This window comes from Festucalex cinctus, chromosome 8, assembly GCF_051991245.1.
Source record: "Festucalex cinctus isolate MCC-2025b chromosome 8, RoL_Fcin_1.0, whole genome shotgun sequence".
NCBI classification, from domain to species: Eukaryota; Metazoa; Chordata; class Actinopteri; order Syngnathiformes; family Syngnathidae; genus Festucalex; species Festucalex cinctus.
This window is the reverse complement of record NC_135418.1, coordinates 18,024,669-18,096,535: the sequence shown is the minus strand read 5'-3', so window position 1 is coordinate 18,096,535 and position 71,867 is coordinate 18,024,669. Positions and strand designations below refer to the sequence as shown.

The following is a 71,867-nucleotide window of genomic DNA, read 5'->3' as shown; positions in this document are numbered from 1 at the left end:
AATTTATCGAAAGTTTTTTATTTTGTCGCACGCTGCTGCTATAGCGATGCATTGGTTGCCAAGTAAAGTGCTGCTTTGTTTTTTTTTTATCTATACATGTGTGAAAACTCGTGAAACTTTGCACACACATCAGACTTGTCATTAACATGAATTTTTAGAGATTTCTTGTGCAATTTGCAATAAATCGCACCCTCTATACATTTTTTATGGAGCATTTCCGATTGGATGATTCAAGCGCGAAATAACTAAAGATGACTTGACTTGACCTAGATTTGTGAAAACTCAGAGGCATACCTATTATATTATTATTATTTTTTGTACCTTACAAGATTATCTCTTGTGCCACATTAAACCCCTTTGCAGGCCTGAGCCAAACCACGGTCCATACATTTGATACCACTGCTTTATTTCAATGGTCAAGTACTTCATAACCACACCTACTTATGCTTGTCCTTGCATATATAGTAGACAACAAAGAGCTCTTTCAACAAAAGACATTTCCATCTACAAAGTCATACAAGGTAAGCACTCTATAAATTCTGCAATCACTACACTTCTATTCCTAAATTATCACTTCAAATACCAACAATGGTTAATACAGCTACAAATTTCTTGTATGTTTATGAAGTATGATACTGTATTTATTTCTACTCCTTTGCTTTTCTACAGAACATGAACAAATCACCAAGCAAATTCTCTTTTGATAAAGACCCTCTAATCATCTCCATACGCAAAGATTGCCAACTTTTTTCCGTAAGTATACAATACATAAACTAAACAGGACAACTTTCTCAATCATATACAGTATGCCATACATATATGTATTAAGTTCTCATTTATTAACAGGTTTGTTAAAGGCACCTTTAGTGTGTTTTTCTGTTTGTAATGTTTCTCCACGAGCACGTCTAGCCATTGATATCATGTAGAACACATATGCTAACCTTTTAGAGACAATTGAAGCTTACTTGCACAGTAGCCACTATCTTAACCACTTAATTCACATGTCTACTTGACAACTTATTACATGTAGTGAAATGGTACTTTGTGCGTCTTATGCTTTTTTCTGAACACTGCTTTTCAACTCTTTCCTTAAAACCAATACATGCGGTACTGTTATACTGTATAAATATATATGTCCGTGTGTATATATTTGTATATTCTTTCAAATAAACTCGTTTTGACACACACAGCCATTGAGTAACATGGAAGACACACAAACACTAACACAGCAAGCATCCCCATCCTACACATTGTGTATAATGAATGACATGTTTGACAATGGACATTTTTACATTTTTTTGTTAATGCACGTTCCTTTTTTTCTGTTAGGAATATCTTGAAGGTAACATTGGACTGTTAACTAAAACACTGACTGATTATTGAGCCGCAATTTCTCAATGTATATAATGTGAATACATACTACACTTGATTACTTTCAAATGTGACTGATATCATGTAGCTATGCTGTGATCTTGCCCTCTTTCATCCACTGATAGACACTTCAAAGTTCTTTTTTTTCTGTATCTTCTCAAAATAACTGACATATTCATGGAAAAGATTGTATTTAAATTTTATCATTATTAATTACTATTATTATGTTTATGTCTTTGCCCCTGATTATGATGTTTCTATACCATAGATTTTTTTAAAAAAAAATTTTGGACATACTGTGACTTGACCATTACAATACTAATTTTTACTAAGAAAAAATCAATCACACACCATAATATTTTATACTTATCCTGCATGTATCTGGACACACCATGCCAAATTTTACACTTACATAACCATTTATGTACCTGTCGTATCCTTACTTTTATTCATCATTTCATCACACAATCCTAAAACATTGCTTTTTGACCCAGAGGATTCAACTATACCATTTTTGCGTGTCTTATTACTTACTAGCTATATTATTTATTAACGGGCAAAAACTATGAATATAAGATCACCGTCAAATATTACGTCTGTAATATCCATATACAGTGCATTACATAATATGCATTTGTATTAAGACACTACCATGCTAAAAATATGCACACGACTGTTCTGTAAACTACACCTAAGACAACCAAACTTCACAGATCTAACATGATTCTTCATTCTTTTTTGTTCTACAGATGTATCAAATGCTGCCACACAGACAGAAGAAGCCACTGAGGACATGCACGAAGACGATGATCACAATATAACAGGACAGGTTAACCCCCCTGAAGTTTTAGCCCGCAGGTCAAAGCGTCCTAGGACTAATTCATCCATGGAGGTTACATTATCCTAAGACAGACTATGTGCTAACCCAAACTCTTTGACCCCAAGGGATTCATCTGTCCCAGAAAACTTTTACACTAAAGAGTTTATCTGTCCTAGGGCGCTGTTAACCCCAGGTTAAAGTGTTATTTAATCTGTCCTGTTACAACAGCTATACATAAACAGCTGCATTCCTCTCCTGTTCCATCTCTCGCACTTCTTTCATCTCTTTTTCTCCTCTACTTATACCTATGCTTGCTCATGTGCTTTTTTCCCCTTTAGATGATGTCATTGGTTAGCCTGCTTCAAAGCTACATTTTTTCTTGAATAACTGTCACACATTTACTGTTTGCTGGACCCTACAAAACTGTCACAATACTTCACTATGTCATGAATACATATGTGTTGCACAGCGACACCACATTAAGAGTCATCAAAAAGCTTTTTATTTGATCACACACCATCTCTGTGCCATGCAATGTTTTCAAATGAACAGATGCTGGTTTTGAATATCAAACGAGCGACTTTTCATGAAACTTTGCACACACATCAGAAAGTCCACACTTTTGAATTTATTTTGGGAATTGTGCATCATTTTTGGCCTTTTACTGCACCTTTTTACACACAAGGCACGGCAAATGCATTTCTATTTTCCATGGTCCTTGTCTATTTAACAGTACCCCAACGTGCAAGTCCCCCGACTTGCATATACCCCAACGTGGCCCGGGTTGCGAGGGCCCTTTATAGCTGCTCGCAGCTCTAGTTATTCTTCTTCTTCTTCTTCTTCTTTTTCTTTGTTATTATTCTTTTCCGCAAACAACCACATTTTTGAGGCACTAAACATGAACGAAAACTCACCAAACTTTGCACGCAGATCGGGCCTGGCGAAAAATTTGATATTTTAAAGTCGCCATACATGATAACAGAAAAATGGCTCTGTAGCGCCACCTACATAGGTTTAACGGATCCCTGTCCCGCTACGATTGTCCTATGGCTACGAAAATTGTGTGGCACCTGTAGCACATCCAGATGAACAAAAACCTCTTTGATATGTGTACCCTAAAATAGACAGGAAGTGAGGTATGAGTATTTGAATGTCCAATTTTGGCCCATTTTTGCACATTTACAGGGGTCATACTTTTGCCCGCTTCTCCTACACGGTTAACCCGATTGACTTCAAACTTGGGCTGTACCATCTCAACACCTGGGACAACATCATGGTAAAAAATCTAAAGTTTTTGACATACTATATGACGGTGGCGGGGCATCAAATTTACAGTTTCAAAATTCTTACTTAACTAAGCATTGCCGGTGGTACGTTTAATTGAGAGCCACGAAAATTGGTACACATATGTAACAGACTATGATCTACAAAAAAGCCTGTTGGTGCCATATGCTAAACCTAACAGGAAGTCCGCCAGAGGCGAGGCATCAAATTTTGTGTTTCAAAATTCTTATTTAATGAAGCATTCCCGGCTGTACATTTCACCTAGAGTTACCAACATTTGAAGACATATGTAACAGCCCTCAAGGTACAAAAAACTCTTTTTGAACCATATGCTAAACCGAACAGGAAGTCCGCCATTTTGATTTACTTTGGAACGTGTTGCCATTTTTTGGGCCATTTCATAGGGGTCTTATTTTAACGAACTCCTCCTACAGAGTTTATCCGATCATCTCCAAACTTGGTGTGATTCATCTTAAAATGTTGAAGATGAAAAGTTATTGAAAGCTTTTTATTTCGTCGCACGCTGTTGCCGTGGCATGCACAGATTGCGAAGGAAAAAATTCCCTCTTAATGAAGCATTCCCAGTTGTACGAAGCAGCTAGAGCTACGAAAATTTGGAGACAAATTTAACAGCCCACGATGTACAAAAAAGTCTCTTGGTGCCATGTGCTAAACCCAACAGGAAGTCCCGTAGGGGCCGGTCATCACATTTTGAGGTAAAAAACTCCTCTTTAACGAAGCATTCCCGGTTGTACGTTTCACCTAGCGCTATGATAATTTAGAGGCATACATAAGAGCCCACGATGTACAAAAAAGTCTCTTAGAACCATCTGCTAAACCAAACAGGAAGTCCGCCATTTTGATTTACGTTGGGATTTGTAGCCATTTTTTGTGGCCTTTTTTAGGGGTCATATTTTAACGAACTCCTCCTACAAAATTTATCCGACTGTCTTCAAACTTGGTGTGCTTCATCTTAAGATGTTTAAGATACAAAGTTATCGGAAGTTATTTATTTTGTCGCACGCCGTTTCATGGCGATGGATTGTTTGCCAAGTAAAATGCTGCTTTTTTTTTTTTGGTCTAAACATGTGCAAAAACTCATGAAACTTTACACACACATCAGGCTTGTCATAAGCATGAATATTTTAGAGATTTCTTATTAAATTTGCAATAAATGCTTCAATAGCGCCCTCTAGACATTTTTATGAAGTCTTTCCGATTATATGATTCAGCTAGATGTGTGAATATTGGCAGGCATGCCTAATATATTCAAAAAGTATTCTATATAGCCATGTGCCAATCCATTTTGATTTTATTTTGTTAATTGTGCATCATTTTTGGCCTTTCCATGAAACTTTACAAACACAAAGCATGGCAAAAATGTTTAAAATTTAGATGGTTTCCTATTTGACAGTACCCCAACATGCCAGTACCCCGACGTGCAAATACCCCAACGTGGCCCGGGTTGCGAGGGCCCTTTATAGCTGCTCGCAGCTCTAGTTATTCTTCTTCTTCTTCTTTGTTATTATTCTTTTCCGCAAACAACCACATTTTTGAGGCACTAAACATGAACGAAAACTCACCAAACTTTACACGCAGATCGGGTCTGGCGAAAAATTTGATATTTTAAAGTCGCCATACATGATAACAGAAAAATGGCTCTGTAGCGCCACCTACATAGGTTTAACGGATCCCTGTCCCGCTACGATTGTCCTATGGCTACGAAAATTGTGTGGCACCTGTAGCACATCCAGATGAACAAAAACCTCTTTGATATGTGTACCCTAAAATAGACAGGAAGTGAGGTATGAGTATTTGAATGTCCAATTTTGGCCCATTTTTGCACATTTACAGGGGTCATACTTTTGCCCGCTTCTCCTACACGGTTAACCCGATTGACTTCAAACTTGGGCTGTACCATCTCAACACCTGGGACAACATCATGGTAAAAAATCTAAAGTTTTTGACATACTATATGACGGTGGCGGGGCATCAAATTTACAGTTTCAAAATTCTTACTTAACGAAGCATTGCCGGTGGTACGTTTAATCTAGAGCTACGAAAATTGGTACACATATGTAACAGACTATGATCTACAAAAAAGCCTGTTGGTGCCATATGCTAAACCTAACAGGAAGTCCGCCAGAGGCGAGGCATCAAATTTTGTGTTTCAAAATTCTAACTTAATGAAGCATTCCCGGCTGTACATTTCACCTAGAGTTACCAATATTTGAAGACATATGTAACAGCCCTCAAGGTACAAAAAACTCTTTTTGAACCATATGCTAAACCGAACAGGAAGTCCGCCATTTTGATTTACTTTGGAACGTGTTGCCATTTTTTGGGCCATTTCATAGGGGTCTTATTTTAACGAACTCCTCCTAGAGAGTTTATCCGATCATCTCCAAACTTGGTGTGATTCATCTTAAAATGTTGAAGATGAAAAGTTATTGAAAGCTTTTTATTTTGTCGCACGCTGTTGCCGTGGCATGCACAGTTTGCAAAGGAAAAAATTACTTCTTAATGAAGCATTCCCAGTTGTACGAAGCAGCTAGAGCTACGAAAATTTGGAGACAAATATAACAGCCCACGATGTACAAAAAAGTCTCTTGGTGCCATGTGCTAAACCCAACAGGAAGTCCCGTAGGGGCCGGTCATCACATTTTGAGCTAAAAAACTCCTCTTTAACGAAGCATTCCCGGTTGTACGTTTCACCTAGCGCTATGATAATTTAGAGGCATACATAAGAGCCCACGATGTACAAAAAAGTCTCTTGGAACCATGTGCTAAACCAAACAGGAAGTCCGCCATTTTGATTTATGATGGGATTTGTAGACTTTTTTTGTGGCCTTTTTTAGGGGTCATATTTTAACTCCTCCTACAAAATTCATCCGACCGTGTTCAAACTTGGTGTGTTTCATCTTAAGATGTTTAAGATGCAAATTTATCGAAAGTTTTTTATTTTGTCGCACGCTGCTGCTATAGCGATGCATTGGTTGCCAAGTAAAGTGCTGCTTTGTTTTTTTTTTATCTATACATGTGTGAAAACTCGTGAAACTTTGCACACAAATCAGACTTGTCATTAACATGAATTTTTAGAGATTTCTTGTGCAATTTGCAATAAATCGCACCCTCTATACATTTTTTATGGAGCATTTCCGATTGGATGATTCAAGCGCAAAATAACTAAAGATGACTTGACTTGACCTAGATTTGTGAAAACTCAGAGACATACCTATTATATTATTATTATTTTTTGTACCTTACAAGATTATCTCTTGTGCCACATTAAACCCCTTTGCAGGCCTGAGCCAAACCACGGTCCATACATTTGATACCACTGCTTTATTTCAATGGTCAAGTACTTCATAACCACACCTACTTATGCTTGTCCTTGCATATATAGTAGACAACAAAGAGCTCTTTCAACAAAAGACATTTCCATCTACAAAGTCATACAAGGTAAGCACTCTATAAATTCTGCAATCACTACACTTCTATTCCTAAATTATCACTTCAAATACCAACAATGGTTAATACAGCTACAAATTTCTTGTATGTTTATGAAGTATGATACTGTATTTATTTCTACTCCTTTGCTTTTCTACAGAACATGCACAAATCAACAAGCAAATTCTTTTTTGATAAAGACCCTCTAATCATCTCCATACGCAAAGATTGCCAACTTTTTTCCGTAAGTATACAATACATAAACTAAACAGGACAACTTTCTCAATCATATACAGTATGCCATACATATATGTATTAAGTTCTCATTTATTAACAGGTTTGTTAAAGGCACCTTTAGTGTGTTTTTCTGTTTGTAATGTTTCTCCACGAGCACGTCTAGCCATTGATATCATGTAGAACACATATGCTAACCTTTTAGAGACAATTGAAGCTTACTTGCACAGTAGCCACTATCTTAACCACTTAATTCACATGTCTACTTGACAACTTATTACATGTAGTGAAATGGTACTTTGTGCGTCTTATGCTTTTTTCTGAACACTGCTTTTCAACTCTTTCCTTAAAACCAATACATGCGGCACTGTTATACTGTATAAATATATATGTCCGTGTGTATATATAACCATTTATGTACCTGTCGTATCCTTACTTTTATTCATCATTACATCACACAATCCTAAAACATTGCTTTTTGACCCAGAGGATTCAACTATACCATTTTTGCGTGTCTTATTACTTACTAGCTATATTATTTATTAACGGGCAAAAACTATGAATATAAGATCACCGTCAAATATTACGTCTGTAATATCCATATACAGTGCATTACATAATATGCATTTGTATTAAGACACTACCATGCTAAAAATATGCACACGACTGTTCTGTAAACTACACCTAAGACAACCAAACTTCACAGATCTAACATGATTCTTCATTCTTTTTTGTTCTACAGATGTATCAAATGCTGCCACACAGACAGAAGAAGCCACTGAGGACATGCACGAAGACGATGATCACAATATAACAGGACAGGTTAACCCCCCTGAAGTTTTAGCCCGCAGGTCAAAGCGTCCTAGGACTAATTCATCCATGGAGGTTACATTATCCTAAGACAGACTATGTGCTAACCCAAACTCTTTGACCCCAAGGGATTCATCTGTCCCAGAAAACTTTTACACTAAAGAGTTTATCTGTCCTAGGGCGCTGTTAACCCCAGGTTAAAGTGTTATTTAATCTGTCCTGTTACAACAGCTATACATAAACAGCTGCATTCCTCTCCTGTTCCATCTCTCGCACTTCTTTCATCTCTTTTTCTCCTCTACTTATACCTATGCTTGCTCATGTGCTTTTTTCCCCTTTAGATGATGTCATTGGTTAGCCTGCTTCAAAGCTACATTTTTTCTTGAATAACTGTCACACATTTACTGTTTGCTGGACCCTACAAAACTGTCACAATACTTCACTATGTCATGAATACATATGTGTTGCACAGCGACACCACATTAAGAGTCATCAAAAAGCTTTTTATTTGATCACACACCATCTCTGTGCCATGCAATGTTTTCAAATAAACAGATGCTGGTTTTGAATATCAAACGAGCGACTTTTCATGAAACTTTGCACACACATCAGAAAGTCCACACTTTTGAATTTATTTTGGGAATTGTGCATCATTTTTGGCCTTTTACTGCACCTTTTTACACACAAGGCACGGCAAATGCATTTCTATTTTCCATGGTCCTTGTCTATTTAACAGTACCCCAACGTGCAAGTCCCCCGACTTGCATATACCCCAACGTGGCCCGGGTTGCGAGGGCCCTTTATAGCTGCTCGCAGCTCTAGTTCTTATTATTATTCTTCTCCGCAAACGATCACATTTTTGAGACACTAAACGTGACCGAAAACTCACCAAACTTTACACGCACATCAGGCCTGGCGAAAAATTTGATATTTTAAAGTCGCCATACATGATAACAGAAAAATGGCTCCTTAGCGCCCCCTACATAGGTTAAACGGATCCCTGTCCCGCTACGATTGTCCGACGGCTATGAAAATTGTGTGGCACCTGTAGCACATCCCAATGAACAAAAACCTCTTTGGAGTGTGTACCCTAAAATAGACAGAAAGTGAGGTATGAGTATTTAAATGTCCAATTTTTGCCAATTTTTGCACATTTACAGGGGTCATACTTTTGCCCGCTTCTCCTACACGGTTAACCCGATTGACTAAAAACTTGGGATGTACCATCTCAACACCTGGGACAACATCATTGTGAAAAATGAAAAGTTTTTGATATACTATATGACGGCGGCGGCGCATCAAATTTAGAGTTTAAAAATTCTTACGTCACGAAGCATTGCCGGTTGTACGTTTAATCTAGAGCTACGACAATTGGTACACATATGTAACAGGCTATGACCTACAAAAAACTCTTTTTGAACCATATGCTAAACCTAACAGGAAGTCCACCATTTTGATTTATTTTGGAACGTGTTGCCATTTTTTTGGCCATTTCATTGGGGTCTTATTTTAACGAACTCCTCCTACAGTGTTTATCCGATCATCTTCAAACTTGGTGTGATTCATCCTAAGATGTTGAAGATGATTATTATTATTACTTTATTTTTTTGCGTGTGTGCATGCGTGCTTGCATGCTCGTGAGTTTGTGCTCTTTAATTAACCTGAAACCTGTAGAAAATCCCAAACCCTTCACCTTAACCGGTTACTTCAGAGTGCCGCCAGAGTTGTGAAGTTGTCAGGAGACCAGAGAAAGGTTCAAAGGAAAGAAAGATGAAACAGTGAAATCCAACAGCAACCAGACACCACCTACAGAGTTACAAAACCAGAATCTTTCATCAACCCCAGAAACATCTAGATTACAACAGATTAGGGAGAGCTCAGGTGACCAGAGGAAACACTAAAGGAAGGAAGGAAGGAAGGAAGGAAGGGATTATATAAAAAGGAAATTTGTTTACTATTTTACGGGTTTCTTATCCTTTTTTTTCCACTTGAGAGCTCAGTATTATTCATTTGGCAGCCTTCCCCAGTCAACATGTCATCATTATTGCTCTCGCTCTCTTTTTTTGCATGTGCGTATGTGCGTGCATGCATGCGTGTGAGTCTGTGCGCTTTAATTCACCTGAAACCTGTTATAAATCCCAAACCCTTCACCTTAATCGGATACTTCAGAGTCCCGGCAGAGTCGTGAAGTTGTCAGGTGACCAGAGGAATGTTCAAAGGAAAGAAGGATTGAAAAGTGAAATCCAGCAGCAACCAGACACCACCTACAGAGTTACAAAGCCAGAATCTTTCACCAACCCTAGAAACATCTAAATTCCAAGAGATTAGGGAGACCTAGAGTGACCAGAGGAAAGACTAAAGAAAGGAAGGAAGGGATTATATAAAAGGGAAATGTGTTTACTATTTGAGTAGTTTCTTGTCTACAAAATGTGCTATATAAATCCAATTATTATTATTATTATTGTTATTATTATTATTATTATCATTATTATTATTATTATTATCATTATTATTATTATTATTATTATTATTATTATTATTATTATTATTATTATTCACCCAAAAGCATTGTGGGCCATGCCAAATTATTATTATTTTTTGTATTTACTATGGCCATTAAAATGGGCAGCAGGCCGCAAATGACCACCCGGTCCGTAGTTTGGACACCTCTGAATTATTTAATAATATAACAGTTCTATTTATGAGGTTGTTAGAATTATTGTAAATGTTCTAGTAAATGGTATTATCATGAAACATAGTATTTGTAATGGGTCAGAATGAAGCATTGTGTTTATTTGGTAATTACTATTACAGCACATTATATCATACATCATAATCAAGATAATTTCAGCTAGCCAGTGGCGTTTTTTGTTTTGTTTTTTGTTTTTTCACGAGTAAAAGAATAAGGCATTTATTTCAGATGATGTTTTTATTTGCAGGATACGTTTTTATGAGGTTGTTAGTTATGTATTTATTCTATTATCGAGGCTTGTGTCAATTATCTCCATTTTAGATATAAACCATTGACTTTGGAATCCATCTATATATTTCAGAGACTAAAAATGATCATGTAAAAAAAATTAAAAAAAAGCTATATATCACATTACATTTCTACGTGGAACTTACAACATGTTATCTATTATTTAATGCACTCAAAGAAATTAATCACCAAACAACTAACCAGCCGGACGGATCATGCAAATACTGTAAATCACGCACAAATAAATCCTGCATAATATCAACAAACTGAAACGAGGAGATTCGAAATATAAATGCATCACATGACAATTTTGGCTTGGTTGAGTAAGAGGTCAGAATCGGAACGAGATGAGGACTGACACTCTTCCCCTCTCGATATTTTTCCCCTGACGAATAGTGCAAGAGCAAAACCAGAGTATGAGCTTCCCAACCACTCCTATTCCACACCTGCAGCCTGATTTGGGAATTGCAATGTTGGGCCTACTGCCTCCCCTGGAGAGACGCTCGCTAACAGAGACCTCGTGTCCTCGCTGTGTTCATGATGATGCCCAACTACATACATTTCCATTACATGCTGTTTTTTTTTTTCTTTCTGTGGCCTACTTATTTTAAACAACATATGTTCAAAAAGTGCTACATTTGGTCATTCACAGGCCACTTCATTAGGTACACCTGTACAATTTTAAATCAAAATTCTGTCTTGACTAAGGTAACACTGTTCAAGGTATGTTTGACACTGTCAAAGTGGTACATTGACTTAAGAGTGATTTGAGTTTTTCCGCCCCCCCCCAAAAAAAAGAAAAAAAAAAAGTGAGATATGAACACGGTATGTTGGCAGTGAACTCAACTCACTTTACAACAAGCAACATTTAACTATACTCACCGGCATATTTTCTTTATCCTCTACAAAGACAAAGACCCAAGCGTTCACCTGATGTTTTCCTCCATGTTTGAGACTCAAATATTCATTGGTGTCTCACCATGAAGACTTTACACAGAAGACATTATCCTGTCTTTCCAGGCCACGTGTGAATTTCACAGTCTGACTAAAGTGGTTATGATATTTTATTCCTAAATGAACCCATCAAACTTCACTTCAGTAGACACAGACAGGCGCACGCATAAACTCCAACTCCCTCCGAATCCCATGTGCTATAATGTGTGTAGCTGTGGAGGAAAGAAGCTTCCGTCCATCTGTTGCACTCAAAGTCCGGTGAGAGAAGTCACCTCCGCACGTGAGGAGTGCATACATGTCTGTATGTGAGTGTTCATTTGTGAGACTTGAACTGATTGCATGAGAAGCCGTACAAATTGTCCAGCAACCTACATTTAACATTTAAATACACTGTTTTTCTATGTATCTACATCGTTTTGCTTCTCTTTAAAGGGAATGAGGGAGGCCACTTTGATTGGGCGGGAATCAAGTCGCCTCTGTTCACTCCCACAACAGCACAAATAACGACTTCTAACCGCACCCATCTACAAAAATAGCAAATGAAAGAAAATTCCACCCATGTGCGCAGTTAGACTGTAGTTTGCGCTAGTCTTGCGCTGGTCCGTACTGTATTTAAACAACCACATAGCTTCAGCTGAGATGTCTGTTTAGCTTAATGCTAACAAACAATGCAGAATTCGGCTAAAGAATAGTGTCAGGTTTACCTGTTTGACATCTATTAAACACGACACAAAAAGGAGAGAAGACAATCAGTTCAGGGCTCGCGAGGAGAGAGGAGAGGAACGGACTAATACAATTCACTCCTGCACTCTCTGAAGATTCCTCTCCTCACCCTCTCTTTTTATTTGCTTTTCCATGACCTTTCCACGCCCCTAGTTACATGGGTGTTCCAACCCTAAAAATGCAAATGCAAGGCATAGTTGGAATACAGTGTACTTGTTTGTCTGTGTTGTGCATGTGAGTGGAAGATTACTGAGTACGTGTGGTCAAGTTTGAATCATTTCTTAACAGAAAACAGGCGACCTCAGCAGACTGGCTCGAACCATTCTGCTAAGTTAGATGTTGTGGTTCTTCAGCTTTTTGAGTCATTTTCAAATAGCCAGGCTATGTGAATGTGAGTGGAAACAGAGCAAAGCATTCTTCATTGTAAGCAGAAGCAATTCTTTGCAAGCAAATCAGTCTTCATTGCAAGCAGAAGCAGTTCTTCATTGCAGCAAATGTATTATTTACAATTATTCCTACAATCTTTACGTTCTATTTAATTGTCGGCGATGTAAAGTTTTATGCCGTACAATATTAAAGAATTCTGTATCTGTTTATTTAAAACACTTTTTTTTTTTTAACTTGAGATATGTGTTTTGAGTTGCAAACGTTAATTAAACTTCAATGTTAAGGCTCCATTGTAATACCATTCACCTCCATACATATTTTTGGCAAACTTTTTTTTATAAAGGTAAAATATTTTATAAGTGTAAAATATTTCTTCAAATTGCTGGTAAGGTTAATAAAGGTAAGGTATTATGATTAAGAAGGGGCCTTGATTTCTTCCCCTCCTTTTTCGACAGATTAGACCTTCTTCCGCATCCAGCAGAAAAGGCCCCACCGCTGTGTACTCAATCTTTCTGGCATCCAGTAAATAGTTCAAATGAGAATATGCAATCTCCTGGTTGTTATTAGTAGTATAACCAGCATTAAAGATAAATGAATCGTAACTACATCGGTCAGAAGTTCCTATCAGAATTTTACACTCCCGCCTCATGTCTCTCTTTTTTTTTTTTTTTTTTTTTAAATCTAATAATAATCTTGGCCATTGTAATTATTTTTCATGTTTCTCAGCAGGTTGTGACTGAATACAAATTATTTGTGTTTGATTATTCTTATTATTATTATTATTCTTATTATTATTATTATTATTTATTATTTATGGATGTAACGATAACAGCAATATTGGCATAGCGCGATATTAAAACTACCACAATATATTGTTGTCGTCATGTCACGATATTAAAAGCAGCACATCTTTTAAAAAAGTCACGTTGATTTCCATTTGTGCAGTTCTAGCACCAAGTGGTGGCTATTTTTTAGTGCAATTTAATTTCCATAAGGCATGTTTTGGCCCTTCTGTGTTTAATATCCACGCGATTGGTCAAATGAATGAGGACGTAATATGCTTGTGAAGTGAGTCAATATGTGGAGGAACTCAATATGTGCGTGCATTAGCAAGTAAGTGTCTCAATATTATATCTTATTTGAGATTACGGTTGTTTATATGCATTCCTGTAATATTGAAGTTCTTTTTAGTATGTATGTATAAGTTATAGTAGTCCAGGCGTGTGATTCAACCGTTTAGCACACCCAGCTCACCCGAGACGGTGACTCCCCATATGTGTGCGTTCACTTCAAAAAGTATCATATGCTAATAGTGGCGACAATATGGAGCGCACACAAAAAAGTGCAGAGAATGAACGTTGCCGCGAGTTTCATGGTCCCCCGTCAACTTTTTGAATTGACCCACATCCTTGCCACACTTGAACCTCCCTCCAGCCCGGCGCCGACCCGGGGGAGACTGGGGTGATGTTGACCATGTGTCCCACTGCTAACCATCTCATTGATGGACCCCGCGACTGGATAAAATAGTCCCCTGGAACCCCCACCCCCTCGCCTCACTAACCCCCCTTAACCCTTCTCTAAAGCCGCTGTTGGCCCCCCGTTGTGCGTGCTCATTGGCTGACCGCCTTCAGGCGTCCCTTTTTCCACGGGCCTATTGTCTGGGCCCGTAAGCAGCTTTGTTTCTGCATGTGCAGCTGGGCTAGCCCGCGCTGCCATTAGCCGCAACACGCTACACACAGAGCGGGATAATATAATTACAAAACAAAAGTCAGGTGGCTCACGAGATCTGCCAGGAGAAGCCAATTTGGGGGAGATGCAAGGACACGCTGGCGGGTGGCCAGCTATAATTCGATTATCAACTTGTGTGAATGACAAAAGAAACAATTGAATCTTTTTTTTTTCTTTTATTTGCCCCACTGTGTTTTAATCGAATTCCATTTCGGCTGCAAAAACGGCGTGAAAAGAAAAAAGATTTACTCTTCCAATTTAGCGGCCGCCCGCTCAGCAAATTTGATATTCTGCTACAAAATTGCATGGAGAAATGGTCCCCCTTCCGACGCGGCGACTGCATGTGAGGCCCGCAGCAGATTGAATGAGCCGGGCTCGGCGTTTTGCTGCAAACTGACGGCTCTCATTGTGCATGAATGCGCGCAGACGAGTGGACAATGGGATCAGTGGCAGATCCATCTCCTGTAATGCTTTCTTTAAACACGGCTGCAAGTGTGTCCCCCTGTTCTGTCGGCAGACCAGAATTTATCCTGTTAGTCACCCTAGATGAGTGAAAAAGACTCAAATCAACCCCCATCCCAGCTGGACACACATACACACACTGCCGCTTTATAGACAGCTGATATGAGCAGGTTTAGCTGGTGACTACTGTTTGGAGCAGGTCAAGCATAACAGCATCGGTTAATGTCTTTTTGTCTCTTCGGCCCGTACCGCAAAGACTGTTTTTTGGGGCTTTAGTATAAGACAATAAACAATTGTGTCAAATGGACACATGCTCGTTCTCCTCAAGGGTTGGTGTCAGTATTGTACCCACTCAGTGTGCGTAAATGGCCATTTTGTGCCCCATTAGGCGCAGTTGGATGCTGCCCCTGCAAGAGCGCCCGCATTCTCATGCTCCGTGTAACTCGTCACAAATGTTTCAACACAATTTGATGTTTACATTTTATTCAGGAGCGAATCGGCGATTCTGGAGTCAGAGGTTTAGTGGTGCTGAGGTCCCAACCAGGCAAGATGAATTTAACAGTTTTGTACATTTTAATGGAATTTCATTCCTACACTTAAGTACTTTTTGGTCATGCGCATCAAAATCAGTTAGCTTGTCAGTAGCAGTAGTAGTAGTAGTAGCTTTAATATTAACGCAGAAAAATATGTTACACAAACCTAAAAAAAATTCCCACATACACAATTGTGTGTGGGTGGGTTGGGGGGGGGGGCGGCGGGGGGGGGGGGGGGGGCAGTCATATGTTCTTCATGTCCATGTAATAAGCATGAGTCTCAATAATTTTTTTGGTCACTAAATTTTGTATTGGTAAATGCTAGTGGTGAAACGGATCACAAATGTCACGGTCCGGAACTCCGGATTGAATCATGAATTATAAACAAATAAATAAAATATAAGTACATCCATAAATAATAAAGAATAAATAGTACTTTGCCTATTTTATAAAAACGTTTTTTTCCCGTTAAATTTAAAAAAAAAAAGAAAAACAAATCAACTCAAAATTACTTAAAGTTGTAAAATCTAAATCTCTACTCTAATCTAATGTAAAGTAAAATGAACAGCTATATTTGACATTTTGAGCATAATGTTTGTTTTTTAAATTTACTTAATGGGCAAAAGTGTTTTATAAATTAAATGAGGTTAAATATTATATAAATTAAATAAGTTCTATTTATCCTTTTTTTTTATTATTTTTTTTTTATTTTATTTTATTTTTTTTTTAAATAATGATAAAGACCTCAAATTGCAATTTCAGACACATTCCCTTCCTTTAAACATGGAGAGTGATTTACAAAGTAGCCTCGGTCCAGAATATTGAAAAAGAAGTAAAGAAAGCAAGCGGTTAAAAGCTGTCAAACTCATTTACTGTTGTCAGCCAGGCACTCGTTGCTAGCTGCTAGCCACTAACATCGGAGATTTGTGCTGTTGTATACAACAACTGCGTAATTAACTAGCGGTTTCTTAATGTCCTAAATTAGCGATAGAATATGAGTTGTGTTGGAAGATGTGTTGATGTTGGTCGCAACTATGTAATGTCAATAAAAACTACAATAAGGAAATCTGGTGCATATAAATGGTAAGTCAAGCTAGCCAGTGATGCCACGAAGTGGGCCAATGTCATTGTAAAAAGTCTACTTGGGCTATCTGATAAACTTTATATTGAAGTTAGCCTTAGCATAGGCGGCATGTTACATCGAGTATGTTTCCAACTTCTTTGACAGAAACAAGAGGCAAATAAATAAATAAATAATGTATCATTAATTTAAGTAAGTAGTAAATTGAAGTCTGAGCCACTTCCGGGAAAACCTCATTTCAGAATTGCTTTATTGAAGCAGTTTTGAGTCCATTCTTTCACCTCTCCCAAGACAGTGTTTCCTCAGTATTCCTCCTCAATCAATGTGAGACGTGTACAATATGTTGTTTGTGAAGGAGTGTCACAAGACGGACTATTGTAGACACCCGCATGGCTTGTTTAGGTCCTGGGCGTTACAGGATAAGCTGTGCCAATAAATTTCTTCCCATCGCCGTAGTGTGAGTTATCCCACGTGTATGTTTGGATGATCAGCTCCTTTCCGCCCAGACTCAAACGACAACTGAGAAAAAGAGAAAAAAAAAATGTCAATGAAATCCAGCAAGTGGGATCTGTCAAGACCGGATGACGACGCTCACTGTTTTCCAGGCCGGGTGATGTAACACAGGCTGTAAATGGCAAAGTCAAATTCGGGGCTGCAGCCGATGACGGCAGAGCCCACCTGCTTGAAGTAGCCGTCCCACTTGAACTGCAGTCCCAGCACATCCGGGAAGGTTGTCCACTGCGAGGAGGAAGATGACACAGATGGTGAAGGAAGTGCTATACGTGGGATAGAGCATGACAAACAATGGAAGAGGTTTGTATTTACAGGCCCGTTGAAGCTGTGGCTGTAGTAATTCAGGAGCCCTCTTTTCTCAAGAAGATAAAACTGGATCCAGTTGTGGAAGCCGGACACCTTCCCACCCTTGATCTCACCTGGAACAAAGCGACATTTTCATCGTTTTTATTCGTACATGAGCTTAGAGTATTTGCCGACACTTGAATTTTTGTTGCGTTTCGACATTTATAAGCGCTTGAAGTGCGTAATAGTGTTTACATGGCCCATGCCCACATCCCGAGTGCTCCCAATAGTTATTCAAATAAATAAACAAATAAATAAATAAAATTAAAATAAAATATGAACGTGTTTACAAAATATATTATTATTATTATTATTTATGCGCAATACTTAGTAACTTTTTCATATTGCACTCGACAAATACTCCATATGTATTAAAAAATAACAACTCAAACTAAAAGAAAAACTAATAAAAATAAAACAAAAATAAAGCATTTTAAAAATTCTAATAAAAACGAGCAAACTTGCTTTAAAAAATATTTCAAACTAACTGAATTTACAAAACAAATGTCAAGTGCTCCCTGCATCCTTCCTCCTTCATATTGCACTCGACAAATACTCCATATATATTAAAAATATGGGTGTCAGGCGATTATAATTTTTAATCTTAATTGCATGACCTCAATAGTTAACTCCGTTAAATGCAATTTTTATATCTATTATAAATGCACAATAAAATATTTCTTCATAAACGTGAAAAAAATGTTAAACTAATAGAAATATGGGTGCATGCATATTTTACTCATTGGTAAAGTAATTTCATAATAATACATAAAATTGAGTTAAAATTAAAAAGATGTATTGTACTGTAAAAAAACAAACAAACAAACGAGTGTGATATTGATATTTGTGTTGGTCATTTTTCTGCCACTAGATGGCATAATTGCATTTGCAAGACAGTGACAGCTCAGTGCATTATTGAATTTATTACTGCTAAATTATGATGTGGATATGTCTGCTGCGATGCGACTGGAATTCACCCAGTACAGATTTTCCAAGTAAGGGGCGGTCCTTAATCGTGCGTCAAAAAAATTTGTTGTGTTAAAGGAACTTTAAATTAACACAAAATTAATGAACTAATTTTGACACCTCTAATTAAAAAGAACTAAAACTAAAAGAAGAACCAATAAAAACTAAACTAAAATAAAGCATTATAAAAAATCTAATTAAAAACTATTTCAAACTAACTGAATTTAAAAAACGAAGGTCAAGTGCTTCCTGCATCCTTCAATTTCTGTGTGTGAAATCCTTACTGTAAATGCTTGACCACTTATTCCTCACAAGGGTCGTGGTGGGTGCTGGAGCCTATCTCAGCTGGCTTTGGGCAGTAGGCGGGGGACACCCTGGACTGGTCTTATTGTAAATGTTTTTATAATATTACTTTAGTTCAAACCTGCAAAAATGTGCTCAAAGCCACTGGAATCCATCTTCCTGTTGTATCGAGAGTACAGGCCGAACCACATCATCTTCAAGTCGGAGACAAACTCTTCCTCTGATGCGTAGATGCCTGGGCAAAAGAACATCTATTGAATAACAAAATATGAGTGTGTGTGTATGTGTGTGGTGCCCTACCCTTGGTGTACAAGAAAGCAAAGAGTTCTCGGCCCAGCTCGGTATTGCGCATGGTCTCCCTGAGGAAGACGTCCTGTTCAGCCGTCTCCTGGGGGCTAACGTCCTCCGTTTGTCCCGTCATCCTGTTGTAGTTGTCCAACAGAGCCGCGAGAGCCGCATAAGTGGGCCTGGAGAACAAACTCGCCTCATCCACAAAGCGGAAAAAGCTAAAAGCATAAAAACAAACATAACCTGACGTCAAAGTGATGTAAAAGACATTGGCAAAAAACGATGAAGTGTTGCCTCACGGGCGAGGGGAAAGGTCAGCCTGGGAGCCGGTCTGAGATCCTGGGATCAAGGCCTGGGAGTCGATCTCCAACTGTGAGGCGGAAGCCCGGTTTGAGTCCAGAGCGTAAAGTGCTTCAGAGACAGACTTGATTTCGGCATCGGTGATCACGGGTTCGCCACCTGCACATGTTCAGTATTAATTATGGGACCTACGTGAACCTGCAACTGCATACAGACAAACGCTGAGACAAAAAGTCTTATCAAGGGTTATACTGACACCTGCTGGTTGTATATGGTAATTGATTTTCTATTCAGTTTGCATAGACACCTAACACAGATGACGATCGTTACACTGGACAACAACAATAACAATAAATTAATATGCTGTATTTCCTGCTAAAATTTATTGAATTAATGATATATATTGAATTAGGAGAATGTAAACAACAACGACGGCTGATTCCAATAAATTGTTTGTTTTTCGGATTCAGTCTGAACAAATCACGTTGTGTTACGTTAAGTTACTTATCTCGACTAATTCAATGAATGTAATGATAAATAAAAAGATAAATATGTTTATAAATCGGATATTGAAAAAGTTCGACTTCCCATCTTCCTCGAATGACTTTAAGGGTCATGGTCCATCATGTGAATGTGCGCAGGTGTTCGCCACGTGACCTGAGTGAGCTTGTTTTCGACTCTGGCTTACCTTTGCATATGTCTGCGTAGTCGCTGCAGCAGTTATTGTACTGCGTGCACTTTGAGTTGCAGTGGCACTCATTTTGAGAGTTGTATTTTTCATCGCATCGGCCGTTACAAGATTTGGATCCAGCTAAATAAAGAAAAAATACAACACATGCAATGGTGGTAAGCTTATGTATTGTATTACAGTTCAATTTATATTATATACTAATGGGCTCTTTGCACAAATCCAGCACTTCTTGAACTCAATACCACTCCTTCATTTCCTGTCTTTCATGAGTGGACAAGCTGATTAATACAGGTGTGCCGGACCTAAGTAATCAGGACGACATTGGTCAGACACACCTGGATTAATCAGTTTGTCCACTCATGAAAGACAGGAAACAAAGGAGTGGCGTTCGGTTCAGGAAGTAGTCGAGCTGTGGGCTCCAGGTGGAGGAGTGGAACCGTCACTTGCCTTCGGTGCCGGTTGGCGCGGGTTCGCTCCTCCGCCTGGGAGACCCCATGTGGCTTACATGAAATAAGCTTGTGTGTGAGTGAGTGGTTTAAAAAAAAAAAGAAAAAAGTAGTCGAGCTGTACGTGCAAAGAGCCTATTACTCCTAGGCAGGGCTGGACTAGCCATCTGGCATATAGGCTACAGGGCAGCTACCAGGTGGGCCTGCGTCTTATGGGGCTAATGCAGTGGTTTTTAATTATTATTTGTGTCATATAATATTTGACTAAATAAATAAAAAAAAATGATTTGTTGGTTCAATGTTTTTAGTTCACTTAATGATTCTTATAGCTCGTTTCTGTAATGTAAAAATAAGTTAAGTATTTGTCTTATACTGCGTGTATTTCCCCATAACTCAATACCATATGTTGTAGATGGAAGTAATAGCGGCTTGTAAATTATATATAATGATGTATTGTTCAAAATATCCTTAGTTTAACACAGGATAGCTATAGCTTTCAACGTTTTAATTTGAAATAGATCATCATTTTTCAATAACTTGATGACTTAAAGGACAATAAGTAGAAAAAATATCGCTGTTAAACAGGTCAACCATCTCTGAATATTAGACAATTGAAACTTCATAGAAAAAAAGGTATTTAGATTCAACAATTTATTTTATTACTATTAATTAATTTGATAGTTGAATATGGATTTTTATTCCAGAGTGAAACACACACATCTGGGAGAGGATTTGTTTGTGATTAAAAAAAAAACAAAAAAACTTAGCATAAATAATCCATCCATCCATTCTCTGAACTGCTTACTCCTCACAAGGGTCGCAGGGGGTGCTGGAGCCTATCTCAGCTGGCTATGGGCAGTAGGCGGGGTAAACCCTTAACTGGTTGCCAGCCAACCGGAGAGCAAAAATAATGGCAAAATTAATGAAATATTCAAAATTGTTATCTTTCTGTATGACAATCATGCTTCACTTGCTGAAACAATTAACTGTGACATTTCAAAACTGTTGGGGGTGTAATGGAATGTGAATGGAACAGTCACTGATACAAACCTCAGAACACAAGTTCCAACAGATTTCGATACGTACCGAAACCTGGATTAAAATTTGCCATCACTCGTTACTCCTAAACAGGGTGCCGTGAGAAATTATCTATTATGCAGTAATGTATGTTTGTACAGATAGTGACAAACAGAACATATAGATGGCAGAAAGTGCATGACAAAATGCTCAATAAAGATAAGAAAAATGCATGGACTAGCCATTACATTTTGATGAGAATCTGGGTGATATATTTCTTTTCTTTTAATTTTTTTTTACATGATTCAAAAGCACTTACCTTTACAAAATACTGCATAGTCCGAACAGCAGTCTTTGAAGCGTTCACAGGACGGATTACACTGACAGGAGAAATCGCTGTCAGTTCCAAATCCACAGCGACCCTGGCACGAGTCGAGGGAGTCTAGAAGGCAACAGGACACATTATTCTTATGACCCATTAATAATTCCTCAATACGAGATGTGCCACACTGTCAGAAAAGAAGGAAAAAACATCTTACTGCTGTGTGCCTGACAGAGGAGAGTGACCCAAAGCGCAAAGACAGCAATGAGCTTCATCCTGGCTTGCTGGGGGAAAAAAAGGTGAACAGAACCTTTTTGTGTTTTCCCTTTTATAGAGCGCGGCCGTGTCGCACATCGGCCAGCCCACATGGCAGGATTCACCTCACAAGGTGTCCAAAATGCCCTTTACACATGATTCGCTCAAGTATTTGTGTTGGTTTAATAATTGTTCCATTTGGTTGACCCCAGATATGTTTTCTTAATGTGCAAATACACGTTGCTATCTTTTCTCTGTGAAACTCACACCTGCTTTGTACACCAACTCGACTTTAGTGTCAGAAAAATATCAAGTTGTGAGCCGTGATAACATTTGTAGCATGCTGTAAATGTACTCTAATGAATTAGATTTGTAGATTTTTATTTAAAGTTAACATTGCGTGTGTTATTGTGACAAAATGTAAAAAGTTGCATTTTAGGTTTGTCAGTGTGTCAGATGTTGGGTTTCACAGGTTTTTGTTTTTTTTCCCCTCAAGGCAGCTCCGACTTCGATTGAGTTAAGTCACACACCCTCTACAGACATTTTTACTTTAAATTTCACTACATTTGGAACTCACAATCCTGCCAATCTTTCCATGATGATATCAAGATAAGCAGGCTGGCCAACCCATCAACTGCTTGGCAGCCACAATCCAGCATCTGTACAGTCCTGGTGTAAAGATAACATTGTAATCATATTAATGTAAATTTAGCAAGCTCTTTTTCACGTGACATAAAAGACAACATAAGAATCTCACTGTTTACACAAGTTTTAACTGCAGTGTTGTTACTTTGAGCAAGAAGTGCAAGCAATACAAAATAACTAATTGATCTCCACCACAGCCAGAGATGCAGTAAAGCAAGACTATCAGGAATATCAAGGTGGGGCAAAACAAAGGAAATTAGACCAAAAAAAAACAACCTGACTTGAAAATCCTGCTGCCCACCATCAAGCATGTAAATATGAAGGGTTCCACATCCCCTGCAAAGCAACTTAGAAGTAAAGCCTGTTGGTCATTGTGCCACATTGCACATTTTAGCCAAACATTACCTGGATTTGCAAAAGTACAAGAATTGAAAGGTTGATGTTTTTGTCAAAAGTTGGTTTCTGTATTCCTGTAGGCCAGTGGTTCCCAACTTTTTTGTCGCACCATAAGCAGGCGTACGCCTACCCCATCACTATTCTCTAAATGTAGACGGTAACACAACTGATTATTAAATGAACGAATGTCATTTTATTTGGTTTACTTAATTTGAACATTCAATACTTAGGCCTTCTACTGAACTAAATATATATATATTATGTTGTCTTGACAATAAATTAAAAAATGGCTCTGAAATGATGGGAAATCAGAACAAAATTAAACCTGCATTTGTTATATATAACTCATAACAGTTACTACAAAAAAAACTGGAGCTCTTTTGAATTTCTAAAATCAGGAACAAAGCACTTAAAGGATCTATGTAGACTGCTCTGAAATGGGTTTTTATGAAATATTTGGGTAAATAAAAACAGCATTGTTTCCCTATTGAGCACAATCTATTTTTTGTAAACAATTTTAGAATAGATAACTACCAGGTTACATTTTAAAACAATCCATACATACATTCCAACATTCTTCTTCTGTTCAAAACCTTAGCAAAAGAAGCGAGCTGGTTTACCGAAACGTTTTGTTTTATTTTGTATCTGCAGTTACCCTCCTTCGCGCTAGAGGGCGTTATACATCATGTAATGGCTTTATTATGGGCTCAAGTATGACTCTACTCGGCTTCCGTAGACAGCGTGGATGTCAATGACATTCATAAATTTCACTTACTGATCTTTCGCAAGTGTTCGCGTGTGGATCTTAGAAACATGTCATTACGCGTTTTATTAACGAGTCTCACGAAAGATGTGGCAAAGGTGAGCGGACAGATCGATTGCTTATAGTGTTTTTTTTTGTGACGAGGTAATTTGTTTGTCCTGTGCTGTAATAATTCTTCTTCCGATAATTCCAGAGTCTTTAAATTGTTTACTATTGTATTATATTCGAGCAAAACAACGAGATGATTGTGTTATGTGTACTTGGCGCTAATTTACGATAAGAAAAATGATATTGGGCTTATCGCATGTGCGCGATCTTTTGTCACATTCAGGTCAGCAGGCACACTTTGCACACAACATGTCCTCCTCTTCTGGCAGCCGACAAGAGCCTCCTGGTCAAACTGAGAAAAAGCACCGGATACACCTTCATTAACTGCAAGCATGCACTGGAGAAGTTTGATAATGACATAGCAAAGGTTTGCATTTGGAGATTTGTTTCCCAATATGCTCTTAAGTGGGTGTGCAATGTGATAAACGTGATGTGTCCAATTGTCAGGCGGAGGCTTGGCTGCACGAGCAGGCACAGAAGGAAGGCTGGAGCAAAGCAAACAAGCTGGGGAGTCGCAAAGCCAAAGAGGGCCTCATTGGACTCTTTGTAGGAGATCAAGTTGCAGTCATGGTGGAGGTACGGGGTCGAGGGGATTGAGACTCAATTTCACAATTTGTTAAGATTCACTCCCTTCCTATCAATCCTATCAATAGGTCAACTGCGAGACAGACTTTGTCGCTCGCAATGAGAAATTTCAGCAATTGGTGAAAGACGTCGCCTTCTCCACCTTGGCTCACCACCAAAATAGAAGCCAAAGTCGGACAGGATACATGAAGGTATTCGATTTGTGTTCCCATGGCAAGTGACTCTTTGCTGTTGAAGTGCCATCAGTTTTCTTTACCCATTAATCAGTAATTATCACAAACATTTCTCTGCTAATCATTTTGTGTGTTCCAGAGTCTCCTGGCATCTGATGAACTGGGCAAGCTGAGCATGTCAGATGGGGCCAGCCTAGCTGATCAGGTCGCTTTAATCATAGGTCAGTACTAGTAGCGACGCTTGCATTTGACTGATCACATGTAACGACATATTACACTGTATATACTGTACTACTTAATTCCAAAAATATTGGACTGGTTTATCAGTACAGTGTATCTAGTTGTTTACGTAAATATAATGTTGATGTAGCACGATACTACCCAACTTTGCCTGCTACCCTAATGAAGATAAGCATGTCCAATTCATTCCCATGAACTTTCTATTTTTCAAACTACTGTAACTATACTTGGTTGTACAAAATGTGTTCTTTCCTATCAGGTCGCCTGGGTGAGAACATGTCGGTGAGGCGGGCGGTCACAGTAAGCGTCCCCGCCGAGTGGAGCATCGGCTCGTACGTTCACGGCGGCGTGGCGGGCCAGACTGAGGTGGCCATGGGACGCTACGGCGCCCTGGTCGTGTTCCAGGGCGGGAAAGAAGAAGAGCGGGGAAGTTTAGGACGCAAGCTGGGACAGCACGTCGTGGGAGAGGCGCCGGCGTCGCTCGGAAACGAGGACGACCTGCCGTGCGGCGAAAGCGAGACGCGCCTCCTGCCTCAGATCTTCCTGGGAGACCCCAGCAGGACTGTGGCGCAGTTTCTGAAGGGTCAGCAGGCTCGAGTGCTGGACTTTGTCAGGTTTCAGTGTGGAGAGAGCACTGACGAGGAAACAAAGTGATGATTTTCACGTTTTGTGTCGCAATGAAATGCTTGTTTATGTTTTCAGTTTTGAGACATCATGAATTTCACTGTTAATAGTTTATTGTTGTCTGTCTTCTAATTGATGTATTTTTCTCAAAGGGGAGCTGAAGACTATCTTGGCAAAGTACAAGAAACTATTAAATACATTTTTGCAGTGTAATGTAATTTTGAGACATTTTTAACTTTTATCATTAATTTGTTAATCAATTTACAGTGTATTAAAGGTGGATTCAATGATGTTCTCGAAAAGTGGAAGCCAATGTGTCCCGTTTAAAAAAAAAAAAAAAAAAAAACTGCATATAAGGAAGACCATCCGACCAGCTCTCCTGCTCGTCTGGGGGAAACGCCTCTCAAATGTTACTAGTCCGAGCTCATCTTCATCAGTCTGTGCAACCGGCCTCGCTTCATACGGATGTCCTCTTGTGGCTCTCAGCTATTTTCAAAGTACTCGGTCAGCTCGGTGGAGCTACAACGATGAGTGGCCGAATCTGACGCTTACGACACGAAGCTAGCTACATGCTACAAACACCTGAAGTGCGCACGCGCAGCTAGGAACGAGCACGCACGACGTTGTTACGCAGATTGATTGACAGGATCGAGAAACAATCGTTAAGATGATCCACCTGGAAGACGCAGCGACAAAAATATCATTGAACCCACCTTTAATTATTGTATACATTATGTATATTACCTTTCTGAATATTTTCAATGCTAAGCAGTCATGCCACTAAATGCAATCTACAGAAATCCTTTTGCATTCCAATTTCAGCACAACCAATCAAAACTTTGGCAACATGCGTTCACATTTAAAAATAAAATCAAAATGCCAGCAACATCGTGTTGATTTGTCTTCTTAAAGAAATAGCGCTATTACAGTAATTTCTCAGGTAAAACATTTATGTACTTTGACAATTTAAAAAGGAAAAAAAGACTGCTTCCTAATTAAACAAAATGCATACTGATGATGAACAATGTAAAAATATTTGGTTATATTTTAAATTTAAATTGTCCAAAAACAATGTCTTGAGTAGGCTAGTACAGCATAAGATTTTCTCCATCTCCACCTAGAAAAAAATGTAACAGTAAAAGTAGTGCTTCTTAAAAATATCAAAACAAAGTTAAAAAAAATAAAACATAAAGCTGTTGCATTGAAGCAATGATGACCAATACAAAAAAAAAAAAAAAAAGGTTTAGTGCATTCAAAAACAATTAAATACACAGTGCTTTTCCACATTCTTTTATTTCCCCCCCCCCTCAACATTATGGAATTCAAACCTCTTCAAATTTTGGGCTCCAAACTGCCAGATTGAGCACGCACTGATGTGATGAATTACTGAGGACATTTGGACATTTTGTAATAATCAACGCTGCTTCCTTCAGCAGAATGAAAACAGACAGAAACTGAACACATAAACGGCTGTATTTCTTTTCACAAAGTCCACGCAATGTAGTCATAACACATACGCCGGTAACTTTTGTCACAGCTCGGGTGAGATGTGAAATACTGACAAACGAGTCCACCCGTTCATAGGGTTAAATACTTCATGACACACATACACAGAATGGCACTGGAAATCAAACTGCATGGTCGTAAGAAAGATTACAGATTTTCAAGGCATGCCTCCACACACGTCCTCACAATCACACAAAGGGTAAATAGAGGCTACAAAGTTAACAATATTCCGTTACAATGATATCAAAGAAAGACAATGGAAAAACAGTAAAAAATAAAATCTAAAAATCGATAGGATAAAAAGTGAGGATATTGTTGCTGATATCAAAGGACACAACTCTCCTTTGTCTTTTTTTTTTTTTTTCTTTCCTTCGTTTTGTAACTTCAAATGAACCGGCAAATCAGCTTCATTTCCCAAACAACAATAAAACTCACGGAATAAGTGTGAGATAACTTGTTTATAAGAAAAAAACATTTTGGTTTCGCAATAGACAACAATGATGACAAAATTTGCGGTTGCTGCTTCAATCATTCCTTTCAGACAGCACTACAGTACATTCCTCACAACTTCTTAAGCTTCGCATATCAATTTTACTCTCCCAAGTGCTGGAACGTTAACCTTAAACATTTCTTGACAATATGTTACAGGTGACCTCACTAGTCTAAACATGACATTCTGATTAATATTACATTTGTGGAATAGGAGTTATGAAGCAAAATCCAGCCATTTTCATCTATGTCAGGGGGCGGCCATTTTGCCACTTGCTGTCGACAGAAGATGACATCACAGTTGCTCAGGGATCAGGCAACGACCAATCACAGCTCACCTGTTCTTTCAAGCTGAGGTGCGATTGGTTGTTACCCGACACCTTGAGCAACTGTGATGTCATCTTCAGCAAGTGGCAAAATGGCCGCCGCCTGAGATGGAAAAAAACGGCTGGATTTTGCTGCTTAACTCATATTCCACTAAGGCAATATTAACCAGAATACTGCATTTAGACTAGTGGGGCTGCATAGAACATATTATTGAAAAAAAAAAAAAATGGATTGACTTCGCCTTTAAAGTACTTGAAAATTAAGTGGTTTTGTTGTTGTTGTTTTTTTCTGGTGGTCACACTGTCAATATTTGCAATCAGTTCTCATACGAATACATGTAAATTGTAACAGAAGATCCAGTTTACAGTACATTGTTTTAAATAGCATCCAGACTTTGTTCATGTAACATTGATGAAAATGTGTCCTTCAGAGTGTTCACACAACTGTATGAAAAGGTATTTAAGACAGCAAAAGGGTTATATAAGTGCTTAAGTTCAATTTCATGGATGCTTCAAGTCTTAAAATGAGACCCAAAGAAAGATTAAAAGTGCATTTTTTTTTTCTTCTCTTACATACTGTAAATGTCAATTAGTACCGACGGGAATTCAAGAGACATCCAAAAGACTTGAGACTGATAACTTGACTTGAATTAGTCTTGCGGAAAATCAAAGCAACAAGATGACTCGTGTTTTCCTCCAGCATAAACATGTCAAGACCTTCACAGTTCACCAAAAATGTCAAATCATGTAGTGTGAAAACCTACAGTAAATTCTTCATCTCAATTTTCTTGATCCAATTTTAACAGGTCGTCTTGCCCCACATCAATTGTCCAGTTGGATAAGAAAAATGACAATTTTTTTGTCTTTTTTTTCTTAATGGAAATTCTTCATCTTTTACTGCGGAGGTGGAACCGGAGCAGATGGGTGAAGTGTTTCGCCGGGTAGAGGAGTGTTGGATTCTGGGAGTGGTTTGATGGGAACAGGAGAAAACATTGGATCGACTGTCGTCACACGAAAGCACGCAGCTCCATCCAAAAAAGATTGAATGGCAGTTAGTCGGTTAGCTGCTGCGATGTGATTTTGCTTCTCACTGACCGTGGAGTGCAGGGGCGCCGCCGGAGCCCGAGTGGCCGGTCACGGGCTGGCCCGGTGGGCACGGGGGCGACGCGTGGGCACCCGGAGGCGGTTGGGACTCCGATGCTGTCCCGGCGGAGGAAGACGGCGCGGGGCTGGGGGCCGGCTGCGGCGCCGGCGTGCCGGCGGATTGCTGAGCCGAAGCCGAGCCTTGGGAGCCCGAAGCGGTCTGGGGGGGATGAGGACCCCCGGCTTGGTTGTGCTGCTGATGCTGGATCTGCTGGAAGTGCTGCTGGCGAGCTCTCATCTCGGCGTATTTGAGTTGCTCCATGTGGAAGGACTGACGGTCGGCAAGAAGCTGTTGTCGCTGGTACTCCAGCTGGAAGCGTGGAGACACATAAAGAGCACGTTTAAACAATTAAAACTGCTATCTTTGAAAATGAAACTTCGGTCCGCCACTCACAGCTTCCCTCTCTCTATCCATGATGGTTTCAAGTTCTTCAAAGTGTCGCAGTTTGATTTCGAGTTTCTTCATTTGGGTCTCCACCAGAAGTGCCACCAGAGATTTGATCTTCCTCTCCTCCACTGCGGCCAAGTGCTGGTAATGACAAAAAGATGATTAGAGGTAGATCAGGTAGAAAGTAGAACAAAATTATTGTTATTTTTCATTGATACTGAAATCACAATTAATAAACATAATTATTCACTGAGTTCAAAATATATTGTTTTTCATCTACCACAACTTTAAATTTGACTTGAAAGGACCAGAAAATACATTAATATAATAGTATAGTATTAGTAAAAAAAAAAAAAAAAAAAAAATGAACGAGCCTAACACAGATGCTGCAGTTACATTTTGGGCCAGAGGTGGCAGTCATGAGTAAAAATGTGACAAACTGCACAATGATCCTTTAAAATTAAAAGAATAACAATTGAATATATTACAACAACAACAACAACAATAATAATAATAATGAAATATCACTCCCAAAACTGAACTTGATGCTAATTTTCAATGGGATTTTACGGTGACAGCTAGCACTGGCAATGTTTCTAAATCGAAGTATATCTTGTATTTAAATACAAGAGTCCTCGAGTTAAGGCACACCCGACCTAAGGCATTTCGACTTTACAACGGTTACGCCCGGTCCGCCATTTGGCCTCGTCCGCCATTTTGGCTCCTCATCCGCTATTTATCCCTTAGCTAGTGTAAGTGCTTTTGCACTTGTGGGAGTATTTTTGTTTTTTTCGCCCTCTTTTTTTCCCCACATCAGCCTCCCCCCCTTCTTTTCCATCCACCTCTAAGCATTAATGGTAAGTACAGCTTCTTATTTTTTTTCATTTTTTTTCTTTTTTCTTTTTAATGTATTTTGGATTTTTCGTATGCAAATTATTTTGATGTAAATATTGACTTCAATGGGGAAATTTGACTTAAGTCGCTAGCGTAGGAATGGAACTAAGACGTAACTCGAGGACTCCCTGCATACGATGTATGTAATTCTTTTTGTTGTGTTTAGTTTTACAGTAAACTCAAATTGTGGTGTCATTAAGCAGTTTTTAAGAATCTTGTCACACACTTGCCACATAAACAACATGGTGCACTCAGGGTGCTTTTACAACGTCGGAACTTGAAAACATACACCGCGCCATTTATCACATGAATCAGTTTTTGTGTTTTTATGATCATGAGAAACCAAAAAAAAAAAAAAAAAAAGCAAATCTCGATTAACTTCCCAGCTCGAAGTTGAGTCACATGATTTTGTGCCGTACCTTGGCTTTGACGGCTGCCGCTGCCAGTGCGGATGCAGCGGCGGTGGCCAGGTTGCCCTCGCCCCCGTCCCGCTCCACCTTGGCCTTCTTTTCTCCCTCACTTTCAGATTCTCTTTGTCCTTCCTCGCCTTCTTTTCCATCTTTCTCCTTCTCGCTTTCACCTGAAAGGAAGAAAAAAAAAATATCAGAAAAATGTATCCATCCACTAATTTATAGAAGTTACCACCTTCAATGATAAGACTTTCTGTGCATGTGAGAGGAAAACCATTTTATAAGGTGCTGTATAGGCCAAAAATAACATTTATCTCCCCACACACACAAAACACTCTCAAACTCACACTCAGAAAAAAATAAACCTGCTCTAACAGTCACATAAAACTCACAGAGAGAGAGAGAGAGAGAGTCTCACACTCCAGGGTTATAATAATTTTGGATTTTTCATTATAGTTAATGTTTTATTATACAGTAGTTAGTTTCTATTTCAATTCAGTTTTAATTTGTTTAAAGATCAGGTTTGTTAGTTTTGGCTTGTCTTATTTGTTGAGCGCATGATAAAAAAAAAAAAAAAAAGCCAAAAGGCCTTCCTTCTTCTGCAAATAATCAACACACTTGGAATGATCCCTGAAAGCTCATGTATGATATTAATTGACAAATATGAAAACGAAATACATTTTGGCTAAAATTACAGTTAGTTTTATGAAGATGTAGTTTCATTTAGTGTTTTTTTTTTTTTTTTTTTTTTTTTTTTTTTTTTTTTTTTTAAGGGATACTTGACTTATTGAGCCATTTTCAGCAGTAAAAAGTGAATATTTTGTCAATAATTAATGTGGTAACTTCATTATTTTTCCTCTTGTTGTCGACTGATGATGACTTCACTTGAGTTAAGAAAGTAGGTAACGACCAATCATGGCTCAGTTTACTGACCAAACCCAGAAAACAGGCGAGATATGATTGGTCGTGACCTACTTCCTCAGCACAGGTGATGTCATCATCAGTCGACAGCAAGTAGAAAGATTACTTTTTAAAGGTATTCATTGTACATGAAAAATAATGACATTATCAAATTCAATCTGGACAAAATCTGAACTTTTCACTGCTGAAAAATGTTCAATGAGTCAAGTATTCCTGTAAGAAACATTTTTGTTTTATTCTATTCCGTTAACGAAAACTAACATTAATAACCTGATCATATAAGCCATAAAAAATTATGTGTAAGTGTTTTGGGTGCGCACAAGAGGCTTTCAGTGGTCAAGTTTTCGTTTTGTTTTTTGTTTTTTTGATGTGTAATTTTAGTGTGTAAGTTTTTAGTGATTGTGACATTCTTTTGTGTGAGATTTTTGTGTTATGTGCAATATTTGTTGGCAGTAAGTGAGAGTTGGTGTGTATGATGTTTTTGTTGTTCTCCTGAGTTTATAGAACGTTTTTGCACGTTGAGTGACAGTTTCTGTGTAGGTGTGAGGTTTCATGGATGAGAGGTGCCTTCGTGAATGTGAATTTTTTGGTGAGGTTTTTTGGCCTATTTGGCTCTCTTTTTCCTACCCATCTCCGACTCTGCTTTGTCCGCCTCCCTCTCGCCTTCAGCGTCTCTTCCTCTCTCCTCTTCCTTCTTCCCATTCTCTGTCACCTTCTCTTCTTCCTCATTCGCTCCATTTTTGCTGTCCTGTTGTCGAGAGGAGGACGGCAGAGCATGAGTCTACCAACCTTTGCGTTGCAAAACAAAAAAGTACAGCAAAAACACATCCTACCTTGGCATCCTTCTTCTCCTCATTTGAGTGGCTGTCACTCTTACTTTCATCATTGTTCTCATCTGAGCAGGAAACCATTAAGACGTCGTTGAATGTTTTCAATTTGATTTGATGGACTATGGTGTTGTAAAGGCACGCGTCGTTCCTACCCGGTCTCTCGCCTTCTTCCAGGCCGGTGCCGGCGATGCCGCTCCCCTCCAGGCCGTACAGAGGGTCCTGTCGCCCGCTGACCCTCGCCGCCTCCTCCACCCGCCGCACGTGAGCCTCAACCAGGGCCGCAGGAACTTCCTCTTTCATACGGGAGAATTCCTCTGAGGAGAGAGGAGGAGGGGTTAAGTTACTACAGGTTTAGGCTTGCGTTGAATCAAATATTGTACCAATTATCCTATCAATTAATCGGATACACATTTATTTTTCATTATTAAACAACAAACTGTGCATGTGAGGGGGAAGTATTATTGTTGTCCACTTGGGGTCACTATCGTCACTTGTCACACAGTAGTAGTGTTAATTTCATCGGCCATTTTCAACTTTAGTCTCAGTTTTAGTCCAGTTTCAATCACGCTTGTTAGTTTTTAACATAGTTTGTCAACTTTATGCTGTTTTTATTTAGTCCATTTTTAGTCGACTATAAATCTGACATTTTAGTCTTTATTTGAGTCCAACAAAACATCATTTTGTTCGTCTGGTTCGTCAAAATGGAAAACCTGCAGGACTCCGGCCCTCGAGGACCGGAATTGGGGAACCCTGCGATAGCTGCAGATTTGAAAGGGGGTGTGTCCATGACCGTGTCACAGTGACAGATTAGCAAAGACAAGATTTTACAAGATTTTCGTCCTGTTTTTGTTCATGAACTAAAATGTCCTGATTTTAGTTGCAATGCATACTGATTTAGCCCCATTATTGTTTATTAATGTGGGTTTTAGTTTAGCTTAGTCTAGTCTAATTTTAGTCCGGTGAAAAATGTGTGTTGACGAAATTATTTTTGTTTAGTTTTTGTTGACGAAATTAACACTTCACTGTAGTATCTGTGACGTGGCCTGCTGAGTGAGTTGGGAGTTGGAAAATTAGTGTTAAAATGGCTGCTGTGAGCCGAGGTTAGCGGCTGACTATTAACTAGCTAACAGTTAGCCAATCGGCGTGTTAAATTTTGCGCCAACTTATTTTGTAATTGAATTATATGAGCTTGATTAACCATTTCAGCGCTACTATTATGAACACTAGCGCACACTCTTTCAAGTCACAAAAGAGTGAAAATGAGAAATCTGACCCAGAGCAGATTTGGCCGCTGCCGAGGCCACGCGGGGATCCACTACAGAGGCGAGGAACGCCACGGTGCTCATTACGGGGTTTCCTGCTTGGCTGAAAGGCACCGGCTGGTAGGCCAGCGGTCCCAGGGACGAGTAGCTTTCCTCCAGATAGGGGTCCTCGATGGGCAGGCGAAGGAAATGCAGGATGCACTCGTCTTGCGTGCGACTGCCGACGTGCTCTGATACTTTGTTCCAGTCGTCCTTGTACAACTCCAATCCCTGAAAACAGCAAATTGTAATTCTAATATCCAGTATTTTGATTCTTTAATTGGTACATTTGGTCAAAGTGATGTACCTCAAGTAGTAATAGTGTTTCCTGCTCTGTCCAATCCCTCATAGAGTTTGCTGCACTCTTGCTCTGTGCACAAATACATTATTACGTCATCAATATGGTGGCTCAAAAAAGTTCGGACTCTTTCATTCTACTGACTGTAAATCACATCTGTCAGTTTTTTTAATGAATACCTTCGAAGAGCCCAACTTCTTGCTGTACATGTCAGTCCGAAGCCCAAAGTTCTGCAGGTCTGTTGGTTTGTCTTTCACTTTATCAGGGAAGGATATCATCTGCTGGGGCGCAGGAGTCTACAACAACACACATTAAATAATAATAATGATGATAATAATAATAATAATAATAATAATAATAATAATAATAATAATGCATTATATTTATAGCCGCATTTCTAGACACTCAAGGACACCGTACAATTTAAAAACAACTACATTAAAAACACTGTTTAAAATAAATAAATAAATAAATAAATAACGGAAGCATATTGCATTCACTTGGGGGAAAAAAAAACTGTTTTTCTGACTAATCTTTTTCGGGAGCTTTGGTTTTTTTTTATTAATTTTTTTTCTGTTTTTTTTGTTTTTTTTTGTTTTTGTTTTCCTGAATATTTTTTCTGTCATAAAAAAATATATAGAAAAAAAGGGGTAAAAATTAATCAGAAAAACAGGAGGAAAAAAATTATTCAGAAAAAAAAAACAGAAAAACGATTATTCCAAAAAACAGAGCACCAACTTCTGTTTTTCAGAGTATTTATTTATTTATTTTTTACCTCTGAACACCAAGTGACCTATTGCAGACCACTAATCTGTATATATGACTGGATAGCTGATAGCCCATACATGCTAGTGCAAGCTTTTTAAGTTACTGGGCAGCCATCTTGTTACCACCAGCACAGACTACAACTATACAGTATACGAACAGGTGAGAAATACACAGCTTGTAGGCAGTTAGTATAAGGCCGGGGGCAGGGTATGGGGTTTGTGCCGTTTTGTTTTTCCCTTGTTAAAAAATAGTGACCACCCCGGCACAAACCCCCCACCCCGCCTCCGGCACTATATTAACTCCAAACAGAAATTGGTGCTCTGTTTTTTGGAATATATATATTTTTTCTTTTTTGGAATATTTTTTTTCTCCTGTTTTTCTGAGTAATTTTTCCTCCTGTTTTTCCTTAATATTTTTCCCTGTTTTTTTGTTTGTTTGTTTAAAAAAAAAATATTTTTTATGACAGAAAAAAATATTAAAACAGAAAAAAAAAATATTCTGAAAACGGAGAAAATAAAAAAAATACTCAAAAAACAAAGCTCCCCCAAAAAATTAGTCAGAAAAACAGTTTTGTTATTTTTTTCAAGTGAATGCAATACGCTTCCTTATAATAATATTAAAAAATACAAAAAAATAAAATAAAATAAATAACACTGTGTACTGTATATGTTGTGTTTTCCATATGTGTCCAGACCTGTGACGTCTTGGGCTGTAAGGGCACCAGACTGGATGGCGTGTCTGCAAGGACATGGAAGTGGGAAGTGGGCGGGGGACCCATAGGGGTGGGCCGGCTCTCGGAGTCCACCTGGTAGTTGATTAGTCCCCACTGCTCCAGGAAGGCGTGGACTCTGCAAGTTCAGATGGATTGATTTCGCACTATGTCCTCACGTAAACTGTTTCAAAAGTAAATCTAAATATGTAAATCAAAATAATGCCTGAACCTAAACCACAAAATACCTTACTTTAAGCGATCAGAACATACAGTCTCACTCCAGTCCTAAAGGCTTTCAAGATTTGAAAATTCTGCTATTGGTCTATAAATCACTGAATGTTTTGGGTCCTGAATACATTCAAGAAATGCTGATTGAATATAAAGCCAGCAGGGCCCTGAGATCTGCAGACTTGGGTCAATTAGTGGAGCCCAGAGTTCAAAGTAAACATGCTGAAGCAGCATTTACCTGTTATGCTGCACACAAATGAAATAAGCTGCCAACAGAAGTGAAGTCTATGCTTTTAAATCCAAGTTAAAAACTTTTTGTAAATATTTTAAAATCGTTTTTTCCCAACTAGTTATTTTTGAAAACTATTACTTTTTATTTACCCTTAAATGTTTTTAAAGTATCCTGTTAATGTGTTTTAATGTTTTCCTCAAAGTGTTTTCTCTGCTCCGCTTCTGAATGTCATTAACTGTTGTGTTTGTTGATGCTTGTAGGTGTTAACAGTTTCTCCATAATCACCACTTATAGTCGTGATAATGACATTTTGTACTTACCTCATGATTGCACAAACATCGCCAGCCAGGTTCCTGCGGCAGGCTGTGGAGGTGAGGTACTCCTGAGGGTTTAGTCGGTAAGTGTCAATCATGAAATTTCTGTATGCCAGGTAGCTGTTGATGGGCGGGAGCAGAGAGAAAACTCCAAGTATCAAACATATGACTTTAGAATCAAAACCAAATGGTGATTTCTAAAATCCAACATGACTTACATCTCCGGGGTTTTTGATTTATTCTTCCCATTGAAGAACTCTGGGAGGGCTCGGCGCTCAATAGCATGAACACTGAGGGGATGACACAAAGAGTCATGTAGTAGGTGAGCTTACACCAAGTAGGAAAGCACCCATGATATGTGATTTTCTTGAGTTTTGCCATTACCTGTTGTAATCAAACCAGGCAGCGTAGCTTGGTATGATGATGTGATGTGTCTGCTCCGTCACGTTGTCTTCGTGAAGGTCCGCGCCTTTGACTGGTTCCCCTTTAACACTTGGGGAGCCCTCTTCCTCCTCCTAAGGCAACATAAATAGTTTATCAGAAATATTCATTTTAGCTGTTCTCTTTATTAAAATAATATACAACATTTTAAAAATAATTAGTATTGTCAAAGTTAAAGCGTTAACTAATTAACTAATCACAAAAAAGTATCGCATTAATCATATATTAACACAGATTAATCACACTGTTAATTTTGACCACAGATTATCCTTTATCTTGACAATGGATGGCTATGTTAAAGGTAGCACAGGTTGTGTGAGCAATAACCTTAACTACATGCATTAAAGTAAAACATTTAATAAATATTAGTGTATCACATTCAGAATATTGTTCATGTCAAAATATTGGGGTAATTTTTTTTTTCCCATTTTAAATTATGCAAATAATTAACTGATGAGAAAAAGAGGAGGATGAGCGTGTGCAGTGGATGGAAATATAACATTACATGTCGAAAGAATTAAGACATAACAGGTGCTCTTTAAATTTGGCGGGTAAAAATGTTGATAAAAACTAGGGGTGGGAATCTCTGACATGAGGCCAATTCGATATGTATCTCGATACACAGGTTGCGATTCGATTGAAAAACGATTATCTTTCAGAACAGAACGGTTCGATGCGGTTCGATTAAGTTTGGGAACGATACGATTTTCGATTCGATACGATTCATTTCAATATTCAAAAACTTATAGTGACATTTGTTGCTTGTAAACATTAATCTTAAAACACCACAAATTTTTACAGTATCTACAAATGTGTTTTAAAAAAAACAACAACAAAAATGTCTTCTATATTTTTATATATTGAATCAATTATTTAAATGGACCGCAACAAAGGGCTGGGCGATATGACTGAAAAATGTATCAGGTTAAATATTTATTAGTCGTTATTGAGAGTTATAATTGTTTTTTATTTTTTATTTTTTTTTTTTATTCAAAATAAGGATCAGGAAAAAAAGGCTGATAATTCAATTTGAAATATAAATATTTAACCTTTAAAAAGACACCAACACAATTAAACAGAATATGTGCACATTGTGAAGTATTTCAGAAACATAAATTTAAGACATGAAATAAACCTACCGTCCAGCCAAAAGAAATATGAAGCCACCTTATGGAACAATAAATCTATCAAACACATTTTAACCACTTAATATATCCAAAAATATTTCCAAAAGTGCCCTTCCCTTTTTATCAACAATTTTTGTTTTTAACAATATTTGTTTTTCTTTTGCCATCATATTCATTTTTGGTTAATGTATGACATCTTTTTGTTTTTTTTAATCTGAGACAAGATGATGACCACGGAATCACTACTGTTTATGTTTTGTTTTTTTGGGCTGTTGTTCATTTTGCGTTTGATGACGTAATCACGGCCACGTCTCAGTTCTATCTATTGCTCATGCTAGTTGTATACATTGACAGGGAGCCACAAACTGAGAAATGAGATACTTGCAGTGTGCTTTTAGCTTAGCTGGTGTGTTGGCTGTGGGACATACCTGTGTCGTTTGAATCCATGCATTGGATCGTCACGGGAGTTATTCTTTTTGGCTCGCGCGCAGTACCAACGCCGGCCCGGGACAAGTGCACCGAGAGGACTCGATAGCAATGGGAAATACCGAGATGTACGGCACCGGCTTCTGCTAACTGTTGCATGTTGTCACTCGTTGTGCGCGCGCGCGCCGTGTCGCGAGCACGGCGTTGACGGTAGGCTCCCCCCAAGGTGCGTAACGTCTTTGCATTATGTTTACAACATCCGGGAAATGAAGCGTCTCTGAGCGCTACTTTGCTAGCGCTCTGTAAACAGGGAAGTAGCTTGAATAGTGATGCTACTGAAATGTAAACAAAACAAGTAGAGCACGGCGCAGAACTCTTGCTATTGTTATGAAAACCATAAAGCCTCACTCGCAACCGATTCACAGCCACGCGATATCCGGTCCACAGCTTTACAAGCAATGTATCTAAGGATTCCCGGCGGATTTTGTATCGGTTGACAAGTCTGCTACCGATACGGCCGTTTAGCTCCCCTTGACGACCGATGGTTCGGTCGAATCGGTTTTTTGTCCCACCCCTAATAAAAACGCATTCAAAAAATAAAAAATAAAAGCCTTTTTAACTAATTTGTTCCCTAAAACATATAAAAACGTTATATTTTAAACGTTTTAAGTGTCCCAGTTAATTAAGCGATCGTGATTCATCAAAATTCTAAGATGTGATAAATCTGATTAAAAATTTTAATTGTTTGACAGCTCTTAAAATAATCTTTGTTGAGGAAGAATATTTGACGATCTGTTGTTTCTACACAGGAAAACCAAATCTTCCGACCAATGATTGTAGATGTAATAGCATGTGTGGTCGCCACTTTGCACACCAACTTACCTTTCCTGTTACTTCCATGGACTCATCTTCTTGCTCATCTGCAGATAGAACAAAAAAAGTTAGAAAGTTGTTCTCCAAAGACAAATGTGGATGAATTCTAGCTGTTTTCATTCTCACCCATATCTGCTCCTCCTTTGACTGGTGTTGAATCAGAATCTTTCTTTGTGCTATCTAGAAAAAGAAGACAAAAGTTTGATCAGCTGGCTCGCAATCCACAAAGCAAAAATAACATTCTGCGCACTTGTTTTGGCTGCATTTCCGTCTTCCGATGCTGGAACAGGTGACGCTTCATCCAAATCCTTACTGAGGTCCTCTTGCTCCTCTTCCCTTTGACCCCGTTTGGATTTAGTGTACGGGGTCGTCGGCCTGTCACATACATTTCATTTAAAGGCCATTCACTTTCCAATTAACAGTGGCAACTGACACGGACCCTTTTTTGGCATTCTTCTTCTTGCTCTCCTGCGGTGGTGGTGTGGGAGACGGTGACGGCGAGCGCTTCCTCTTCTTGGTACCGACGGGCTTCTTATCTCTCCGCTCGTCCGGAGTGGTCACCTCATCTGTCAGAGTCTTGGCTGATATCCTCTTCCTCTTGGGGTGGCCTTCTCCCACTTCGTAGTCCTCCTCATTCATCCACTCGTTATACTGGTCCAGGTCTAAAATCCACTGCGCGTGGACCTGCAGAGCAAGACTATGCCATCAGAATTTTGGAGGGCAAAGAGAGAGTTGAAAAGTTCTGTTTGGGAATATTCTGGCACTCAATTACCTTCCTTGGCTTCTCTGGGCTGGGGGCGTCTTCCACAGAGGCCTCAATCTCACTAGCTGGGATCCACGTGTCATAACTACAGGTCAAGAAAAGACAAAAAAGATGCTCAATAACTCGGAATCTCTCTCTTCGAAAATGTGCAAACTTTATGCAACGGAGCTCCAACTGGGAACAAACCTATCAGGAAAATATCCCCAGTGAAGGAGAACTTGTTTGTCCCTCTTCATTACAGGGCGCACCCACTCCTCTGCGAGGGTGGGGTTGGGGGGGTTGAACGAGAGATAGAGAGAGATTTCCATAAATTCAGACATGAAACCTGATGATTTTCCCTTGATTTGATCACAATGGCATAAACAACTAGACTAAAAAAAAAAGTGCAATTTCTGGAGAAATTGCGTGGGAATGCTGAATGCTAAGATTTGCATGCATGTGGAATGCTTATGAATTCAATTGAGAGATAAATTATGATCTCCTGGTAACTGTGCAATACACTTTACCAACTGTGCCACTGAGCAGTATCAGACACCTGGTAATGATGATAAGTTATATATATATGGAAGTGGGCATGAAACTTGGAAAAAGTTCAATGTCTGTCCCATTGAAAATGAATGGGGAAAAGTTGATCTTTAACGTTAAATTGTGCAAGTACTGTAAGTAATGTGGAATCAGACGATATATACCCCGGGAGGCGTGGATTTTTGCAGCTAGTTGAAATTTGAACAGTGTAAATTGGAAGTATTATGTGGGAGTTATTACGCGACAAAAAAGTGTGGAGAATAAAAATACACAATAACATATTTGGGAATGCTGAAGCATTCTGAGACAGTCCTGTATTCATACTTTCAATTAAATTCAACAAAATTGTTTTTACTGTTCGTGATTTTTTTTTATGAACTCCTTTGTTAAAGGGTTAACTGCTGTTTTTTTATTTTTTATTTTATTTTTTATTTTTTTAAATGAAATGCCACTGAAAGGCAATCGAGCCATCCCACATGAGGTTTGGTGTAAATTAATCGATGACATTGGATGAAGCAATATGTGTAATCTGCATACTTGCACATCTTATAAATATAGCTATGTGGGGAAAAAGTTCAGATTTTTTTGTGGGTGCACTCAGACCAAATAATAATAATAATAATAATAATAATAATAATAATAATAATAATAATAATAATAATAATAATAATAATAGTTGTGGAATTTTCAGTAGTTAGGTGAGATGACTGAAACAGTCTGGAAAACAATTTGTCTTTTAGGTTTCTTTATATTTGAAGCTTCAAATATACACAAATCTTACAGGGCAGTCTATATAAGAATTGATTTGTGAGAGTGTGTGCAGTAAATTATCATGAGAAGAAAGGGGAGGGTCAGCTCGACAGGAAAGCAAGCAGTCTGTACCGAGCAGGCTTAACAGCCAAGGCCAATTTGATATTGCTTCATGCACAAGAAGTGAAAAGCCCATTGTTGAACATACAGTATAAATTTATGTTAATATATGCAAGATAATTAGTTTCCATAACATTATAAAATATTTTCCTTAAAAAAAACTGTTGAAGTCTCACCTTCTTCCAAGCTGCTGGGAATTGGAACTACAATGTGAGAGCTGGAGCTTTTATCCTCAGTCACCGAGCCCTACAAGAGAGTTCATCCATAAAAGTCAAATAATACAGAAATAAAAAAATACAAATACAAAGCAAAAAAAATGGGGGGAGGGATTAAAAAGAAGTATCACTATTAGAGATAGACTGATGTGTTTTTTTTTAGGGCTGTTACCAATGTCGATTATTAGTAGTCAAGGAGGCCGATAATCAATATTTCAAGCTGCTATTCATTTTCAGTAAAAAGGGTGAAAAAATATTACCTTATAAAATAATGGTAACAAATGCCAATCTGTGACTTTGTTTTACTGCCGTAAAGCATGTTTTTTGAACAATTTTCCTGACTTTTCAAAATGTAGATTTTTTTTTTCGTCTTTCTAAAAGCTTGCAAGGTTAGCAGTCCGTCTGAAAAAGTTAAATAGAAACTTAAACAAGTAAATACTATAGCTCTCTAGAGTTTTCCATGGTAAATGTTTTTTTCAAAATTGAAAAATACCTGAAATCTTAAACTTTCACATTTCTTGTTTTAATGTCAAACATAACAAAAGCTTCAGAAGGTTGCCAGGGTCAGCAGCATCTCTTATAAAGTTAACTGATCATTTAAGCAAATAGCTGCCTGAGATTAAAAAGGTTTTAGATTTACCTTTTATCTGCTGTCAAATTTTTTAAAAAGGCCCATACCGATATTCGTCAAAATGTTCAATATTGGCGCCTTAATAATTGTCATAAACAATGTGGTAGAAAACACACCTGATGTCTCTTGATGATGTCTTTCAGCTTTCCGAGCACTTTTGGCTCGATGTCAGAGCTCAAGTAGATGACTGGTCGACTCAAGCAGTTATTCTGAGGCACAAAATATATGCTTAAAATCATTTCTAACTTCATTATTCACATTTGTATGACTTGGGATGACACAGATGGACCTCCAGTGACAGAATGAATGATTGAAATGTTTGGAAATTCGGTTTGCGTGTCATGAATTACGTACGAAAGGACGACTCACCTGCACTAAAGACTTCTCAATCGTCATGAACATCTCCACGTTTCGGTCCATCCTAGACGGATTCTGGAAGTCAAACCTGCGCCTACCAGGACATTAGACTGGAGTTACACACGAAAGTGCACCAGAGTCAACATTCATTTGTGCAACATAATTATATTTACGCATAATCTACTATTACAAACAGCACTACTGAGCGAAATATACAGTGAACACCAATCGTTTTGTATTCTGACTACATCGCACATTTTTAATCAATCACTTTGTTTTTTTGTTTTGTTTTGCAAGTATGTTCAAATGTGTTTGCGACTATGTTCGAATATATTTGCGAGTATGTCCGAACATATGTGCGAGTATGTTCGAACATACTCGCCCGCCAAAAATGTTTACTCCACATTGGCAGCTCTACGCTTCCGTACTTAAAGAAACACAATTTTATTGTACTAAAATGTAATTACTAATTGCAGATCTGGGGGAAAAAAACACTTAAGTAGGCTGTATTCATAGCTACAAGGTTCTTTCAAATATTTCATTTAATTTGTATTTATTGAAGTGATTCTTTCATGTACTCAAAGTGGCACTTATACAATAATTCTCTGGAGTTTTAGATCACATGCTAGCAATGCAGTAATGCGAGCTGAAAAGAAAGTCTTACCATCCTTGGTCACTCTTGAACTTGTAGGCAGCCGCCAGGATGTGGCAAAGAGAGCCTCCAGCCTTGAAGTCCAGAAAAGATTTCATCTGTAGACATATATTAGTAATATTATTATATTTAGTAATGAAGACCTTTAAATGTTTAGCTAAACATGTGCTTGTGTGTGGCAAAGACATACAGTCAGCTTGGTGAGCGGCGGGTTGCTGACATGTCGGCCAAACACCTCCTCTTGGAATTGGAGCAGCTGGACCACAAGACTGGACAAAGACTTGTTGGTTGGGGGCTCTGCTTGGATATACTGAGATGGGAGACATTTCATTTAGGGGAACTGAAAATTGAAATCGTGCCTGGTTAGCAGATTTTGACATGTTTGAGGATTCATACAACAGCCAAGTTTAGCTCCATGTACTAGTATGCTCTCTGTCCTTAATAGTATAAGACAATAAAGCACAGTGGTTGGATATCTAGACTGCATTTATAAAATGAAACTATTTACAACATCTACACATATTACCACTGAGTATTAGTAGCATCCAGATGTCAACTAGTGCACAGTATTACATCACTAGTAACATAAAGAGAGAATAATTATTAACAGATTTTTTGGGGGGAACTTATCCTTTGTTATTTGATGCTTTTGTGGAAGTTAGTTGAGGAGTTTCATTTCGATGAATGCTTTGCTGCCATTTTGTGGCACCTCTTGTGTATAGGCAACTAGAAACCCTTTAGGGGGGTGTCATTAACACACAGTTTTTCATGCCAGGTCTCGGTCCCTGTCCTGGTAAATAGCAGTGAAACATTGTTGCGCAAACTTTGAACCTTAAGCTGGATATCAAATAAATGCTCAAAATAATTTCTATGAAGCTGTTTGAGCATTTATTATTAGCGCACTAGTCTGCACTTCTAATTCGTCGCACTAGTTGGAAATAAAATAATGTTCAAATGTCTTATTAGGGCCACCAGTTGTTCTAATGCTTAAAAATCAAGCTACAATGCCAATTTGTTCAATATCCTTTCCTCTTATGGTCCATGTACTATTGTGCTGTTTAAACCAATTAATGCACCAGTGTGATGTGTGCTACTAGTAAAACATTATACCATTCTAGTGGACAGCCAAACTTGTGACAAAAAGCATAGTAGTACATGGGTATTAAGATGGATGGTAATATCAAATAAATGCTCAAATGGCTTGCACTGCTTTATTTTTAAGCTTTAGAGCCACTGATGAGCCTTTAGGGTGAACTAGGCAGTTGGCCTTGTTGCCTTTTTTGTAATAGTTCAAATAATAACGTTTTTATTAGTGAATTGTAGTCCAGCAGCTCATACATGGGCAGCCAGGGATCCAGTTGGCGCGCGCCACATCCAACCAACATCTGGATCTGCGCCTCCTGCACCGTTAGCCGATTAGCTACCTAGCTAGCTAGCGTCCGAGCCCCGTGTGTGAAGTCCTGGCTCCGAAGCCAACGCCTGCAACGCTTATTTCGTCATTTCCATCACATTAACAGGCGAGGATAAAGTCACGGGCGACCGCATCTGGCGCCGCTACGAGCTCAGCATCCTTTTGTATCCTGACTCGAGTGAAGCGAGCGAGCAGCTGGACGCTGAGCACCCTCCCTCCCCTTTGTCACTGCCTCTCATGCCCGTGGCTCCCTGGCCACGTCTCCGGCGTGAAAAATGGAAGTCTACAAATCATGCTGCCAGTACCTTTTTGTAATTCTTTCCCAGCCAGACGCGCACATTATCAAACTGAGAGACGGTATCGGACGCTTCGAAATATTTGACATTCGGGCCGCCGTCTTTCTTCCGTACCGCCATCTTTGCCTGCAGACAACTGGACGACGTCGGCCGCCACCCAGAGGCAGCGCGGTGATACTGCAACACACTTACTGTATTACAACTGAATGTCCAGCAGAGGTCGCTGTTGTAGTCCCAAAAAATGTGGTTTTTACGCGTGGCATCAGATATTTAAAATAAACGATGTAAATTAAATGAAACGAAACCCCAACATAAAAGCAGGAAGATGACAAAACGCCATTTAAAATCGCTATCTAAGAAAGATGGTAAAATAATATTTATGATTTATTTTAAAGCACAACTGATTTTTTTAAGATTGATTCGTTCCGTGAACAAGCTTGTAATTTAATTTATTTGCAGGCATATAGAAATCAATTTACCCATTGAAATTAATTGAAACACCAAAACGCCCCCCCCCCCACACACACACACCGACCCCCAAAATCGCTACGTTTCATGTGTTTTTAATTAATAAATGAGCTCTTTAAGCAAACAAAAAGTTTCTGTCGTGGCCTTGTCCATATATGGTCATCACGTGGTCTGTTATTTTCACAAATTTACCAAGTGTTGAAAATAGCTCACTTTCTTGGATACTTCAGCTGTCTAAACAGTGTGTAATGCTGTGCTACGTCTTCCTCACTACTGGAAACTTGCAGGCAGCATTCGGTCGCCTCAAGATTTAAAGTCTGCTTCTGGATTTTACCTTTTTTTTTTGTCTAAAATGAGTGAAGTGTTAGGTTAGATACAGTTGAGTAGGCTCAGTTAAAAAATAAAATAAATAGCTGTTAAATGCTTCGTTAGAGAAGAAATCAAATGTGTTAGCATTGTAGCCTATAGATGTTTTTTTTTGTAATTATGATGCGATAGTGGTGTTAAGTAGAGAGCACTCATGTTGGGCTCAGACCTTGAGAATGAGTAAAAAGGTGAAATATTGGATTTTGGGGAGGCATACACACACTGAGTAAAATGTCACTTTCATTATGCTAGATAATGGTAGAGCAAACATACAGTTTTTGCCATCTCCCGAAAAGTGAGAATTTTGGAGGTGCGAGGATTCCGCTCATAGCCATCGATATATAATTTATGGTGGTTTTATTACACATCCTAAAATGACATAATAAATAAATGATTGTGTGGCAATGCTCTTAATCAGGGGTGGAGAACCTAGGGCCTGTGGGGCATTTGATGTGGCCCATCATGCAATTCAAAATTCAAACAAAACCTGTGATGATCTGTTATAATACACAAACATTTTAACCAACAAAATCTTGTAACATACTTTGTAATAATAAATACAGTACAGTATATGTTTGATCATTGCAGCATATCTTTATTTTCACAAATGTATTTTTACGTCCTCTTGTTATGTAACCATCAAAATCTACTCAATTATAGATTATTAAAAATATTCTTAACATGAAATATGGAATAAAGGAAAATGTCGACAGCATACAGACAAGTCTGATTGTGTTCAGCTCACTGACCTTTTTACTTGTTCTCATTTATTCAAGGCTTAAATTAACTGCGTGTGTGTGCGTGCGCGTATATGTGACCAAAGCTAATTTGCAAAAGTCCAAAGACAACATTGAAAAGTACAAGTGCAACTGGTATTCCTCAGACTCTGCATGTGTGTGTGTGAGTGCGTTTGAGAGAGCTAGCGAGTGAGAGAGAGGCCTATTGATTATTTTAATCCGTCTATTTGTGAGTCTGTGATCCTCTTGGATCGGCCTGCCACAGAGGGATTGCTAATGGGGCTGAACGCTTCCCTCCTCAACCCTCACTCCCTGTCCAATTAACTTAACGTTGGAATCTGCGAGGGGGAGCATTGGGATTCACTGAGGGTTGAGGGGAGTGTGGGGGATGACAGCCCCCCCAACACCCCCATGTCCAACAGCTCAAAAAGCTCTCGTCTGCACCACATTCAAAACTCCTTGCCAAGAATGGTACTCACTCTCAACTTTGATTAAAGATCAATCCCTGTGTCGTCATTTTATTTATTTGTGTCGTTTTCTAAGCATGTAGCTGCGTCACAAAGGACAAAATTCAAATAGGGCAAAAGGCGATTCAAACAGGCAAAGCAAGATCCAGTTGTGTTTGAATGTTTATATACCAAAAAAAAAGATATGTAAATTTATGAACACAACTGCAAAAAAAACAAAACAAAAAAACCCGTCACTTAATGACATAAAAATGATATGAATCAACATCAAAATTCACATGATGTACATCTCTATTCCTGTCAATTTCAACCTCTGAAAATATTAAAACAATTGACACAGGATTTTATGGGCATTATTTTCCTCATCATACAGTGGAATCTGGAAACTTTCAAGCACAACTGTATATGGATAGATGGATAGATAGATGGATAGATAGATAGATAGATAGATAGATAGATAGATAGATAGATAGATAGATAGATAGATAGATAGATAGATAGATAGATAGATAGATAGATAGATAGATAGTTATCTACATGTATCTGATAGATAGAGAGATAGATAGATAGATAGATAGATAGATAGATAGATAGATAGATATCTACATGTATCTGATAGAGAGAGAGAGAGAGAGAGAGATAGATAGATAGCAAACTAGCTAGCTAGTTATCTACATGTATCTGATAGGTAGATAGATAGATAGATAGATAGATAGCAAACTAGCTAGCTAGTTATATACATATAGATAGATAGATAGATAGATAGATAGATAGATAGATAGATAGATAGATAGATAGATAGATAGATAGATAGATAGTGTCACATGGATAAGCCTCACTTTGTAACGGTGGGAAAAAAAGGACAACAGCTGTTTAGATTTTCTTTATTATCACGTTCCATGTAGTTCAAGTGTTGAGAATGCCACGTACAACCAAGCTTACAAAGTACAGTGACAACAATGGATGCACACACACAGGTGACAGCGGCAGACGACACCGCTGGATGCGGCATGGCACGCAAAAGGAATGTTTGTGTACCACCTTTCGTCAGAACAGATTCACATCCACAGTCACGCTATGAAGCATCGCTCACAGGGGCCGAAAAGTCTCTGGCATACGTCAAGCGCTACAATGCATGTGTTTCAATGATCCTTTGTTTTAATAGTCACATATAATCAGTTGGCTACATTGGCATATATTTCTTAATGCACATTTTCAACATGACATGCTTCTCTTCTTCTGCCAGCACACAGACAGAACCTCCATCCCCCTTTCATCTTTTTTTTTTTCTATAGACACAATTGACATCCACATACATTCAATAATCCAGTCTCTGGTTCGTGTTTTTTATTCCCCCAAATGTCGAACAACATTGGCACAGACTGCATCCTGGAAAATCCATGTCGCACTGCTGTTCGTATCACGAGGATCAGCTTGTCCGATCTGAGAACAGTCTCATGCATGAACAGTGAAAGGCACAGAAACACATGTGTATGCCTGATACGTGTCAATCAGTCACCTGCATTTGAAAAACACCTTTACTGAAGTACATCCACAAGTAAAATGAATGAAATAGTCAGTCACTTTGCTTGATTTTGATGAGATGCTGCTACTGTGACCGATACTCTTAGCTTGGCATAAAGCAAAGTAAACATAGGTTCTGTTCAAAGCTACAGTGGAACAACTATCTGTACAATAAATACGATTTTGAATCTTCAATTTTCTGTTTTGTACTGATTTTTCTATGAAACTTTAATACACAGCTTGGGCCTCAGTGGAGATGTGAGGTCATGTTACCCTCTTGTTGCCATAGTTGCTGAAATTGTGGAGAAGAAGGCACACAAACCATTCACAAACATGTTCACTATGACCTGATAAAAACTGGAAAGTCTTTTGTTTGTTTGTGTTTTTGATGTTTCACAGAAGACAACAGTCTCAATCCAAACAATCCCTTCTGTGGTAACTGGAAAAAAAATAAAAAAATCCAAAAAAAATCCATGGCACCGCTTTGTTCTTGGCTACATTCACTGCGGAGAAATGTCAAACTAAACACAATCAACAGACATTGGCGAGCATGTTGCATCATATTTATGTTTTTATATGTTGCACAAAAACACTGCTATGGTTTCAATTAACTTGGGGCATATTTTGAAAACCAACCTTCCCCAAAATATTTAATATTGAATTAGCTATTACGGTACTTTCTATAACTGAAACTGAAACTTCTACCTCAGATGGAAATAGATAAGACATAAAACAGCTTTTTTTGCAGCAGAGTCAGACACATTATCAGCTACAATCAATATATTTATGATTTTTTTTCTACCCAATGCTGAAAATGTCTAAATTCAATTCATTTGTGTAACGTGTGAGTCTGAGCAAAAAAAAAAAAAAAGAAAGACGCTGTTCATGGCACAGAATTACAACTAACCAGGTGTTTGTCTGAGGTAAATGTTAACTGATAAAAATACAATTATATATTCATTTGCTAGAAACGCTCTTCAAAATTGGCATGACCAAACGGCAATGAAATCACAGTCTGTTAGACGCAGAAGGGCGACGACGGAGAGATGGCGTGTCAGTCGGGGTAGACGAGGAAGCCGGAGAAGGTGCTGTATTTGTTGGTGTTGCCGCCGTGAACTTTGCCACCGTCCAGCTGCACGCACACTTCGTCGCCGACGTCCAGGTGCAGGATGACACTGTTGGACGCGTAGTCGTAATTCTGGTCTGCGTCTTGGGCGATGGCACTGGCCCTCACCTGATGAAATGGGGGGGGGGGGGTTAATAAAATACTTTGAAAAAGAAAATAGATGAGAATGGCGCTCGCTTGTGGTGTCACGATAAACAGAAAAAAAAAGTGGCCGAAACAATTTTATGACAAACAGTAAAATATTTATGTTTTAGTGTTTTCCAATTTCTACAGCCAGTGAACACTAGTCTGCTCCATCTATATCAAGGTAACAATGACATTTTAAATCTGTATCAGAATCTTGGTGTATTCCTGTCCTGTGTTAAAAAAAATAAATAAATAAATAATACGTAGATGAAATCTTGTCACAGAAGAGTAGACTGTTCTGGAAATTGTACACATACCAGCCACAGCATAGTGTACAATTGCACTATAATTGAATAAGATCCAGTGCAATGTTGTAGAAAAAGAAAAGAAATCTGCATTTCCAAATATGGTCATGCTCAAAATTGATTGAAGCTGTCCAAGGTATTACTTTAACAATGCATGGAATTTATTTTGAACCCTCCAGAGTCAAGTGTACGATTTGACACTCCACTTAATTTTCACGTGGTAAAAAATAACTGAATACATGGTATTTTTTTTCTAGTTATTTATTTTTTTTTATCATGTGCAACCGATGTAAATGTTCAAATTAAGTAAACCCAAACTAATGATTTTTTTTTCTCTGAGAAACAAATCTTTTAAAAATAAAATAAATAAAATAAAACAAAACAAAAAAAACATGCCAATATTCAAACCATCATGATGTGTGACATTAGAAGGTGTGTTTTGCCTTGTCTTGTACACAATACCAGTATTGTGTAATGTTTTGCAGGAAAGCAGCAGAAGTAGTTTGACAGTGTCTTGTTGTAAAGGATATCTTGAACCAAGTGCACTTAACTCATTCACTGCCATTTTCACTGAAGCAAACCACTTCATCGGGGGGAGCATATTTCCATCTGTTTCCGGTTTGCAGCAATTAGTATTAAAATATAGCTACATTTCATCATTATTCACAAAACTGTTTAAAACAGTGGGGAAAATAGTCTTTTGCAAAATGGCCCTGCTTGATTCCTTATACTCTGCTGCCACCTGCTGGCCGTTTGAGTAATAACTACAATTTCTTCAACCGTTTTTTACAGTTGAGAGGGTGCATCAAAGCCTTCTGTATGCTCTAGCATGAAAAAAAAAAACATTGAAAAAAACGCATAAATACGTCTTTGGCACACTTAAAACATGTAAAATAGAACGTATTTATACGTTTTGGGGAGCAAATGAATTTTAAAGACAAAAAGACTGGGCAAGTGTTCTCCTGAACCTTACAACAAAGATGAAAAGAAAAAAGAAAAAAAAGATAATAACCGTGCTGATCATGTACATCAGTTGCACATGAGTAAAATGTAGTAAACTGATGTAACTTCCCTCTCATCTCCTTGAAAATAATTGATACATATGTTAATGGACAAATGTGCAACCAATGTTCAAATTAAATATTTTTACTGGTATATATTTAAAAATGGTTCATGAGGCTTAAAGGTCTTACATTTTTTTTGTGGTGTCAGTTATGAAGACCAAACAAAGTCCATCCACCCAATTCTGTTTATCCTGCTGAGGGTTTGTGGTGTGCTGAAGCTTTTTCCCAGCTGACTTTGGGCAAAAAGGCAGACTAACCCTTACCCGGTCTCCAGTCAATCGCAGGACAAATCATCCCCGACTGGGAACTGAACCTTGCCCTCTCCGCACACACCAGTCAGACAAGTGAACCACGACACCCTCAGTAAATAATTTAAAATAAGTCATCAGCTGTGAGGCTTCATTCCAAATCCTCTCCTTGCGAACATTAATATCAACCAAAGAAGTGGCGACAACTGATGATCACGGCACATGTTTACACAACTGTTAGCAAATGGGATCTAATGATGTCTCCACAAGCCAGAAACGCTTTCATTTGAGCTCGTGTGCCACCTGAAGCCGCCGACGCAGCTGCTAAATGTTTGTCATGTTCATTCCTTCCTCTCAAATTTCCTCCAAAGATTTATTCGAACACATTTCAAGGAGGGAAAATTGGCACCGTGATGGCGGAAAGGACAGCTGCATTCATTATGGTGATAGGTGGTCCTTATTTTATCCAACTCTGGAAGCAAATCTGTTTATAATGAATTGTGCCATCATTGGGTGAGGAACCAGCCATCCAAGCACACGATTGTGGGGGTGAATAAATGCACATACATATTAATGAGTACAATTATGATACTATGGCTGCTACTACTTCATTCCTGTCTTCTGCACCATTGGATGGACTAATTTTGCATTCTTGAAAATTGGTAAATGAGACGTATGACACCAGGAGTTTCAGAGGTTCGACCTCAAGTCTGGCAAGTGAACCACTACACATCCATTCACATGCAAACAATGATTATACATCATACTTCAGAATACTACATAATCTAGAATATACAGTAATGTAGAGTACTTATTTCCAACAGTTGATATCACCATTTAACACAAATAGTTTTACATGGTATGTAATTAGAGTGCACGTGTCTGTAACATTTCTGAATGATGTTATTCAATATACAGTCGACCACGTTTAAATTTTTTCCTTACCAACTTCTCTAACTCTCTTGCTGTCAAAAAAATCTATCTATCTATCTATCTATCAACCTACCTACTCTACCTAGCTAGCTAGCTAGCTAGCTAGCCTAATCATATAACATTATGGTACTTTGAAGAAACAAAAAGAAGACCCAAATTTAGCTGTTTGTCACTTATATTTATAGTGTGTTAATACCTACATGTTAAAGCACACCATATTTCGTTTTCACAAAAGTCCACAATAGCTTAATGCTAACATATAATGTCATCACCATAGACAGGCTAACGGAAATTAGCTTAGATGTTACAGGTATGAAATGGTAATTGTGAGCACAAAACCACTTTCACTGCGTGAACATGAACTAATGGTGCATTCACTATACATTTTCTCCACAAAAAACCCCCCCCAAAAAACGGGGGGAAATGGTGGAGACAAACATCCCAAAAGGGAAATAAAAAGTGAAACATAATTAAAAAAAATAAAATTAAAAAAGAATTTTAAAAAAAATCTGCAAAATATGCTAAGGGCGAAATTTAAATTGTTTTAAACACCTACATGTTCAAGTAAACCATATTTCATTTTAACAGAAGTCCACAATAGCTTAATGCTAACATATAATGCCAACACCACAGACAGTCTAACGGAAGTTAGCTTAGATTGTATGGTAGAGGTGAACCGTCAAACAACTGCTACTTTGGAAAGAAATTTGAAGCAATGTGGCAAAACTTTTGCACAAGAAATGGTAATTGTGAGCACAAAATAGCACTTTCACTGTGTGGAAGCCAACATGAACTAATGGTGCATTCACGATACGTTTTCTCAACAAAAACATAAATAAATAAATAAATAAATAAATCAGGAAGGAAATAGTGGAGACAAAAATCCCCAATGGGGAAATAAAAAGTGAAACATATATATTTTTTAAAAATGGGTAAAAAAAGTGGGAAAAAAGAAGAAGAAAATCTGCAAAATATGCAAGGGTCAACTGCAACGTATTAAAAAAAAATATATATATATCAAGGCTACCAAAACTACTGTTGCAGAGGTGACAATGGGTAACAATAAATGTACACTGTTTTATAATCTGTACATTGACTACTTTTCATTTTGCCAGTGTCATTTTATCAGTGCTGTCCCATGAAAAGATATATCTGCAGAAATATGAGGGGTGTAGTCACGTTTGTGATATACTGTACATAAGTAAAATACATACTGCATAAAAAAAGAAACCCGTTTCTCACCACTGTTTGTTCTTGTAAAAATTGTCTAATCAAATGATTTTATCACAATTTCACAAACAACACAAAAAAAGTCCTTATTGCAGTTATCTGCCAAATTTGTTGTTGTCGAGGTTTTGCGTTAGTCCCTGAACCCCAAAAGTGGTTTCTATCACACATTTTCTTATTGGATGTCAGATGTCTCATTTTTCTGTAATGCAGAGAAAGGCTCCAGCAGTCATTAAGCTTTTCCGACTTCCATGTGATTACAAAGAAAACTCAAATCAGTCTTCCATCGAATGATTAGCTTCCTTTTCTCATTTCATCATTTTAACTCATTACACAATCAATTTCTCTGTGGAGACAACGGCTCTATTTAAAATACGTGAGTAATTTCATTCTTCGTAGTAAGACAGAAACAAATCGATACATCCCCTTTGTTTTCATTCAACGCACACCACCGCACTAATTGTTGTCTGTTCGTCCACACCTCACCCCACCCCCATCATCCCTCACCCGTCCGCACCGCCGTCGCTCCCTCTTCATTCCGGGCCCTTCTATCCATCTTTTTGTGTCCTTACACTTCAGTGGGATGCCGGTCACGCACACATTTTCTCTCCTCACCATGGCGGTGTTGGCGGGAGCAGCGACTAAGCATGTCCCTGTCCGGTCTAAATCGGATTGATTAACGGCGTGCTGCTGTGGCAGGTCTCCTGGGGACCGCAGCACTCCCCCACCCACACACACACACACACAACACTCCTCCCTACATCCAGATGCACCCGGGTAGGCTATACACACTTGCAGGCTTCGGTAATTGGTAGTCGGACAGCCATGGCAGCTCAGCGCCTAATAGGTCCAACCCCTCAATAACGCTACACAATCACAATAAATGTGGGATAGGCTGCAATGGTCAAATGGACCCATGAAATACTAGCATTCCCCATCATTCTATACAAACCACTCTCATTCCATCCGTCCTATTCTTTACAATGTGTGCTGCAGAACATATAAGACAGCTTTTTTTTTTTTATTAGCGTTTCATTGGGGAGACTGTTTTGGTAGGAAGGGACAGAACAATTCCCCGAAGGAGGCCTAATGGGTTTTTGGAGAACTATAGAAGGAAAGCAATTCTGACATCTTGTACATCCAACATCTGTCTACATGGTTGAATGGTACAACTCCCCTGATACTCTCCTCAGCTGAGTTGCAGGCTGACAGGTGGCTGGAACACGCTGCAAATAAACACTATGCCATTTCAATTTGAGCTTTTCTCTTCTGTGCATTGACATGTAGACCAATTGTTTTTTAAAATGTCATTTTTGTTCATATACATTGTTATACATCCTTCAATGCAGGGCGAAATGCTCTGAGACATAGTCTTTTTTTTTTTTTTTTTTTTTTGTCGAATGGTCATCTCTTAGGTACAAATGACAATAACACAACAAAATTGATTGTGATTTTACTAAAAGTGCACTGTTATATGTTAAAATATCTCTTCAAGAAATAAATAAATTGAGAGAAGCGACAGAGAATTGTTGGATCAAAATTAAATTGATAATTTAAATGAAAATGCTCAAGATCAGGAGTCAATCATTTTTTTCCAAACTGGGAAATTACCTTTATGTTATTATTTATGACTATAAAGATCAATTTCTCCCAATAATTATTAACAATTTATTGCTATACATCTCTGCAGTTGTTTACATTCTCAAATGATCGCTTGTACAGCATTCCTAGGAAATGACAATGTCGCATCACTGGTGAGCTATTTTTAGATCAGCAGCAAGTTAAAGCATTTCATTCAGATTGTTCAAGCATAGCAAATGAAGTGATCGGTAATTATTATGTGATAATGTTCAAAATACTGTATTTCTTTTTTTAAAAAAATGCTGCTTTTAGTAATGAATATATTTTAATTATACATCATGAATTCAAGTCTGTTTGTTTTAATCTTTCAATTTTCATTTTCAAAAACTGCTGGTCTGAATGGTCATTATCTAAAAGCAATGATATTAATGGCGGCTTATTAAAATGGCCTTTTAAAAAATGAACATCATCTAATTATATTAGCTAGCCTAAAAGGACACCTTGTTATTTATAGCTTTTTATGCTTGACTTTCATAGAGACAACACGTGTGTTAGCGATCGTCGCCTCGGTCAGTGGAGATGCTGACATTTAATGTTTTTTTTTTTCCCCCTTACTTTTATGGCCATCCATTTATAATCATTTTCATATAGTATTTAAGAAGTTACTGAACTTATAATACTAATTTTGGATTTGTTAGTGGTAGTTGTGATAGGTTTTACTGCATCTAAATTATGAAGATCTTTTCAAATGTTAAATAATGTACAGTGCATGCTTTTTAGGGTTAAAGGTCATGATTTAGTTCAGACCTTTAACAATGTTCATTCACGTGTGGAGGAAGTTGACCTCTGAAGACTTTTTCTTAAGTTGTTGCAGTTGTTTCCACTTATTAAGCCAATTGGATGCTTCTTTTTTTTTCTCTCTACCACTTCTGCAACATTTCTAGCAGAGATTTGTGAGCCTGTGTGCAGCGCAGATGAATCTAAGCTTCTGCTGTCACTTACAATCACTGTGAAAGTGCTTGTTTCCTGAAAGTGGGCAGGAGGTGCTGAGACTTAGGGAGTGAAAACAAGTGAGGAAAGGCAAATCAGGATTATTGTCGACAACGGAGGCGAGCGATAGTGACAAGGAAGTGGATTTCTGCCGGTGGGTCCAAAGTTGTTGCGCTTGATCCTTCGCCGCCGGGAAGAAAGGGGCACCCCGAGGGACAATAGAGAAGATTACACTCCCTCCACTTTTCATGTAAGAGGAGAGTGGATGGATGGTTAACTCACAATAGCATTTATACTAGTGGATGACCGTGTCGACTGGATGATTTTGATGTCTCCGAAAAACAACAACAAATAACCCCGAGTTAGTATTTTGCCTAACTCAGGCGTTAGCTAGTTAGTACATACTCACGAGACTCACTATGTGACATTATACGTAACTTACTTTATTGTTTGTCATATGCTAACGATGATCATGCTATTAGCTAACACTAATCTGTTCATCTAACAAGACTGAAGCGTGACTTAGCATTTTTGCTGTCCACTTTGGTGACAAAAAATAAAGCTGCCAAATTGTGGGCAGAGAAATGTGTTGTGTCACTGAATGGTTTGCTGGAATGCTTTTATGTTGAAGGCCCGAATGGTAAGGGAAACAGATGCGCCGATTTGACAATAAAGTAACTTCTTGCTGTCTGTTGAAATCACGAATATGAGCAAAATACAACAAAATTCAGTATGAGAGCGGTATTGTTTAAAACCATGGGACCAAACCCTGGAAATTGGTTAGCGGACTTCCTGTCGATGCAGCAATAACTAGAATAACAATGGGTTGATGATTACATTTATTGGTTTGCTGAAATGCTATTTTCTTTATGTATGGCATCTTTGGACAAAAATTTGATATGATACGAGGATATGTAGATACAAAAGAAGCCTCCATATTGGATATTATTATCTTTGGTAGTTCTCAAAAACATCTTGTGCAGTTAAAGTTGCGCCAGGTAATTTGTTCTGGTCCCCTTTTACTATTTGCAATATCCGCTTATATCAGAATACGTTCAAACTTGGATTTCCTTCACGAGTGAGGAGAAGGCCCACAAAGAATATTTTCTTCACTTTTGTGTTGTTTCACAGTGCTTCTTAATCCTCCAGTAATAAAACTGACAGGATTGGTTCACTGTGATGTACGGACCTTTCACAGCGGAGCGAGGCCACTGAAACGGTCTCTTAAAGTCACCACAGGGATTGTTGAGGGTGAACTGGACGAGAAGGTCAATTGAATTTTTATTTTTTTTTCTCCATTTGGTTAAAGGTGCCATGTTCTTCCTGCCTCTATCTACATGTACCAGTCAGAGGTTTTCTGTTTCCATTATGCAGGTTGACAAGGAGCCTTTCCCGCACCCTCTAATTGGCATATAAATGCTAATATTTTTCCCTGACACTCAAGACCCTTGGTGTCAAGACGCTGATTAGAAAGTCTCTAATTGGCTGGAGTTGGACATCTTTGAGGTTAAAGGAGAAAAATTAATCACATGAAATGGAAAAAAGACCACATGAGTTATAATAAATGTACTATTATTTTATACTACACTGTTTTTGCTCTGCTATGAAAATTTATTAGAACACCAGCATTGTTATATGCTTTAATGCGGACTCTTTCAATTGTAGTGAGCACTTGATGTTTTACCGTTTTAAACAGGAATAAGGAATTGAATTGCATTTACAATTTTACACCTAAATTTTTATATTTTGGTCATTACAAGTGCTGTTAATAAGGCCAAATATATTCATTCTTTTACCAAGGTAACATGAATTTTGGTTGTTGGTTATCTTTCAACTTGAAATGTGACTAAAGACTGATATGCAGTATGTTATGTTACAAAATAAATGTACTGTAGGATATATTTGTTCTTTTCATTTTGTATTTTGATAAAACGCCACAATGAGTCAGACAGTTTCTCAATGTACGTATCAAATCTTCTAAACGTGTAGTTGATTAGAATGCTCTATCAACTAATCATTTAAAAAAGGTAAGGGTCATTTACAGACAAAGTGAAGTTCCAGTTGCACAACTAATGTGTGCGTGGTTGGGGATCACTGTCTTCGACATGTAATTAGTAGCTAGCACCTTCCACATGTCACACCTTCCTCGTGTGAGCATCTGGTCATACATTTAATTGCATTTACGCCGGTCATCCAAATACATCAGCACAATCGAATCACATCCAATTGAAGAACTGTAGCGATTAATTTTGATTGACTCTCCGAGAGGCATTAATTTTACATTCTATCATCTTGGTCAAACTGGAATAATATGATAATAACAGTTATGCTAGCTTACTTAGCAACATGACAAAGAGAAAATGAAGCTCCCAGTATGATGCAGCACAGTTTTACATTACAATTAACCCAAGTTGAATAAGAAGAAAATTAACAAACAATAACAGGTCGGTAGTAATCGAGCTACATGTACTTCAGATTTATTTTTACTTTGGTAACTTTCGTTAACTATTTTATAATTTTGTCTATTTGACATTCATTCAGATTCATGTTACCCATATTTATTATTTGGATGATTAGTTTTTACTTTTATTTGAGTCATATTATTGTAAATTAACAGTACTAGTGTACAATTTTTGACTAATCAACTCACATCAGCAAATTAATTGTAATTTTTAAATGTATAATTGTACGTTTTTTGTTATGTGCTGTGGTTGGATCCCAATGCGCAGACAAAAATACGATTTTAACTCTTTATTCACATCGAGAGGCGGGAAACAACGAGAGTTGCACAGAGGAACAGAGGTAATAATCCGACAAAACACACATTTCTTAGACAGCTTATATAGACAGTGAATCGATCTGATTGGTTGTAGCTAGACATGTGGCTAACAGGACTGACATGGAATTATCTGATTGGCTGGTGACCAGATAAAGAGATTAAAGATTCTTGACATCACATAGCTCCTGACATCACATAGTGTTTTACCAGTTGAAACCGGATGCTGTTACATCAGTTCAAAACAGACGCTTGACCACACAGTCATAACCCTTGCATGACCCGTCACCCTTGCATGACCCTAGTCATGACATATTTTAGATATAGTAAAGGACAAGGTGTGGTATTCCGAATAAGATATTTGCAACATTAATGGTCTTTATTTTTCACAATTGTGAAAAGCTATGCAATAAACACCACAGCTCATCATGTTCTTTGTCTTCTTCTTGTTGAAATGTTTTCATCCAGTTAGTGCATTTAATTTTGCTTCAAGACATCATTTATTAACAACTAAGTCCACACAATTGATTATTAAATCGATTATTAAATATAATGACCAATTAACAGCTTGTAAAACTCCGTGTTATCTTATTATTTTTCTATTTACTTGCCATCTATTTTATTCATAGAAACCGTTACGCCCACAGATAACGTACAGCGGAAATCATTAAACTGTTGTTTCTTTTGCCATAGCAGTTATCGTTGACTTTTGAAGGCAACGCTTTACATACAGGGCCTAGAAATAATGAGTTTTTAAAAAGAAAGGCACCTGCAGCAGACACGGCACATATATTATCCTCACCCACACACCCAATCTTTTCCTTTCACTCCAACTTTTACACCTTGCATTGTTAAGGCCGAGTCTCCGCGGAGCGCGTGTCAGAGCATTTTGTTGGCTTTAATAAGGCCGCTGCCTTATTAAAGGCAAGGTTTATCCAGCAGTCTCCTTGCGCTGTACATGTTTGATTCAACCTGTTGCCACAGTCACATAATGAGGTCACTCAATGTCAACAGCAGAGATGCATTTTTTGAGCAAAATATAGAAATGTTCTGACTGGTGATGTCATTGAAAGACGGGGGCGCGTGGGCGCTGCCGGACAGCCAAATGACCAACCTTGGACTCCTCTTTCGGACCAGCTATAAATATTCTTATTATCGCTCCTTGCTCATCAGTGTAAAGGGCAAAGTACAACTGGGTGGTGAATTATATATCAATTGAAAAGGTCGTCTTCCTCAACACCTATCTGAATCTTGAATTATGGGAGACAAGGAGAGAGGAGAATTTCTTCCACTTGAGATCTGAAAAGTCAACTTGCACATGGCAACAATTTCTTCATCAGCTTGCGATTGTTTCAAGCATCTCTACTTTTTCCTTCAGAGGACGCCGGCGTGTTTGCATTCTCCTTCTTTGTCCGGTCTCATGTGGAAATCCATCCATCTCTACCTTGGCTCACCTGTCTGACTGCTGCCTGTCTCTGCAGGCGTCCCTCCCAAGCCCGTGTCTGCCTCTTGTCCCCCACTGACAACACAGTGATCATCACCTGGTTGATGCTGTTGATACATGCACATGATTACGGCCCTATGAAATGTTAGGATCATTTGCGGGAACATGACAAGCCTAAACTTCAACTAATGAAAAGGTTATGACTGTAGTTAAATTGTATTATGTGAGAGACAATTAGTCATTAGGGTTTTATAGGGATGTATTTTGTTAAATTGTGATTTGGCCGTTTGCTGAAGGGGCAAGTGTGTTAGTGCCCTACTTAATCCAGCAGATGGTGCTGTGATGTTTTAAAAAATATATATTTCAGCATGGATTCAAGAACAAATTTAGATTGAATTGTTTACTAGTTTACGTCGCAGCCATTTTAGAGCATTCTAACTATTTCAACACTGACCAGGTGAAACAATAGACTCTCTCCTTTTACCATGGACAAAATTATATTTTGCCTTTTTCCGTTCTTTTATAATCAGCAGTAGAACAAAGGCAAGTTTAACAAAACACAACTGTTTCTCCCACTGGACTAAAATGGTGGATCGCTGCCATCTACTGGTGGTTGTGCGTAATTAAAGTTGTTTCTGATATTGAAATTTACAGTGAACAGTTAAGTGCTAATCCAAGTTCCTCATTTTCCCAATTAAGGTTATTGAAATACCATTAACCTGTTCCAGCACCACCACCCAAAAAAACAAATTCTGGTTGTGTTTTTAACACTTTTACCGCCACACATTATCAAAAAAGCTTTACTATGACAAAGGCTTTGAGATTTTACGTCATCCTTGAAAACATGTCATCAGATTTCATCAGATTTCGTCATGTTGCTATTGTAATTCCATACACCGGCAGCCCATTGAGAAAATATATAATTCTGCCATCTGCTGGCCATAGATAGAGTGTTTTTGATTTCACAACTCATTGACCAGGCAACGCATGCTGCACTTAGACGGTGAACTGCCCATTGATAAAAAAACAAAAACAAAAACAAAAAAACGGAGTTGACATCATTTAACGTTTATGGCGGCATACATCGTGATGTTACTAATCGTTATTAAACGTTTTTGGCAGTCAAAGATCGCCTATAAAAACAATAAGAAAAATCTAAAGAAACAGTGATATCATATGACAATGTGTACTGTAATTTTTGCATGTACTGTAGTATCTGTGTGTTCCTATGTGCCGTTGTGTGTGAGCGTGTGAGCATGGACCTGAGACAATTTGTGTGTTCGACTATTTATTCCGTTCAATAAACAAAGAATGCATCTGGGAATGTGGCCGTCCTTGCCCACGTGCAAGGACATTACCATACTTAACTTGCTAAATACTGTTCTCACTTCACTGGAACGGCTCTCAACACAAACAAACAAAAATATAATCAACCAAGCATACTGAGCAACACGGCATTGTGTCTCAAGTTTGAAAGTCTGGATATTTGTTTTTAGACAATAATGAGTGAAAATAGCTCAGCAAGATGCTTTTGATTAAAATTGTCAAAATTGATAGCTGTAATTCTTTTGCGCAGGAGGAGGCACCAGCCACGAATGTAAGTTTGCGTGGAGATTCATTTTTGTAAGTGACACAGAATATTCAACAAGTTTTTGTTTTTGTTTTTTTTGGTATTGCATCATTCATGGCACTAAGACCATGGAAAGACAATTAGGTGAAGATGATGTAACCAGTCATTCGCTTTGTGAAGTATTAAAGGCTTTTTGTCTCGTCGGGGGTTCGGCGTGAGAGCAGACTTCCATGAAGACGGCTGGTGCCATATTCCCATTACTATTTTAATCAATGACATCTGAGATAAAAACGCCCATTTGAGAAAACCACAATATTAACATCACTACTAGGGATGTCACAATAAGGGCAATATCGTGATATCGCGATATTAAAGCTCCCACAATATCGTCGTCGTCATGTTCACAATATTTAAAAGGAACACATCTGTTAAAAAAGTAGGGTTGATTCCCATTTGTGCAGTTCTAGCACCCTCTAGTGGCTAGTTTATTAGTGCAATTTCATTTTCATTAGGGATGTTTTGGCCTTCTATGTTTAAAATCTATGCTAATTGTCAGATTAAGGGGAACCGAATTTGCTTGTGAAGCGATCAATGTGTGCTTGCATTACTAAGTAAGTGCCTCAATATTGTTATTAAAGATTGTAGGTGGTTTATATGCGTCGCTGTTATGTACAAAAGCACAATAATGTGTTTTTTTGGGTTTTTTTTTTTGTATGAGCTCTCTTTTTTACAATATTGTGATCTTTTTTAAATATCGCCAACGCACCCACAATATCGTGATAATTAAGGTATTGTGACCTTCATGTGATAATATCGTATCGTGATGTTTGGATATCGTTACATCCCTAATCACTACAAGATAAAAAATATGTTGTAACGATTGTGTCCGTTTAGTTGAACAAGTTTTCAAGGTTGCCTTTTTGACCTCACTTGTTCACAAAAATAGACAGTAAAATTGGGAGGGAAAGATCAGCGCTGAATAGTGTTAAATAATTTAGCTGATGGAAAAGATAATTAATGGGGAAAGAGTCAATAGGCAGCGTGGCTGTAAAAGGGTATGTGTAAGGAGGGGCACAGGTTGAGTGGAGAAGATCTCATCTAAAGGCTATGAAAGATTTAACAGCAGAAGACGACAGGAATGACAATTTGAAGTCTCCTAATTTTATGTGGAATTGAAGTGCCTTCACTCTTTACATTGTGCTTTATGGACATCTTGTCACATCTATGAAAAAGAGAGTTTTTATTTTTTATTATTATTTTTTTACAGGCTTTATTGCTCACATAAATCTCTGCTCTATAAAAATGCATGTTTTTATCTGAAAAGCCAAACTGAAGCTACTTCCAGTGGTGTGTCAAAACAAACTGCTTTTACCAACTGATGAAGCACTGCTAATAGTGATCTAGACCTTTTCACTGCATGACTTTGCGAAGATCACCACCCTGCTTCCACTGATGTCAACTCCGCAAGGAGCCTCGCCTGTGTATCGGACCTCAAATAGAAATTGTCATCATTCTGCTGTCCATTGACAAACTTGAAGACAATCAGCTTGTGGCCAATGCTAGTAACTACTTTTATGCTAACATGGAACTTTAGAACTAGCAGGTCATTTGGGCCGCATTTTAGGGTGTTCCAGAAAGGGCACAAAAATAGACGGATAGACGTAAAATGTTTAATATAAAAAAATGGAGAATAAATGAAGTGGTGAGAGTTTATCACGCTACAAAAAAATAAAAATCTCCATCAGACTATCATCTGGTGGCTAACACTAGCTACTATTTCGCTAACATGGAAACCTTAGAAAGAACAGGTGCTGGTACCCAGGCACAAAAAAATGGGTGTTATACGCAAAATGTTTTATGTAAAATAATTTGCAAGTAGGTGAATCGGACATAGTTTTGATAAATTGTAAGACAATCAGCTTGTGGCCAATGTTAGCTACTCTTATGCTAACATGGAACTTCAGAACTAGCAGGTCATTTGGGCCGCATTTTAGGGTGCTACAGAAAGGGCACAAAAACCGACAATCACATGGCATGGGCTTCCTTGTTTGTTTGTCTGTTTGTTAAATTGGGTTTTTTCACCCTTTGTCCAATAGGGGGCACTACTGCATCTTTATGATTGCCAATGCCAACAAACGGCCAGCTATGGAATGCTAATGCAAGAACTGGCCAAAACAACGTCTTTTTATATTTAGCACACAAGGGTGAGTTTCCAACAAACAAACTACAGCATGATGACAGTTTAGTAATAGCTGAACCACTTATGTATTCTGTGAAACTGTGACAATATGACATAAATATAACAAAACATCCTTCCCAGTTTTAACACATGTAGCTAGACCAACCATCATCCTTTGAGGAAATACATGCAGCACCTAAGGACGTAGTTGACTATGAGTGACCACAAAGAGATTAGCAGTAAATGTTCCCATTCAAGCATTTTTTAAAACACATTTTCCTAATTTATGCTCATTGACAAGAATTGGGTTTTACAAAATCAGGGAAAATATTCCCCAAAAGATCAAGCATAAAAAAAATAAAAATCTGTTCAAAATTCTACGCCAATAGTATCCAAAACACAGTAAATGAGCAGCTGTTTTAAATTGTAAAAAAGGTCTACTTCACAATTCATGCAAACAGTGAAACAGTCACTACGCTAATTCCTTTTGCCTACTTTTCTTATTCAAGTATGCAAATCAGTAAAGCGGTGAACAAGAAACCATCAGTCTGACAGCTGCTGTCAGTTGTTTCACCAAGTAAATTATGTACTGAGCCATCAAACACAGCCATAGTTTGACTTGACCTGTTACAATACAAAGTATATATATATTTTTATATCCTCTTTTGCTGTTAATCCCCAGCATGTCAGTCTTCTATTCACCATCACACATGTCAGAATCAGAGCTCCTCAACAGAGCGAGGGCTGAGTACGCCAAGCTTGTCACCGATTTCCAGATGGAAGCGTTCAAGGTTTTAGTTAGACATTTGTAGGCTACTTGTTTATTTATTAGCGTTGAAGTCGCAGTTCCTCAGAGGCCAGTTGCCAGCTGTTGCATGCCGGCTTTGTTCCACCAAGATGTGGAGAATTGTTATCCCCTTGATCGCTTGCCTGTCAATCTCAGCTCCACTCTCCTTGCTTGTGATCTGTATAATTATTTGCACTTTTTGTATTCTAAGAATTTTTAGGCAGCTTTGCTTCACACTTCAATTTGATTCAGTGTTATTTATAAAGCGACAATTCACACAAAAAAAAGCGTCTCTCGGCACATGAAGCAGCTCCACACATTAAAGAATGCCAACTGAAAATCATGAATGTCTAATTCACCTCACAGATTATATTCTCAAAACACAAATGGCTCACATTTGTTTGTTATTATCTATTTTTAAACAACTAATTGAATTTGAAATCTGAGTTCTGATTTCAGTATCACATTATAACGTCGTAAATTTCACATTTTAGCCTGATAAATTTCAAGTTAAAATGTGATAAATTTAATGTTTTAACATAAGTTAGCACATTATTTGGGTATCTGTGTCTTCTTTTTAATGCTTTTAAAGTCTTTGTTAAACATTTGACCTTCCTTCCTTACTATGCTGTTAAAAAAAAAAAAAAAATCATCTTGTAATTTTTTAGGCTAAAACATGCAGTTGAATTGGAACAATTTTAGGATATAAATTATTGACATTTAGGGCAACAAATGTTAACACAACAAAGCAAGCAAGTCAATCAATTTGCTCTGTGTTTGTTGATTTTAGTTTTGATTGGATTTTGGTTTTGTCTTATTTCCTGTGTGTCTCTTTCTTCCACATCTTTCTCGTTAGGTTATTATGTCCACCTGTTCTCGTCATCCCAGTGCCTCGTGCCATCCAATCAGCTCCCTCAGCCACGTGTATCTTGTCCAGGTGTGTCTCAATATCTCGACATTTTGTTTGAATTAATGGTGCATTCGTGGAAGGAGGGAAGTCAGACATATTCCAGCTGGAATCTCCTAGTTCCACCCTCAAAACGTTCAAAGCGAATGTAAACAACAAAGATGGCTAATTCTGATAAATTGTTTGTAGTTCTGGTTAATGCAGTCGAAATCCCGTTGGATTATGTTTTTTTTTTCTTTCTTACAACTCATTTAATATTATAATAAATAAATAGATAAATATGTTTGTAATTGTAGCCTATAAATTAGGTTTTGCCAGAAATGCGGTATCTTGTCGCGTTAAAAACGTTAAATTTACCATGTTACAACGTGCAATTGATCACGTTTAAACATGAAATTTCTCTTGTTATATAATGTGATAGCAACGCAATTATATTGTAACATTAAATGAATCACCTTATAATTGAAATTGTTCATGTTATAATGTGCAAAATGCTGCAGTGAAGAAGAATTTTCTTAGGGAAACAGTACTTGTAAAAAATCTGTTAATAATGAAGACATTTTGGGAAATTCCTAGGGATGTTCAATACCACGTTTTTTTTTTCAGACCGATACCAGTACACATACTCAACTCTTCAGTAGTCACCGATACCAAGTACTGATATCACTAGTACTTTAGATGCATAACATGTCCTCAAAAAACAATGACAGATCATTTTAAAGAGCCTGTATCTCACAAAATAGCATTATTCCTTAAAATTGTAGAAAATTAATTGCAATTTTCACAAGTACCTTGAAATAAGGCTGGGTATCGGCTTAAAACCGGTATCTCGTACCGATAGTGAAATTGCTCCACATTTTCAGCCAAAAAGAAATACATTTAGAAAGAAACATGAGGTAGTTACACTTGATTAGCTTTTTTATGGCACCTGGGTAATGTTTTAGATTGACTGGTGACCAGTTTAGGGTGTAATCAGTTTTTTGCCTTTTGCTCAGCTGTGATTGGCTCCATTTTCCCTGCAAGCCTCAACAGGATAATGGAAGAATTTTCATCTCAGGTTGTTTTTTTGTGTGTTTTTTTTAAAGTCAATCGATTGACATCCTTGAAAAATAGGCCTAAGATACCATGACTGTGACTTTTTTGTTAAATATGCGACAATAGATTCACAAATTCTACAGAGGTAAGATGGCGGTATCATCAAAATGCAGTTTGTATCCTGTAACCTGTTGACTAACAGCTTTTTTTGTATCTGGATTGTGATTGAATAAAACAATTTGCTCCTCCCTCCCAAACAGCCAATCATCTTCCAGCTGAGGGTCGATACCGAGCCAAGCAAGTCGCTTCGATGTGGGCGCTCGTTTCACCAAAACAAACATGATCAGGAAATTTGGCGGTCACGCGCACTCACCTGTCCGTTCTTCTTGAGGTCAGCCCACATGCTTGTCCCATCCCCTCCTCTCATCAGGACGTGGTAGGTGAAGTAGTAGATGCCAGGCAGAGGGCAGGTGAACTTGCCCGTACTGGGCTCGTAGTAGTTCCCCACGTTGGTCACCACGTCATCAAACTTCAGTACCTCGCTCCCTTCGTGTTGTTTCCGCAGGCCAGCATAGAACGCAATCTTGGGGGTGTACAAGGAAGGGCCGTAACCACCCGGCCCGGGCCCCGGCGGCCCAGGTGGACCGGGTTTCCCGGGCTCTCCGGGGGGCCCCTTAGGGCCCGGGGGACCAGGAAGTCCTGGGTTTCCTCTAAAACCCTGTTTGCCCCTACGGTTTGCCAAGTCTGGGGGTTGAGGGGAGGAGCCTGTCAGCTCTCCTTGAGGGGGGGTGAAAGTGTCGCACACCATCTTGCAGCTCCCAAGCATCTCGTAATGCGTGCCCCCGCCGCCGGACGCGCCCCCTTTGGTGGTGTGCACCAATAGGGGGATGGCCACCAGCAGGACCAGGACCATGGCCACGCCGACTCCAGCCCCGATCACGCGCTTCTTGCGGCTGAGGCGGGAGGCGGCCAGCGTGAGGAAGTCCTCCTCCCCCTTGACTGGAATGGTTGTGCCGGCCAGGCTGAACTCTGGGTGGATCGTCACCAAAGGAAGGTTGCTAGCGTGTGTGCGGGCCTGGTAGTATATGGGCGGATTGTTGCTCGTGTCAGTACATTTACTGCCGATCTTTTTTTCTTCGTAAAACAATGTGAACAATCGCAACTTCTACACTGACAAGACTTCCTGAATGGTTGGTGTTTTGTTTCAGGCCACAACGCTCTCGTGCTGCTGAGGCTGAAAAAGCTGTCAGGTGGGGTCTACAGTATTCTCACTGGGGTTCATCTCACCCAGCACATTTGGGGGATGGCGCTCACTTGGCTGTCCACTGGAAATTGGCACATATGTGCTCGTTTAGCCTACGCAAATTGTTTCCTTTTTAATTTGATTTAGTTTGGGTGGTCGGATCAATCTAGTATGTTATCCTCTAATTTTCCAATTCAAATATGAATCTCTTACAGTTCATAAACACCCAGATTTTGAGTAAGGAGGCAGTGCATGGGGGAAAAAATTTAAAGCCGTTTTTGGACATCACAGCTCAGTCTTTCATTACGATCTGCAGAGGGAAAACATTTTTTACGCACATTATTAATAAATATAGATTATAGTTGTAGAAACAATATATATCTCAGATGTGATTTTTATTAATTACTTTTATTTCAAATTGAAAACATTCATTCATTATTATTTACATATCGGCTATATTTCAATACTTTGTGGGCTTTCATTCACTTCACATTCCAGAAACCCAGCTCGGAAAAACTCTCAATTAAAAGAGTGAGGACGAAGTAATTTAAAAACAAAGTTATGCAATTTATTTCATGTTAGTCTCATATGAATCATGCGCTACAATAAAGTAAATTAACATTGTTATAATAGCAAGTGTAGGTTAACTCACCGTGGGTGCTCGTTAGTTTGTTTCCTCATGCTGCAGGAATAAAAACCTCCCAATAACGAGTCCGACTGAAGTTGACCTGCGATGTAAACTTTTGTTTTTTAACTATTTAATAAATAACACTAAAAAAAAAGAAACGGCGGAAATAATTAGAAGAGTGCCACTTCAATGGCACCAAAGTCGCGACTTGGGCTTTTCCTTCTGACGAGTGAAGTTGACGAGACTTCCGCCGCCGAGCGAGCTTGCGTAGCGAGCAACAGTTTCTTCACTTGTTGTATTTTGGGCGCCGCTCCTCTTTCCTCCTCACAAACCGACTACGACTCCCTCCCTTCTTCGGTCGTACCTCCCTTCTCCTCCATCACTCGCAGGCACGCGCACGCGCACACATGCCGGCGCATACAACCACATGTGACCTTTTCCGGATTCCGGAAAAGTTTAATTAGAGCTCGCCTTGACGAATAATTATGTAAAATAATGCTGATAAAAATGCAGATGCTTTGATATCATTCGCAATGTTTGATATCAATCTGTGTGTCTTCCCCCACATTTTCAAATTGACGATAATTGGGAGAATAAATTTTCATTTAACATACAACAACAACAAAAAGGAAAGGGAAAATAAAATACATACTTTAGATATATCGATTTCAGGGTTGTGACGTTTTTACAAAATGTGCTACAGGACTGACATTTTTATATTTACAGTCCATAACCTGGGAGTTTGACATTGTTAAAGACTTTCATAAGGACAATTAAAAGTCTTCAAGTTTTTGGAATGTGGTAGAAAGCAGGGGCGCCGGTTCAAAGCCCAGATTTGAACCCTCATCCTCAAAACTGTGAGGTGGATGTGCCACTTGTCCACTGTGCATATTCTCTTTACTCAACTTGTTTTCATGTTGTTGTAATCTACATAATGAGATAGTTGTTGAACTACTTAGCAAGTTTCTGTCAGTTCCAAGGACATCATTATTGATTTTCTGTCCATGACCTTACCTTTGAGGCGCTTGCCTAAAAAGTCCAATTTTTCAGAATCGATGATAATCTGGGCTGAGAAAAATAATTTATCCATCCTAACTGCCCACACATTTTTTTGTCTTTTGAGTTGGATGCTAATGGTGCTGTTGTTGAAAGTGGTGAAGGACGGAGGAACAATAATATCTAGAAATTGGAATTACAATAGAAGAGTACTTCAATGTGCTTCAAAGTTTACATGCCCTTCGGGTATGTAAACATAAGCACAACTGTAAATGCACAAAATGTAAATGTCGCTTAATGACACAAAAATGCTATGAATTGTCACCAAAATTCACATGCACATCTCTACTCATGTTAACTTTAACCTCTGAAAATATCAAAACAATTGCCACAATATTTGGAACTTCATTCGCAGTAAGCCTATTTCTCACATAGTGCACTTATAAGTTTAGTAGGGGATTACAGGTTCAAGCACAACCGTATACTGTGAGCAAAACACAATTTAAAGAGGAAGGCAAATGAGACGTTTTCTTTACAATATGTTCTATGTGCCCCCACTAGTCTAAACATGGTATTGTGATTAATATTGCATATTTGTACAATGCTAATAAAGCAGAAAAATCCAAACGTTTTTATCCATCTTAGGGGGCGGCCATTTTGTCACTTACTGGTAACGACCAATCACGGTTCACCTGTCACCTGTCAAATGACATTTGCGATCTGAGCCCTTGAGCACTGTGATGTCATGTTCATGTCATGTATTTGGACTTGGCGTTTTTTTCCCATGCTTGTACAGGTTTTCTCTGTACACGGTTATGTAGGATGTTTAAAACCTGAAAGCAATTCAGATTATTACCTATTTTATAATATCAATGATATAACTGATGTATTTGGTCTTCTTTTGACATTTTATTGGAGACTGTTTTTCTTCGTATTATACTGCGCCGCTAGCAAAAATTGTGAGGTGAATGTCTGTATATACAATTATAGCTGTTGGAGTAAAAACATTTAGTTTTAAACAGAGTTAAAATAGTTTGGGATTTTTAATTATAGTTGATTATGATTATTGCTTTGACTTTTTTTTTTTAATTCACCCAGTTTTACTATAATTTGTTTTTAGAGAAACTTTGTTGATTTTTTATTATTAGTTTTTATTTTTTGAAAAAAGTTTTTACAAATTATTTATTTAATTATTATTTTTTAAGATATTTTGTTAGTTTAAGTTAATTCTATAATATAAATATTTTCTTCTTTTTTTTTTTAAAGCACCTGTCGGGTTATTTTTAACCTAAAGGTTTTAAGTCAAGTCATCTTTATTTATATAATGCTTTGGGTGATATATCCATCCATCCATCCATCCATCCATCCGTCCGTCCATTTTCTTAACCGCTTAGTCCTCACAAGGGTAAGGGTGATATAATTTTTCTTTTTCTTTTCTTTCAGCATCCAAACAATTAACAATGAATTGAGAAAATGAAATATTTCCATGAGATAACAGCAGCAGATAGGCTATACGAGGTGGCAAGCCTAAAAAGCATCCAAAGTACAGAAGTAAGCTGTTGAGATCTGGGGCAGGTTTTACATTGTGTAAAGATCCTCCCATGTACAGTGAGACGAGGACACAGCACATCGAGCCAACTTGCGAACAGAAGACGCGTATGTTTGTGTCGCTTTCAGACCTCGTTAGAGATGAAAGATAAATCGCTGTTGACACCCACCACCATTGCGCCAACACCTTCTTCCTCCGTCTTCCTTCTCTGACTTCAACATTCATTGGGAGACGTGAATAAAATAAATCCACCTCGTCAAATAGCGCAATGCTTTTTTTTTTTTTTTTTAACATGATCACAGTCAACTGATCTGTGACACATTTGCACTGCCACGCTGTCCATCCGGCGTATACTCAGATCAATTAGAAATGCTTCTATGGGTGCTTTTTGCACAAGAAACAGGAGCTCCGAGCGTTTAGTCAGGCGGCAGCCCTCCAGGGTAAAAC

At 38.3% G+C, this 71,867-nt stretch overlaps 4 protein-coding genes across 7 annotated transcripts; 1 reads left to right on the top strand and 3 right to left on the bottom strand.

Annotated features, from left to right (window-relative positions):
- Nucleotides 1-17,050: 17,050 nt before the first annotated feature.
- endou (endonuclease, polyU-specific) lies at nt 17,051-23,234 on the bottom strand. Of its 3 annotated transcripts, XM_077530425.1 has the most exons (10): nt 23,185-23,234; nt 22,841-22,932; nt 22,006-22,128; nt 20,221-20,343; nt 19,532-19,691; nt 19,245-19,450; nt 19,066-19,179; nt 17,643-17,749; nt 17,413-17,555; nt 17,051-17,336 (listed from the first exon to the last, which is right to left on the bottom strand). In XM_077530425.1, exons 1-10 carry the CDS (start codon nt 23,217-23,219, stop codon nt 17,216-17,218), a joined length of 1,224 nt encoding a protein of 407 aa, XP_077386551.1. In that variant the 5' UTR covers nt 23,220-23,234; the 3' UTR covers nt 17,051-17,215. The 3 variants fall into 3 exon arrangements, with proteins under 3 accessions (XP_077386551.1, XP_077386552.1, XP_077386553.1); XM_077530426.1 differs by lacking the exon at nt 22,841-22,932 and having other exon boundaries at nt 23,185-23,227; XM_077530427.1 differs by lacking the exons at nt 22,841-22,932; nt 23,185-23,234 and adding an exon at nt 22,226-22,292.
- Nucleotides 23,235-24,027: 793 nt separating this feature from the next.
- tsfm (Ts translation elongation factor, mitochondrial) lies at nt 24,028-25,996 on the top strand. Its single transcript, XM_077530428.1, has 6 exons — nt 24,028-24,165; nt 24,399-24,542; nt 24,623-24,751; nt 24,829-24,951; nt 25,073-25,154; nt 25,433-25,996. Exons 1-6 carry the CDS (start codon nt 24,118-24,120, stop codon nt 25,825-25,827), a joined length of 921 nt encoding a protein of 306 aa, XP_077386554.1. The 5' UTR covers nt 24,028-24,117; the 3' UTR covers nt 25,828-25,996.
- A 2,295-nt stretch (nt 25,997-28,291) lies between these two features.
- Nucleotides 28,292-45,289, bottom strand: smarcc2 (SWI/SNF related BAF chromatin remodeling complex subunit C2). Of its 2 annotated transcripts, XM_077530139.1 has the most exons (26): nt 45,154-45,289; nt 43,628-43,747; nt 43,450-43,535; nt 42,798-42,879; nt 42,545-42,637; nt 41,759-41,828; nt 40,374-40,443; nt 40,197-40,272; nt 39,864-40,108; nt 39,675-39,799; nt 39,551-39,604; nt 39,434-39,471; nt 36,942-37,072; nt 36,776-36,847; nt 36,564-36,677; nt 35,766-35,919; nt 34,483-34,599; nt 34,313-34,375; nt 33,978-34,236; nt 32,857-33,018; nt 32,708-32,769; nt 32,502-32,622; nt 30,963-31,123; nt 29,656-29,790; nt 29,214-29,571; nt 28,292-29,077 (listed from the first exon to the last, which is right to left on the bottom strand). In XM_077530139.1, exons 1-26 carry the CDS (start codon nt 45,262-45,264, stop codon nt 29,013-29,015), a joined length of 3,144 nt encoding a protein of 1,047 aa, XP_077386265.1. In that variant the 5' UTR covers nt 45,265-45,289; the 3' UTR covers nt 28,292-29,012. The 2 variants fall into 2 exon arrangements, with proteins under 2 accessions (XP_077386265.1, XP_077386264.1); XM_077530138.1 differs by having other exon boundaries at nt 32,708-33,018.
- Nucleotides 45,290-48,052: 2,763 nt separating this feature from the next.
- Nucleotides 48,053-69,268, bottom strand: c1ql4b (complement component 1, q subcomponent-like 4b). Its single transcript, XM_077530568.1, has 3 exons — nt 68,900-69,268; nt 67,378-68,557; nt 48,053-49,940 (listed from the first exon to the last, which is right to left on the bottom strand). The coding sequence occupies exons 2-3, from the start codon at nt 67,915-67,917 to the stop codon at nt 49,761-49,763; spliced, it is 720 nt and encodes a 239-aa protein (XP_077386694.1). The 5' UTR covers nt 67,918-68,557; nt 68,900-69,268; the 3' UTR covers nt 48,053-49,760.
- Nucleotides 69,269-71,867: the final 2,599 nt, after the last annotated feature.

Bases quoted from the DNA above. Each gene is read 5' to 3' on its own strand.
- endou (XM_077530425.1), bottom strand. From the start codon at position 23,219: ATGCTTGATGGTGGGCAGCAGGATTTTCAAGTCAG. The intron at 20,344-22,005 runs GTAAGTGCTTTT...TTCTTTATTTAG, and splicing joins CTATGCAGTATTTTGTAAAG to CTGGATCCAAATCTTGTAAC. The intron at 19,180-19,244 runs GTAGGGCACCAC...TCTTTTGCCCAG, and splicing joins TGCTTTCTTGTACACCAAGG to GCATCTACGCATCAGAGGAA.
- c1ql4b (XM_077530568.1), bottom strand. From the start codon at position 67,917: ATGGTCCTGGTCCTGCTGGTGGCCATCCCCCTATTGGTGCACACCACC. The intron at 49,941-67,377 runs GTGAGTGCGCGT...CCATTTCATCAG, and splicing joins ACCTCAAGAAGAACGGACAG to GTGAGGGCCAGTGCCATCGC.
- smarcc2 (XM_077530138.1), bottom strand. From the start codon at position 45,264: ATGGCGGTACGGAAGAAAGACGGCGGCCCGAATGTCAAATATTTCGAA. The intron at 35,920-36,563 runs GTAAGTACAAAA...CTGAACTTGCAG, and splicing joins GATGTTTGTGCAATCATGAG to AGTCCACGCCTTCCTGGAGC. The intron at 34,600-35,765 runs GTCTGGACACAT...GTGTTGTTGTAG, and splicing joins TACAGCCCAAGACGTCACAG to ACTCCTGCGCCCCAGCAGAT.
- tsfm (XM_077530428.1), top strand. From the start codon at position 24,118: ATGTCATTACGCGTTTTATTAACGAGTCTCACGAAAGATGTGGCAAAG. The intron at 24,166-24,398 runs GTGAGCGGACAG...TGTCACATTCAG, and splicing joins TCACGAAAGATGTGGCAAAG to GTCAGCAGGCACACTTTGCA. The intron at 24,952-25,072 runs GTATTCGATTTG...TGTGTGTTCCAG, and splicing joins GTCGGACAGGATACATGAAG to AGTCTCCTGGCATCTGATGA.